Below are 72,089 nucleotides of genomic sequence, written 5' to 3'. Positions count from 1 at the left end.
CCTTCCGTAGTTTGAATCTTTTATTTAGCTGGCAGTAGTGGCGCTCGCTGTACTGCAGTAGTTTGAGTAATGAAGATTTTTGTGAGGTAAGTGATTTCTGAAAGGTATAGTTTAATGTTACTCAGGGCCATTCTTTTGCAGGGATTTTTGAAAGTCAGATTGCGTTGCGCTAAAAAAATATTGTGTATCAGTTTAAGCACAGTCCTGTAAAATTGTTCTAAGGGGACGTTTCATATGTCGACCCTTAGCCTAGGATACCTCACTGGAATCTTCTGAGTTTTTTCTTGTAGTTTGTGTAATTAGTGTAGCTATTGTTTATTGCTAGCGCGTAATTGTAGAGAAAATGTCCTTTGTAGTTGCAGTCTTTCATTGTTGTACAGTAAAACAGTTGTGGCATGCATGTAGATTTGCAGCAAGTATTTTGCAGCTGCGCTTGCAATTAACTAGATATTATTTTCAGTGTTATGTTAATGTGTTCTCTTATTTTTGCTCTTCAAATTGTGCTTTTCTGTGTTATCGTGTGAAATATTGTGGCAATAATGGCGTGTGAAAAACGTGACCGGTGCAAATTCACTGCCGAAAAGCACTGAGGAACATGTTTCAGACACCAGTGCATTGTTATTACAGTTAATGCAACAAATGGGACAAAGGCTACAAAAGTTAGACACAACGCTTGAACAAAATCAGAAACAAATGGGACAAAATCTTCAAAAGTTAGACACAATGGAACAAAATCAGAGACAAATACAGCAACAGCTTCAAAAGTTAGACACCACGCTTGAACAAACACGTGAAGATTTAACTACTGAGTTACATAACATCGAATCGAAATGTCAAAAAGTCTGTAATGACGTAAAAACACAATTTGTGAGCATTTCCAACCTATCTTTTCGCGGCATGAAAATGCATTACAAAATCACGAAGCAGCCATAAAAGAACTGCAAACCATTGTTCATGAAAATCATGAGACCTTGTCGGCTAAGATTGACTCAGTTGCATCTACCGATTCGGTTATGCAACTTGCAAAAACTCAGGAAAACTTAAAGGACACAGTAGATTCGACTTCAACACAAATGGACACTCTGAAAATTGGTACAGAAAAACACATTGAGGAAATGTGTTCACTATCGGAGAAAGTAGCCGAACTTTCGGATCAGTTCACTAACTTATCTACGAAGGTAGATGATAATCTGAACGACACTAAACCGGTAGTCTTTAATGACATAAAAGAGTGCGAACAAATTAGGAAATTCAAACAAAATCAGAATCAAATTAATACGCAACACCAAAGAGAAATCCGGGAAGTACAAGATCAGCTGACTCAGGTAATACAAGAATTACGTATTTCAGAGGCCACTCGCGCTCCAATACGGGAAGAGGGACTTAGAAATACGGAACAACCACAAAATAATAATACAGGACACTTCTACATCTACATCTATACTCCGCGAGCCACCTTACGGTGTGTGGCGGAGGGTACTTATTGTACCACTATCTGATCCCCCCTTCCCTGTTCCATTCACGAATTGTGCGTGGAAAGAACGACTGCTTGTAAGTCTCCGTATTTGCTCTAATTTCTCGGATCTTTTCGTTGTGATCATTACGCGAGATATATGTGGGCGGTAGTAATATGTTGCCCATCTCTTCCCGGAATGTGCTCTCTCGTAATTTCGATAATAAACCTCTCCGTATTGCGTAACGCCTTTCTTGAAGTGTCCGCCACTGGAGCTTGTTCAGTATCTCCGTAACGCTCTCGCGCTGACTAAATGTCCCTATGACGAATCGCGCTGCTTTTCGCTGGATCATGTCTATCTCTTCTATTAATCCAACCTGGTAAGGGTCCCATACTGATGAGCAATACTCAAGAATCGGACGAACAAGCGTTTTGTAAGCTACTTCTTTCGTCGATGAGTCACATTTTCTTAGAATTCTTCCTATGAATCTCAACCTGGCGCCTGCTTTTCCCACTATTTGTTTTATGTGATCATTCCACTTCAGATCGCTCCGGATAGTAACTCCTAAGTATTTTACGGTCGTTACCGCTTCCAATGATTTACCACCTATGGCATAATCGTACTGGAATGGATTTCTGCCCCTATGTATGCGCATTATATTACATTTATCTACGTTTAGGGAAAGCTGCCAGCTGTCGCACCATGCATTAATCCTCTGCAGGTCCTCCTGGAGTACGTACGAGTCTTCTGATGTTGCTACTTTCTTGTAGACAACCGTGTCATCTGCAAATAGCCTCACGGAGCTACCGATGTTGTCAACTAAGTCATTTATGTATATTGTAAACAATAAAGGTCCTATCACGCTTCCCTGCGGTACTCCCGAAATTACCTCTACATCTGCAGATTTTGAACCGTTAAGAATGACATGTTGTGTTCTTTCTTCTAGGAAATCCTGAATCCAGTCACAAACCTGGTCCGATATTCCGTAAGCTCGTATTTTTTTCACTAAACGTAAGTGCGGAACCGTATCAAATGCCTTCCTGAAGTCCAGGAATACGGCATCAGTCTGCTCGCCAGTGTCTACGGCACTGTGAATTTCTTGGGCAAATAGGGCGAGCTGAGTTTCACATGATCTCTGTTTGCGGAATCCATGTTGGTTATGATGAAGGAGATTTGTATTATCTAAGAACGTCATAATACGAGAACACAAAACATGTTCCATTATTCTACAACAGATTGACGTAAGCGAAATAGGCCTATAATTATTCGCATCTGATTTATGACCTTTCTTGAAAATGGGAACGACCTGCGCTTTCTTCCAGTCGCTAGGTACTTTACGTTCTTCCAGCGATCTACGATAAATTGCTGATAGAAAGGGGGCAAGTTCTTTAGCATAATCACTGTAGAATCTTAAGGGTATCTCGTCTGGTCCGGATGCTTTTCCGCTACTAAGTGATAGCAGTTGTTTTTCAATTCCGATATCGTTTATTTCAATATTTTCCATTTTGGCGTCCGTGCGACGGCTGAAGTCAGGGACCGTGTTACGATTTTCCGCAGTGAAACAGTTTCGGAACACTGAATTCAGTATTTCTGCCTTTCTTCGGTCGTCCTCTGTTTCGGTGCCATCGTGGTCAACGAGTGACTGAATAGGGGATTTAGATCCGCTTACCGATTTTACATATGACCAAAACTTTTTAGGGTTCTTGTTTAGATTGTTTGCCAATGTTTTATGTTCGAATTCGTTGAATGCTTCTCTCATTGCTCTCTTTACGCTCTTTTTCGCTTCGTTCAGCTTTTCCTTATCAGCTATGATTCGACTACTCTTAAACCTATGATGAAGCTTTCTTTGTTTCCGTAGTACCTTTCGTACATGATTGTTATACCACGGTGGATCTTTCCCCTCGCTTTGGACCTTAGTCGGTACGAACTTATCTAAGGCGTACTGGACGATGTTTCTGAATTTTTTCCATTTTTGTTCCACATCCTCTTCCTCAGAAATGAACGTTTGATGGTGGTCACTCAGATATTCTGCGATTTGTGCCCTATCACTCTTGTTAAGCAAATATATTTTCCTTCCTTTCTTGGCATTTCTTATTACACTTGTAGTCATTGATGCAACCACTGACTTATGATCACTGATACCCTCTTCTACATTCACGGAGTCGAAAAGTTCCGGTCTATTTGTTGCTATGAGGTCTAAAACGTTAGCTTCACGAGTTGGTTCTCTAACTATCTGCTCGAAGTAATTCTCGGACAAGGCAGTCAGGATAATGTCACAAGAGTCTCTGTCCCTGGCTCCAGTTCTGATTGTGTGACTATCCCATTCTATACCTGGTAGATTGAAGTCTCCCCCTATTACAATAGTATGATCACGAAACTTCTTCACGACGTTCTGCAGGTTCTCTCTGAGGCGCTCAACTACTACGGTTGCTGATGCAGGTGGTCTATAGAAGCATCCGACTATCATATCTGACCCACCTTTGATACTTAACTTAACCCAGATTATTTCACATTCGCATTCGCTAATAACTTCACTGGATATTATTGAATTCTTTACTGCTATAAATACTCCTCCACCATTGGCGTTTATCCTATCCTTGCGGTATATATTCCATTCTGTGTCTAGGATTTCGTTACTGTTCACTTCGGGTTTTAACCAACTTTCCGTTCCTAATACTATATGCGCACTATTTCCTTCAATAAGAGATACTAATTCAGGAACCTTGCCCTGGATACTCCTGCAGTTTACCAATATTACGTTAACTTTTCCTGTTTTTGGTCTCCGAGGACGGACATTCTTTATAAACGATGATAATGTCCTCTCTGGTAAGCCGTCAGGTATTTTATCGTTTCGCCCAAGGGGGGGTCCCTCTAACCTAAAAAACCCCCGTGTGCACGCCACACGTACTCTGCTACCCTAGTAGCTGCTTCCGGTGTGTAGTGCACGCCTGACCTGTCTAGGGGGGCCCTACAGTTCTCCACCCAATAACGGAGGTCGATGAATTTGCAACCATTATAGTCGCAGAGTCGTCTGAGCCTCTGGTTTAGACCCTCCACACGGCTCCAAACCAGAGGACCGCGATCGACTCTGGGCACTATGCTGCAGATATTAAGCTCAGCTTGCACTCCGCGTGCGATGCTGGTTGTCTTCACCAAATCAGCCAGCCGCCGGAAGGAACCAAGGATGGCCTCAGAACCCAAGCGGCAGGCGTCATTCGTTCCGACATGTGCTACTATCTGCAGCCGGTCACACCCAGTGCGTTCAATAGCTGCCGGAAGGGCCTCCTCCACATTACGGACGAGACCCCCCGGCAAGCACACCGAGTGCACACTGGCATTCTTCCCCGACCTACCCGCTATTTTCCTGAGGGGCTCCATAACCCGCCTAACGTTGGAGCTCCCTCTAACTAATAGGCCCGCCCTCTGTGACTGTCGGGACCTTGCCGGAGAATCGGCCACTGGCCCAACAGGCGAGGCACCCTGTGGTGGCTCGGAAACGATGTCATCACCACTAGGAAGCACCCCGTACCTGTTGGAAAGGGGTAAGGCAGCTGCCACGCGGCCAGATCCCACCTTCGCCTTTCGGCCAGGCACGCGCGAGCCCACCACTGTCCGCCATTCACCCTGGAGTGATGGCTGACCGGTAAGATGCTCACTGCCGGAAGACGCAGCGACATCAGGGGTTCCATGTGATTCCAAGGCCACCGAAGTAGGCATAGGTCTCACCACAGTTGCCCCAACGCCACTACGAGCCGACGCCTGCGCCTCGAGCTCGATGAGCCTAACAGACAAAGCCTCCACCTGCCCCCGAAGAGTGGCCAATTCTCCTTGCGTCCGCTCACAACAACCACAGTCCCTACACATGACTATGTTTACCCTACTCTATAAGGTGACAAATTCCCAAGATAATCTTCTGATGAGCTACTCTGATAATCAAGAAACACTCACTGAAATACGAGACGCGAAAACTACGCTAGGTTTTCCCAGAAAAACTATTTAAAAGCTAAGCGCAGCAAATAAGTACAAAAACGCTTTATACAAACAGTACTCGCTGCTGCTGGTGCTGTCGCTCTGGCTGTCACAAGACAACTGCTGATTCAGGTGACTAGTGGCTAACGGCCGCGAAACAAACAAAAGACGGTTTTAGGGCGCTTTCTGTTCTAAACGATCAAGAAAACACTAAGAAATCTAACACGAAAACTACGTAAAGTTTTATCAAGAACTGTTAGTTACTATGCAGAGCAGATAAACACAAATAGAATCCCTTCCTTAGTGGAAGGTCGTAAACAAAATGCAAAATAAACGCTTTATACAAACAGTACTCGCTGCTGCTGGTGCTGTCGCTCTGGCTGTCACAAGACAACTGCTGATTCAAGTGACTAGTGGCTAACGGCCGCGAAACAAACAAAAGACGGTTTTAGGGCGCTTTCTGTTCTAAACGATCAAGAAAACACTAAGAAATCTATTATGAAAGAAATTGGCAATGTGCACCGAATTTTGAGATTGAACCGCCGACACGACGTAACAATGACCAACATGCGACTCGCCGACATGATGATTTTGACTGTAAGCTGTTCATTACTACACGTAAATTCAAAACGTTTAAGAATTCTGGCAACGACATTCATCCACAAGCGTGGCTCCATCAATTCTCTCATTGTTTTCCTCCCAACTGGTCATTAGAGCACAGATTAGAATTTATGTGTGGATACTTAGAGAATGAACCAGCTGTAAGAGTGCGGTCGGTCATACACGATTGCCACAGTGAAGGAGAGTTTTACCATGCCTTCCTCTCAGTATATTGGTCTCAAGCCACATAAGACCGAGTAAAACATAGCATCATAATGATGAAACTTTTCGAACAATCTGAATTTTCCAGTCTTATGAAATATTTTGAAGACATGTTGCACAAGAATCAGTACCTGTCAAACCCATACAGCCCCTCAGAACTTATCCACATTTGCTTAATCAAATTGCCTGAACATTTACGACACATTATTTTGGCAGGACGTTGCAAAGACGACATTGAAGCTTTTCAGGGACTGTTACAAGAATTGGAAATTGACACTGACAATCGCGGAATGCGGAAACAGGAACACAACAATTACAGGTCACATCCGTCGCAATTCCGCAATAATAACTGGACGCGACAAGGTTATTCTCACAACACAAATCGTGACCAAAACAGACACCACCCGTATGACAACCGTTGGCAGAGTAGTAATAATTACAGGGAAAGATCACCTCTCCGCGGTAATGACTATCACAGAGACAATCAGAGAAACAGACAATATGGGAACCAAAATAAATATTATCAGGGAGACAGAATAGCTTTAGACGCAACGGTCCAGCGCGCAGTTACGATTCAGGGAGAAATTCTCCAACACGTGACCGACAAGAAAGAAACTATGGAATCTACCGACATGACGACACACGATATGATCGTAACAACAGACCTGAATTGCATCAGAACTGGCGGGATTCAAACAGAGCAGGGCCCTCTCGAAAAGGCGAATTTGTAGACGTTAGGTCTCCAAATCCCAATAACGACGCTCGCCAACAAAGAGACAATAGGCAATGACTCATACCGCAGGCAGCCACAAAACGTACGTATGAAACTGACGACGCAGCTGCCGTAGCTAGTAATTACGTAAAAATGGAAGACATTAGGGACATCTTACTCCAGGAACACGACCTAAAACATAACAACATTGCATATCCTGTGATTCACATTACAGAAAATGACGTAAACTTTACTGCAGTACTTGACTCTGGCAGTCCCATTTCAGTAATTAGTGAAACAGCCTTTAGCAAATGTAACAAATCGAACGATTGCCCCAGACTTCCGTTACGTAAGATTAAATTACAAGGTGCAATCTTTGGAAAAAGTGTAGATGTACGCCAACAAACCAACTTAGAATTCTTTTGTCAAAGCCACAGCTTCTCTATGAGCTTTCTTATTGTTCCATTATTGTCGACGGAAATTATATTGGGAGCAGACTTTTTGAATGAATACAAAGCAATCTTAAACTTTCACGATGCTGAAATAAGTTTAGAGAAAGAAGTTTAGTCAATAGCTTTGAAATTTGAAGATTGGCTCTCAAACCATGACGAAGAAATTAATCGGCTTTACATCCTGTTAGACAACAGTTTGGAATTTTCGACGGAACTTGACACTAACAATCACTCTGCAAGTACTGACAGGGGTGATATCGACGGCGCATTTGATACTAATGAGTTAATTCAGAATAAAATTCAAACAATTGAGAATTGTAATGACAATGATAGGCAAGACCTTTTTGAGATTTTACAAGCACATTCCACAGTTTTTACTCACAAAACAGGAACAATCAAGGGATTTCAATACCAATTTCGTGTTCGTGAGCATACTAAATTTTGTGTTAGACCATACGTAATTCCGGCGCATTATAGGGACCGTGTTAGAACAGAAGTACAATCTATGCTTGACGAGGGCATTATTGAGCCTGCAGTAAGCTCATACAGCAATCCATTACATGTTGTTGAGAAGAAAAATGGATCGATCAGACTTGTCTTAGATTCGAGACAAATCAATACTATCATTATTCCTGAAACAGACAGGCCGCAAACGTTGTAAGAACTTCTTCAAAATTTTAATGGTGTAAAAGTGTTGTCTTGATCTCAGATCCAGCTTTTATCAGATCGAACTTCATCCAGAATGTAGAAAATACACAGCTTTCCTTTGTTTCGGCGTATGTTATCAGTTTCGGAAACTTCCCTTTGGTTTGAACATTTCTTCAGTAGCATTCATACGCGGGCTAAATTCCATATTACCTGAGTTCTTAAAACGTCACATCACCTTATATGTGGACGATATTCTAATAGCAGAAGCTTCATGGGAACAACATAATCGCATCCTCAACAGTTTGTTACGTATTTTTGCAGAATCTGGAATTACAGTTAACTTGGAAAAGTCTGAATTCGGTACGTCAAAGGTGAGGTTTTTGGGACATATTATTTCTTCTGAAGGCATTCAGCCGGATCCTGAAAAGTTAGAAGCAATCAGAGCCATTCCAGTTCCATCCACAAAAAAACAAGTCCGCAGTTTTCTAGGTCTCGTAAATTTTTACCGTCGTTTTCTGAATATGCAAATTCTTGTTACACCAAAACTTTGTTCTCTCACTGGAAAAAACACTATTTGGAACTGGGACGAACAAGCACAGTTGGAATTCAATTCTTTGAAAGAATCGCTACTTAACGCGCCAATACTAGCTCATCCAGATCTGTCACAAGATTTCTGCCTTAGCACTGATTCTTCTAAAGTTGGACTTGGTGCCCATTTATTTCAAGAAGCTATAGAAAATGACACTACTGTTCAGAAAACCATTGCTTTTGCTAGCCGAGTGCTAACAAAATCTGAAAAAAATTATTCCGTTACTGAATTAGAAGCTTTAGCTATCGTTTGGGCATTTAACAAATTCCGTTTCTTTCTTTCTGGTAAGCACGTAAGAGTATACAGTGATCATCGTGCATTACAATTTCTTATGTCTTCAAAATTAAATCATGACGGGTTAAAACGTTGGGCATTGATTCTGCAAGAATTCCGCTTCACAATAGTCTACATTCCCGGCAAGGAGAACATTGTTGCAGACGCACTATCACGCGGCTTGAGAAAAGTAACACAGAAGGTAACCTCGAGAAAAATTTCAGTATTCTTTACATTCAGAAAGTCGCCTTTGAAAACTTCATCACCACATCTTTAAAGGACATTACTCATGAACAAGATAAAGATCCGATTTGGAAAGACATCAAAAGCAAATGGCATGAAAAGACACACACACAGATTCGGCATTATTATTTGGTTAGAAACAACATACTCTTCAAACGCTGTACTGTTGATAACAAGCTATGGGTACTTTGCATTCCTGACGATTTTGTTAATAAGCTCATTTGGTACATTCATTTCAGCTATGCACATTTTGGCCTACGAAAATGTTATCATATTCTTCGGACGACTTGTGATTTTAACAATGTGGAAAAGAGAATTCGAAGAGTCCTGTCTATTTGTAAACTTTGTCAAAAGGCCAAACCATCTACTATCTCACATCGTGCTCCATTGTTTCCTATCATTCCTTCTAAATTAAAAGAATTTGCTGCAGTTGATCTATTGGGACCCCTTGTCAGAACATCGAATGGGTTTTCGTATGTTCTAGTCGCTGTTGAACTTACTTCAAAATTTGTTTCTTTCACTCCGTTATGTAAAGCCACTGGACAATCTGTATCCAACGCCTTTGTTAAAAATTTCTTACATGAAGTTGGCCACGTTGCTAAAGCCATTTCAGATAACGGACCGCAATTCAGATCTGCTGTTTGGTCACGCACGCTTTGGAACCATAAAATCAAACCTGTTTTTATTTCATTGTACTCACCACATTGTAACCCGTCTGAACGGAATATGAAAGAAATCAATAAGCTTTGCAGACTTTATTGTCACAGAAAGCATCAGCATTGGGACAGATATTTACACTTATTTCAAAACGTGATGAATGAAATGCCTCACGACTCCACTGCTTTACCACCTACTCTTGTGCTAAAGAATGAAGAACCACGGAACAGAATCAGAGAGCTTGCACCTTTCCCGAATACACGTAAACTTCGACACAAAGACATAATTGATTTGGCTATTAAAAATATAAAATCTACAGCAGACAAAAGGAGAAAACTACAGGGTAAAGCTAATGCAAAGAAATTATGTATTGGTCAGAAAGTTCTCATAAAGATCATTCATTGTCACATAAGAAGAAACACTTGAGTCACAAATTCTTTCTAGTTTACAATGGACCTTACAGAATCCGACGTATACCACATGATAATTGCGTTGAAGTTGAAACTCTGCGTACTAGGAAGAGTAAAGGTTTACACCACATTTCACATGTAAAACCGTTTATTGAAAAATAATCTGCTTTTTAACTTTGTCTTTGCCATACAACTTTTCACTCTACATTACTAGTATGCTTTAAAAGACTGAAGAAACTGTTAACATGCAATAATGTTTGAAGTTAAATATCCAGTCAAGAACCAAGAGAACTTATTTTAACAGAAATTACGAATGCATTGTTATAGTGAACAGACGACGCAGTGTTGTATTTGTACATTCTTGCTTGTTAGTTGCATGATTATGTAACGACTATAAGGCTTACATACTTAGAACATTCACCGTACTGCTAATGAGATTTTAGTGCAACATTTTGGTTTACTAGAAAATACATTATGGATTCAAGGTGCTTTCTGAGAGATACCAGATGACACAGTGGTTAGTTTATGTGATAGCTACACGATTTTATCACGACGCTACTAATGAGTGACAATTTACAATCTTGCTTTTGCGGTGTATCTGTTTTATATCTGCACAGTTTTCTGAATTCTTCTGGAAAGAAAAACATGTTTTAGTAGGAAATTTTGTGGTATAGCAACAATGAGAGAGCCTTTTTCGTGGCACAACAATACGTTACTGTATAGTACTTTCTTCATCACGCCAATAAGCATAATAACTACGATATCTATACGCAAAGCATTTCACTTTTGTTTATCATGAGGTAAGTACATTGACTTCTGCAGAATTTAGCTTTCGGACGACGATAATTACGACACTTCCACAGAATTATCTTACAGCAAGGCGCACATTTAGCGCTACAGGACACGCATTTGAATGTTTAATTTTGTACTTAAATCACTTATTTTTTAAGATATTTGAAGTACAATGATACAAGGGTTTTCCGTGATATATTTCATTCCATTGCTCTAATCTGTAACACCTGAGGGTATAATTACATAAATCCTCAGGGGGGTACATGCCTACTTTGTGTACCATGTGTTTGGCAAGCACAAGGAGCCCTAGCTAATATGGTATTTGCTTATACAACTTTACACATCGGTACCATATTTCTCTAATACATAAATTACACAGCTATCTGAGCATTCAGCTGAGAGACAAACATTTTTTTTCTACATCAGTGACAGATGTTTACGTAATTACATCGTTGTATAACTTCACACTTACGAAATTGTATTTTGTCTGTACTTTGTGAACTCTTCATATTTTTTCGGACCCATTGTGATATTATGAGAGCTTTGAATGATATATTTGGTATGGGATTATGATTTTTAAAGTACGTTTGAGGTAAATGACACTACTGACATGAGCAGAGAATTTTTTTTAGGTTTTCACACTATTGGAGGAAGCTACGACGATTTTCAGATTTGGATGAGGTTTTATGATGTTATTTTTACGACGACAATGTGTATTATGCTGTTGAGGTATGTTTATGATTAATAAGCTGATGCTACATGAGGAATTTGATTATGCTACATATTTATAATGATGAAATATTGAAGAATGTCGACGATATGTATATGTATAATAAGGTAAGGAGTAATGAAAAGTGGTTAGGGACTCTGGTTTGTGAAAAAGGATGTTGGAAACCAAGAATCGTACTTTAAGAGTTATGAAATGTGTGTATATGCGTGAATGTATCACAATGCTGGTGAAAATTTTTTGGACACTGTTATATCAATAGGGTTTTGTTTCTACAGATGTGTAACGCAAATTCTTGACCTGTGTAATTCTTTTATATGAGACTGCCACTGTAGCGGAAACTGGTGTCGTAAATATTTCGGTAAGAAAGTTAAGTGACCACCTGCACGTAATGGGTCGTGGGCACCCAGCTGGGCGACAGTCACCTGGAAAAAAAAAAGGCCATTAGCGTGTGCCCCTTTCAGAGGTACAGGTGGAGAAAAAAAAAAGGGAGGCCTTATCCTCGCTATTGACGTTCCTTTGTAGAAAGCATCACAAAAACGACATTTTCCAACTTGAAAACATATGATTACACTGTGGAGCTCTTAATTTATGATATTTACTGAAATGCCTAATGAAATGACGAGAAATATTTTTATGTCTATACACCTGATTATGACTACTGTCTCTCTAGTTGAGAGATTTTTCTACTAACTTATGAAATGCCTCATGACTACTGAATGATGTTCTTATGCCGTCCTTTGTACATATTTGCTCATTTTCTTTAATATCTAGTTTCTAGCTGCACTGCAGCATTGGTTAAAATAAAATTTAATATATGTACTAATATAGTTATTTTATGCCTACAGATCCAGTCAATAAGAAATTTGTGATCTATTTCCAAGAACACGAGGGCACATAAATAGACTTTTCCCTTCACAGGAATTCCATAAACAATTTCTTTACGATTTGGTAACTTATCTGCTAGTGTAGGTTCTCGTGATGCATCACTCTAGTGTTAAGATGTGACATAGGTATTAGACATGGCCATTTTTAGTGTACTATTTTTTCTGCTTGAGCTTTGTCATGCTTAGGTATACGTTATAGCATTTGCTGTTGCTGTTTGCCAGGCATAGTGTTACTGAACTTGAATTTGTGTTACTCCGCTAAGCCAGATTTATTTTTCTTGTTTGCTGCGCATTGCCTCATATTAGTTGTAATGTGAATTGCTTGGTAATTTAGATTTACTGTAGCTTGCTTTGCAAATTTCCATTTTTTTCATTGTTGTTTGCGTTATTTGTTTTGTGCTGCTGCATTGCCTCGTCCCTTAGTTTAGCATCTGAGCTCAGTAGATTTAAGGTAGCTTAAGAGGGGTAGACTATATAAGAAACTGACTATGGAGAATAGGTGAAGAATGCGTTGCGAAGTTATATGAAAAAGATTTGGGCCAAAATGAGTATTGTACACTGAGAAATAATTATATTGAAAGAAATATGAATAGAATACGGAAAGCAGGTATAGATAGGACTTTTTGGGAATAATGATGAATGAAGGGAGATCTCCAAGAAGTAAAGGAAGTTTTGTTTGCAAAATACTGCAGTAAAACAAACCCTGTCCTTTCCTTTTGTATTATTCCGCTATATGTGTGTGTACCCTTGTGTATTTATGTTCTCCCTGTATTTATCTGTGTATCTGATAAGATTTATGTTGTAGAATTTTTCTGGTACTAAGCTACATTCACTAATGATGAGGAATACTGTAATCCTCAAATATAATTTGCATTTATAATATGTAATTTTCTTTGTAAAGATGTTTACACATTATTAATTCTGTTCTGTTTCAATTCTCATGTGTGAAATTTATGTGTCAAAAACTATTCTCTTTATTTTATTTATTTACTTATGTTATAATTCCTGTAACACTGATGCATATGTTATTTCGATTTTTTTGTATAGCCTGTACTACAAATGTTATCTGTATTGTTATGTTCTTTAATGTGATATTTTGTACCTTTGTTATTGTGTTCTCATGTTATAAAATTGTAATTGACACCAGTTCATCAAATTAAGCAACTTGTAAGTTACATTTCACTGCACACGTTTCTGTTGGTCATAGCATTTGGACAATATGTGAGAAGTAGGGACTGTTAGTGTTTGCACGTGTGTTAATAATTCAGCAATGGACTGGATAACAGCATTTCTCGTTCTAAGGACAATTCCAAACACTTTGTGAGTGCACAAGTGGTGGTTATGGACTTGCTATATTATCTGCAAGACTCTTCAATGGTGATTGTGCACCTGCACAGTCACAACACATGGCTGCTGGCCATCTCTACGAGGACTACAGTGGGTCTGCATCTTTGATGACCCACCAGTACCATCATCTCTACAAGGACTACAGTGGGTCTGCATCTTTGATGGCCCGCCAATACCATTATTTCTACAAGGACTGCAGTGGGTCTGCACCTCTGGTGACCCACCAATACCATACTCTCTACCAAGACTATAGTGGGCCTGCTCTGCGATGACCTACCTACCAGTATTCTTCAAAACGTCAAATGACTCTGCTGTGGGTTTGCTCTATTGTGGCCCATTACTTGTCTGCATGTCAAGAGTCAGCACTGTCTTTCCGTTGGAAGGACACTACTTCTTCAAGACTGCATGGAAATCCACTACTTCTGTGTGCATTCTCTTTACTGTTCAGACTTTGAAAAAAAAGAAAAACACTGTAATTTTACTGTGATGAATCAGGACTGTCTTTATAAACTGTGAGAAAATTTTAGCTTTTGACCAACATTGTATCAATAAGTGTGTGCATTTGATTTCTTTGTTATTGTAATTATGAAAAACTTTTTCAAATCATTATTGGCCACTGCCCAAAACAATTTGTAAAATTTTTTGTGGGGAGCATGGGGGCTATGTAAGTAGACTGTTTAGGTTTTTTTATTGGTAACGCCACCTCTGTATAAAAATCACTGGCTGTGCTGTGTGCAGTCTGTGGCTAGTTTGCATTGTTGTCTGCCATTGTAGTGTTGGGCAGTGGCAGCTGGAAGTGAACAGCGTGTAGCGTTGCACAGTTGGAGGTGAGCCGCCAGCAGTGGTGGATGTGGGGAGAGAGATGGCGGAGTTTTGAAATTTGTCATGAACTGCTATATATATTATGACTATCAAGGTAAATACATTGTTTGTTCTCTATTAAAATCTTTCATTTGCTAACTATCCCTATCAGTAGTTAGTGCCTTCCGTAGTTTGAATCTTTTATTTAGCTGGCAGTAGTGGCGCTCACTATACTGCAGTAGTTCCAGTAATGAAGATTTTTGTGACGTAAGTGATTTCTGAAAGGTATAGTTTAATGTTACTCAGGGCCATTCTTTTGCAGGGATTTTTGAAAGTCAGATTGCGTTGCGCTAAAAAAATATTGTGTATCAGTTTAAGCACAGTCCTGTAAAATTGTTCTAAGGGGACGTTTCATAATATATTCTACACGCCAATGTGAACAGCCGTTTGGTGGTGATTTACCATAATGATTTTAGAAATTCTGGTTGAATGTTATCAATCCCTTCTGTCTTATTTGATCTTAACTCCTCTGTTCTTCTATCACATCAGACAAACCTTCCCCCTCGAACATGCCTCCAATGCACTCTTTCCACGTATCCGCTCTCTCCTCTGCCTTGAACAGTGGACTTCCCATTGCACTCTTAATGATACCACCTTCGCTTTTAATTTCACCGAAGGTTTGTAGCACCACAGCTCTAATACTGTGCTGATTTATTTTGCTTTTGTTTCATTTAATGTTACATTGCTGTGCTTCTGTAAATGTGTTTGTTTGAATAGATAACACAAAACTGTATGCTCCTTCCTTTTTAAAAACTTTGAGTCATGGTGTGATTCTATGCGATGTAGTATATTACCGTTTAAATGCTTTGTCCCATTTGGAGGGAACAAAACTTACTGTTTATGATTGTAATTTTGTGTGAATAATTTTTGGTAGAAATGTCAATATGTGCAAATGTTCTGTTTTATTTAATGTATTTGGTTGCTGTTATGTAAACTGCTGATCCTCACTTAGGATTCTTAGTTATTCTGTATGTAAAAGTTGTTGTGGTTCCCCTCGGGAACGGAACTGTGTAGCGCGCGCAAATTGTGGCTGGCCTAGATAGGAAAGGTGGAACTGATAGTCAGTCGGGGACGAGCTACCATTCGGGGACGAGCTAAGAGTCGGGGACAAGCAACGAGTCGGGGACAAGCTACCAAACTGCGAACTGCCATGCAAAAATTGCATAGTGCTGGTTCCGAGAGAGGCTTTTTCTGCTACTTTCCGATGCCTCGGATGGATGGATAAATAGCTGGAACTATTCTGGAATTTGTATCTATCATCGCCACCAAGAAATGACAGAGTCCAGCAATTCTGCCTGCAATTCCACCTACCAACATGCAGTTGCCACCACATTGTGCAGCCGGCCGGAGTGGCTGAGCAGTTAAAGGCGCTACATTCTGGAACCGCACGACCGCTACGGTCGCAGGTTCGAATCCTGCCTCGGGCATGGATGTGTGTGATGTCCTTAGGTTAGTTAGGTTTAAGTAGTTCTAAGTTCTAGGGGACTTCTGACCACAGCAGTTGAGTCCCATAGTGCTCAGAGCCATTTGAACCATTTAACCACATTGCGCAATCATTGCATCGGAATGCTATAATGATGAACAGTGAAGGATCAGCTTAATGGATGTGTTAGTGTGTTCAAATATAAGGTAATTTATGTCTGAATTTATATACCAACCTTGATTTTTCTCCTCATCATAACACCTCTCAGGTTCCTCTCCGTTTGAACTAAAGTGATTTCCGAGTGTCCTTACTGAAAGAAATTAAAGCCTACAGTTTTGATGTCTCTTGAACATAGTAAAAAGAAAGTTAAAGTTAATGTAGCAAGAGAGTGGGTTAAAGTTAATGATGCTTGCTGAAAATAATTTTCCTAGTAAAACTGCTTATTAATGTGTTGTTGCCTACTTGAAAATTAAAATTTTTCAAGACTGAGGCTAGTAAAGTTTTGCTTAGTAAATGATCACCATACTGCCTGTTGCAATTAGCAGGAGGTGAGTCAGTATCTCACATATATGTTAATTTTCTCTCTCAATGTAGTGAAAGTGGAAAACTGCAGTGAGAAACGTTATATTCTCATGTCTGCTAAGTGTTTGTCTCTCTTGTGTGTTGGAAGTGCATATTAATAATATAACAGGATCCACAGTTTGTCTATTGTGTTAATGCTAGGTAACAAGTATTGGGAAGACCACTAATTATGAAAACCATAATTTCTTTATTCAGATGATAGTGAGAAGCAACCTGTTAGTGGATTCCAATTAACTTTCATTTTAAATAGTAAAGTATTTAACTGAGAGAGACTTAACTTATATCCAATTAATGATTCTGCAGTGAATAGAAATAATAACGTTATAAAGACCATTCAGTTTGTATAAGCCCTGAAAGTAATAGTGTGTTTCGGTATATGTTATAATTTTGCAAATAATTTGTGCTGCTTTAACTGTTAGCTTCAATCTTACCATAAACATATGTATGTGTCAGAGTTCACTGCACTCGCGTGTGACAAAGTATAGGTTGTGTTTATCCATTGAAGCTACTAACAACTATTTTCTTGAACGAGAATGTTAATCATTCTCTTGCGTAGTTAGGCTGGCGACCGTTTTCTTTATCAGTGAAACAGTGCAGATAGGCTAAATTTTGTTTCTTACTGTTCAAATATTTACGTAATTCTGACTTTCACTTCCGATAAGCCACCTCCGTTAGGTACAGCACGGTCAACATAACAAAATTCCTCTCAGAGGGTAGCACTGCTCTGTTACTTTATACCATTATTACTCTAACAAAATAATTCTGTTTGCAAACTGCCTCCGTGGCGCAGTGGTTAGACAGTGGACTCGCATTCGGAAGGACGACGGTTCAATCCCGGGTCCGGCCATCCTGATTTAGGTTTTCCGTGATTTCCCTAAATCACTCCAGGCAAATGCCGGGATGGTTCCTCTGAAAGGGCACGGCCGACTTCCTTCCCCATCCTTCCCTAATCAGATGTGACCGATGACCACGCTGTCTGGTCTCCTTCCCCAAACCAACCAACCAAACTGCCTCCAGTTACGAGGTTATGGTATAGCGGTAGCAGACAGGAGTGTAATAGGTTGTTTTGACTTTCCTGAGTCAATCCTGCCGACAAGTATTTCTTTTCCGATTTCTTCACATTTGTCATGCAGGTATTTCGTCGTAGCATCCCTGCACTTCCTGTTCATTCCTCAGTGACTTGTATTTCTGCATTCCTGAATTTCCTAGAATTTTTTCTACTTCCTTCTTACATCGATCAACTGAAGTATTTCTCCTGTTACCCCTCGTTTCTTCGTAGTTACCTTCTTTGTACCTCTGTTTTCCATACCAACTTCTGTGATTGTCGCTTTTAGAGATGTCCATTCCTCTTCAGTTGTACTGCCTACTGAGCTATTCTTTACTGCCCTATCTATAGCCTTAGAGAACTTCAAGCGTATCTCGTCAGTACTTAGTAATCTACCCAACTTCTTTGCGTATTGATTCTTCCTTTGTAATCTCTTAAACGTCAGCCTTTATGTAGGTAGGGAATAAAAGCGAACCTATCACACTTCCCTGGAGCAATCCTGACCATAACCTTGTCTCTAATGAAGACTCGCCGTCGGGGACAACATACTAGCTTCTATCACTTAAGAAGATTTCAAGCCAGTCACATATCTGTGAACTGATTCCATACGCTCGTATGTTTGTTAACAGCCTGCAAAGCGGTACCATGTCTAATGCTTTCCGGAAGTGTAGAAATATGGAATCTGCCTGTTACCCAGCATCCGTAATTCGATGTGTATCATGTAAGAAAAGGGGAAGCTGAGTTTCGCACGAGCTATACTTTCTGAATCAATGCTGATTCGTGGACATTAGCTTCTCAGTGTGAAGAAAATTTATTATATTCGAACTTAGAATATGTTCAAGGATTCTGTAGCAAACAGAAGTTAGAGGCCAATGACGTAGAGTACTCTTTGAAAAACCGAACTTGGGATCCATCCACACATGGTGACTTATTTGTTCCCAATAGCTTCAGTTGTTTCTCAGCGCTAGGGATGCTTATTACTACGTAGTCTGCTTCCTTAGTATCTTCCGAATCTCGTCATTAACCATGGTCGATCTTTCCTGTCCTTAATCCGCTTGCAAGGTACACAGTTACTCCAGATCACGATTTACAGCCTGCTTAAACTTCGCCTATACTTCCTCTACATCCGTCTTATTGGAACTATGTTTTTTCCCTGTCTTTAATTATTGGAATGTTGTATACAGACACTTTTTGGGTTAGCGAGCCGCAGAGATTTTGGAAAGCATGGCGATGTTTAATAGCAATCTCCTGTTCAACTGGAGGTATTGCCAGCAGAACAGTCTGTCCCCAGTGAGCTTCGCTCAAGCAATCATGCAATGTAATCTTCACCAAATCAGCATGTAATCTGTTGTGCATTTGGATTTGTTAAAAGGCATTTCCGAAAGTAAGAGTGATAGGGTCCTATATTTCCAAAAAAATTACAGGACCTTGTTGAAAAACTTGTTGACTATATACAAAATAGACATCACATTCATTGCACGTGGTTAAGCATGGCAGAAGCTTCTTTATGTCCTCCTAGAAGAACTCTCCTGCTATCACCCTCAGAACCTCTTTGTGAAACTGTTCGTGAGTTGGAAATTTAATTCCACTCATGTGTGCCTTCAAGGAGATGAAAAGATGGTAATACGAAGGCACGAAATCCGGTGAATACCGCGTGGTTCAAAACATTCCAGCCAAGTGAGTACAAGAGAGCATCGGTTACTAAGGCTGTGTGAGGATGGACGTTGTCGTGCTGCAACCACATTCCATTCGTCAGCATTCCCTTCTTTTGTTTCGAATGCCCTTTTCGACATTTTAAGAGTCTCGAAATATATATGGATTGATGGTCCCCCACTGAGGCAAAAATTCAACAAAAATGGCATTTTGGTCCTGAAACACTGACTTTCTGCCAAAAATAAAGATTTTCAATGTTTTGGCAGTTATGGATTTGTTGTAACGCCACTGTGACGACTGTCTTTTTGTCTCCTGCGTATAACGAGGTGCCCAGTCTCCAGTCACAACAGAGCTCAGAAAATGATCTCCCATTCCAAGTATATCAAGAAATTCACCAGTAATATTGACACGCATTTTCTTATGCTGACCTTCTCGCGCAAAGTTTCCGGTATCCCCGCATTTCTATGAGTGGTTAGTGTAACAGAGTTCTGTAGCGTTGGGGCAAAAGTCGAAAAATTTCATCCACTGTCCATCGAAGCACTTCACGAACAGTTCACTCGAGTTTTCGTACGAACACATCAGTCAAAATGGCAGGTCGCTCATTCCTCTGTTCGCCATTGTGGTGTCACCGCCAGACACCACACTTGCTAGGTGGTAGCCTTTTAAATCGGCCGCGGTCCATTAGTATACGCCGGACCCGCGTGTCGCCACTGTCAGTGATTGCAAACCGAGCGCCACCACACGGCAGGTCTAGAGAGACTTACTAGCACTCGCCCCAGTTGTACAGCCGACGTTAATAGCCATTGTTCACTGACAATTACGCTCTCATTTGCCGAGACGATAGTTAGCATAGCCTTCAGCTACGTCATTTGCTACGACCTAGCAAGGCGCCATTTATCCTTTGCTATGTATCTAATGAAGCATGTACAGTAACGAGAGATGTTCACCAATTGTGGATTAAAGTTAAGTATTCTACCAGTTACCTCCTGTTGTGCTAGTCTTATTTCTCTGACCTGTCCCAGACCTCACGACAGTTTGCGTGAGCTTTAAATGGGTGCCTTTCGGCTACCCGTCCTAGTGGATTGGCTGTCGGGTCAGTCCACTACAATTGGCGACTCGGATACAAACGGTCTCCTTTATATATGACTAATTTACTTGTGTCATGGCTTCGCCACAATCTCCAGATGTACTGTCCGAATTTTATCGCTTGCAGAATCAGCAGACGCAGGCCTTATTGGATGCCCTTGGACAGCTCGTCCAGGGTCAACGTGCGATGCAAAACGATGCGCCAGCCGCCGCTTCACAGCTACTGCACCCACAACACGCAGTTGCACCACCTTTTCGTCCCTTTGATGCGGCAATGGAAAGCTGGACGGAGTGGTCACGCCAATTTGGATCTCATCTCGCCGCCTACAGAATTCAAGGTAACGAGCGGCAGCCTTATCTCCTTTCCTCAGTAGGTGTGTCCACCTACCGTGTGATAGTGAAATTATTTCCCCAACGCGACGTGGCAACTTCGTCCTACGACTAAATTTTGTCTGCATTAGATGCATATTTCAAAGAATCAGTCAATGTAGTTGCAAAACGGTATAATTTCTTTCGTACAAAACGTACGGCCGGTCAAACTAATAGGGAGTGGGTTGCAACCTTGCGAAGCCTTACTAGGGATTGTGCTTTTGAGTGTGACTGTGGACTCCCTTATTCACATACAATGGTACGTGATGCAATTGCACAGAACGTTTCTGATGTTCGTATACGGGAGGAAATTTTGAAACTAGTCAATCCCTCCCTTCAACAAGTGATAGACATATTGGATAGGCAAGACACACTTTGCTCAGGAATCATTTGCAACTTCGCCAGCCGTGTGTCACGTTAACCGGCCCGCCGGGCGAGCTGCACGGAACAGTAAACAGCCCTCACGCCCATCCGCGCAGCCACGTGTGCCACGCCAGCATGCAAATGCAGTGAAATCATGCCCACGGTGTGCTACTAGACATTCGCGTGAGAATTGCCCGTCACGCCAGGCTATTTGCTTTTTCTGTAATAAAAAAGGACACGTTCAGAGTGTTTGCCAGAAAAAGCTCAGATCGGACCTTCACAACCTTTCCAGACCCTTTGCTTCGCGCCGGAACCAAGAATACTCAGGCTCGTGAACCTTCGCCCATGGAAATTCATGTAGTTATTTCCACTCCGCCCAGTGCCGCTCCTTCTAACAGTGACTGTGTTCGTCCCACAAAGAGTGTGCGTCTACATCGACGGAAATCACGTCCAGTCGCAATTGATTCTGTACCAGTGTCTGTTCACGTTGCACAAAACGGTCGCTCTTGTCGTCAGGAGGACAATAAACTTTTTGTAGACTTGGACATTCATGGCAACATGATCCCATTCCAGCTCGATACCGGAACTGCAGTTTCACTAATCAATAAAGACACGTACAAACAACTGGGCAACCCTCTGTTGCGTGCTGCAAATGTTAAGCTCACTAGTTATTCAGGACAGCATATCCCTGGGTTAGGACACTGCAGCCTTCTTGCAACATACAAGGACAAACAAAACTTGTGTCTTTTTACCTCCTTCGTTCTTCTTCTGCTGTGAACTTGTTTGGTTTGGATTTATTTCAGTTGTTTAACTTGTCTATAGTCAATCAGGTCCTATCAGTGAACCAGACTGTGCCTTCAGCCAGTGTTTCTCGTCTATGTGAAGAATTTGCAGACATTTTTGCACCGGGCCTGGATTGCGCTAAGAACTATAGAGCACATTTGGAACTGAAAGTAAACGCGCAACCGAAATTTTTCAGAGCGCGCAATGTTCCCCACGCATTGTGTGATGAGGTCGCAAGAACATTACACGATTTGGAATCACAAGGTGTGATTGAACGTGTGCAGGCTTCTCTCTTTGCATCACCCTTAGTAATTTTGCCGAAACCTTCCGGAAAATTTAGACTTTGTGTGGACTTCAAGGCAACGGTGAATCCGCAACTAGTGATTGCAACTTTTCCTTTACCCCGCCCGGAAGATCTTTTTGACAAACTGTGCCCGGGTAAATATTTTTCGAAGTTGGACCTAGCAGATGCGTACTTGCAAATGCCAGTGAACTAAGAATCCCAGCGCGTATTGAAGATTAACACTCATCTTGGTTTGTATCGATTCAAAAGACAGCCATTCGGGTGCGCATCCGCCCCTGCATTGTTTCAGCAGTATCTACAAACTGTTTGTGCGTAGGTCCCTACTGCAGCAAACTATCTGGACGATATTGTGATGTCCGGAAAGACGGAAGACGAACATTTAGCAAACCTCCGAACATTATTTCAGGTCTTGCGACAAAATGGTCTTCGCTTGCGGAAGGACAAATGTGTGTTTTTTGCTCGTGACTTACCATATCTGGGCCATGTACTCACTGCCCAAGGCATACATCCCAGTCCAGAGCACCTCCGTGCCATACAAGACTTGCCTCCGCCGCAGAATTTGAAGCAGCTACAGTGTGTGCTGGGCAAAATCAATTATTACCACCGCTATATGCGCCATGCCTCTTACATTTCAGCTCCGCTTCATCGCTTACGCCGTAAAGGTGTTCCGTTCGTCTGGACGACGGAATGCGAACGCGCCTTTCGCCAGTTGAAATCGGCGTTGCTTTCTAACACTTGCCTTACGCCATTCGATCCCCAGAAACCCCATTTGTTGATGGTAGATGCATCGGATTTCGGGATCGGTGCTGTGCTTGCGCACAAAGATGGCTCGCATGATCGCCCTATTGCCTTTGCGTCCAAATTGCTCTCGTCTGCGCAAAGAAATTATTCACAGATCGAGAAAGAAGCTTTGGCTCTCGTCTTTGGTGTTACAAAGTTTCATGCTTTCTTGTATGGTCGTCACTTTACCATCATCACAGACCACAAACCTTTGACATCGCTTTTTCATCCGAACACGCCTGTACCTCCACGTACAGCGCAGAAATTCGTTCGCTGGTCTATTTTCCTCTCGCAGTACCGCTACGACATCTTGTATCGGTGCACTGCTAAGCACGGAAACGCCGATGCGTTGTCCCGTTTGCCTGTTGCTGAGGATAGAGCATTCGATTCCTCCGAACTTGCTTGCATGTTCATTGATGCGGAAACCGATGACATGGTCGAATCGTTTCCGATTGACTTTCGTAGTGTAGCTACAGCCACAGCTGCTGACCCTGTCCTTGCTACAGTTTTGCGTTTTGTTGCTACGCAATGGCCCTTGTCAAAGTCGCGGATCGCGGATCCGTTGGTTCGCAGATTTTTTGCTCACAAGGAGAGACTTTTTGTACGACGTGGTGTTTTGCTGTTGCGTTCCGATAATGATCAGTCCAGGGGCGTGGTCCCACGTTCGTTACAGTCCGCTGTGTTACGGCTTCTCCACCAAGGACATTGGGGTATAGTACGAACGAAACAACTTGCTCGTCAGCACTGTACATGGTTCGAAATCGATGCTGCGATTACGAATATGTGCTCTTCTTGCATGGCGTGTGCCGAACAACAATCCGCACCACCGCGGAAATTCTTTGCATGGCCCAAAGCCACTTCCCCCTGGCAACGCTTACACATCGATTTTGCTGGTCCATTCTGGAATTCTCGATGGTTGGTTGTGGTAGATTCATTTAGTAACATTCCTTTTGTTGTCCGGATGTCTTCCACGACGTCATCTGCCACCATCTAAGCGTTATCCGCTATCTTTTGCATTGATGGTCTTCCAGACTATTGTTTCCGACAATGGCCCACAATTCATGTCCGCAGAATTTCAGTCATTCTGCAAGGCCAATGGTATTCAATATCTGACATCCGCGCCGTTTTCGACTCAATCAAACGGTGCCGCTGAACGATTGGTCCGGACTTTCAAGTCACAGATGTTGAAGTTGAAAGAGTCGCATTCTCAGGAGGACGCGTTATTGCTCCTTTTGTCCTGGTATCGCTCTCAGCCCGAGATGGTCGCTCGCCGGCTGAGTTGCTCTACGGTCGTCCTCATCGAAACTTGATGTCTTTGCTGCATCCGCCGCATCAGTTTCCTGTGCTACGGCAGCCACCTGCTTTTGCTCCAGGCGACGTTGTATACTATCGCAACTATCGAGGTTCACGGCGTTGGCTCGCAGGGCGCATTCTTCGTTGCCTCGGCCACGCTATGTATCTGGTTTTGGGGGCCTCTGGTGAAGTGCGTCGGCATCTCAATCAGCTGCGCCTCTGTCGTCGCACGGGTTCTGCCGCTCCCCGTCTGCTTTCAGCGACGGTGCCGTCCGGTCTGCGCCCTGGGGACCCGTCTACTGGCTCGCCTCATCCCCAGGTGTTACCGACGCTGCCTTCCATTTTGCCCCGTGGCGACGCGCCGCCGCCGCCCCCGCCAGCCGCCGCCTGTTCTCCCGCCAGTGACGCCCGCAGTGGACGCTTCGCTGCAGCCGCCAAGCGCGTCCTTGGGTCACGCGCTGCCGATCGCTCCCCGTGACCAGCTGTCCTCCGACATGGAACTCTTGCCCGCTCCGGACCAGATGGCGTCTTCGCCCGTCGGGTGCCCCGCCGCGATGGAGGTCGACCCTACGGCCCCTCCTGTCTCTTTACGGGCGCATACACCGCATGTTGGCGTGCACCCTGGACTAGGTTTTCAGGCGTTTCCTAGCTCCCCTCGGACCGAATGGCCGGGTGCGGGTGGCACAGCCTCGCCTGTTGTTAGGCTCCCCACCTCGTCGCATACGTCAACATGGGGTCCTCCCCACGGCGGGCGGAAGCCTTATAACACCACCGTTCGCCGATTTGCGGGGGAGGAATGTGGTGTCACCGCCAGACACCACACTTGCTAGGTGGTAGCCTTTTAAATCGGCCGCGGTCCATTAGTATACGCCGGACCCGCGTGTCACCACTGTCAGTGATTGCAGACCGAGCGCCACCACACGGCAGGTCTAGAGAGACTTACTAGCACTCGCCCCAGTTGTACAGCCGACGTTAATAGCCATTGTTCACTGACAATTACGCTCTCATTTGCCGAGACGATAGTTAGCATAGCCTTCAGCTACGTCATTTGCTACGACCTAACAAGGCGCCATTTATCCTTTGCTATGTATCTAATGAAGCATGTACAGTAACGAGAGATGTTCACCAATTGTGGATTAAAGTTAAGTATTCTACCAGTTACCTTCTGTTGTGCTAGTCTTATTTCTCTGACCTGTTCCAGACCTCACGACAGTTTGCGTGAGCTTTAAACGGGTGCCTTTCGGCTACCCGTCCTAGTGGATTGGCTGTCGGGTCAGTCGACTACAGCCGTCACCATTCGCTCTTCCTCCAGTACATTCCCTACACCACTTAAACACACGCTGTCTGTTGATAACACTTTCTCTGTAAAACGTATTGTTTCCCGAACAATCTGTCTGTTCATAACACTTTTTCTGTAAAACGCATTTATTGGACGACGAATTTCGGTGGGTGTTATTCTTTCTGCGAGTAGGAAGCGAAGTGTTCCTGTAATACTCAATCTGGTCCGGTGACCAGCCTCTACCATTCATTGCCGCCAACTCCCAAATGAATATCACAGCCTATTTCGATCGAAGATTACTTAAATTTCTGATCATTCCTCGTAGATTTTCTTACAGGGACGCTTTGTTTCGAATTTGAGTATCAAATAAATAAATGTAAATAGATTCATTCTAAGAATACATTTATCTAACTATTAGAGTAGATGCACTAAACAGCAGCTTTACTAAGCAACCTTTATTCACGACAGGCTGTTTCGGCCTTTTCATCATTTTCAAGTACCTGCAATTAAAATTTCGGTGGGAATATATATGAATGTGAATGTCTATTATATTAAAGTAGCTCACTTCTACTCACGTCTAGATTGATGTGACGTCCCTAGTGGACTGTCTCATAAGTGTCACTGTTTTAATAAGATGGTAAATGACACCAGTATGTTAAACACAAAATGGTAATTACGATGTGACAGTAGTTTGACCGTTCCCTCTTACGACGCTATATGTTTACAAAGACTGTGCAGACGAACAGCGATATTATTTTATTAGCTAAAATTTGTTACGACTGTCTTTGGTTGTTGCGTATGTTACTTTAGATTTATCCATTTTCGTGTTCTAAAAGGTCAATGAAGTTTAGTACTTGTGTCTAAATTCCGTGTGTTCGTTTAATATTTCATGTGGTATGTTCTCGTGTGTATATAGATTTCTAACTCTTCAAGTACGTTCGTCGCAATTACCGCTTCCACATGTGATTTTATATATGTCTGGGTTAACATATTTCGCTGTTCTAGTGGCGGCGGAACGTAATATTATTGTAAGGTTGTTATTGGTTCGAAGGGGTAGTTGAATATTTGTGACACTAAAAAGTGCATTAATTCTCCTAGAGATTATACCATGGTAGACTGCTGGCACGTATCTGATCTAATTCTTGTCTTAATTTAATCCAATGTAAAGGAAATACAGTCAGGTTTAAAAGACTAAGCTTCAATACGCTTTTCTTTAGTCCTACAACAAAGTAGGCCAGGCGATCAACAAATAATAAGAATGATCGATTTCCTCTGAATAACTAAATTGTGCACTCACTGCGACGGCATTACATTGTAAAGCAGAAGCCTCAAAACAGAGCAGTGTATGTGTGATAGGGAATTTAATTAATTTACATAACAAAAGACTGACGAGAATCGCTCTCAATTGTATTGAATAGTTTCTGAATCACAGAGCATTTTCAATTAGTGTAATTAGCAATTTGGTGCGTTAAGGCAATATAAGGCTTACACCAATCTGTTTATCGTTTGAGTACTGAGTACGCCAGTGTGGCAGGCAGACTGCACTCTCCACTGTCGACCGTCTGCACATCAAGCTACAGTAGCCACTATACGCATCAGATTTCAATTGTTACAATACAGTGCTTCAATTCTGACGCTTTTTGAAACGCTTCAATAAAGATTCAGATAGAAAAATTTGCAATCACATGCTTACGTTGGAGTGCAGAAGGTTTCGGAAATACGTCACTATTGTAAATATTTTCTGGTACATTTGTGGTGAAATGATATTTTTTCGAGGGAATGCTTATCACCGCTTGTTTTAAAATATGGTTTATTTATTGCATTTCAGTTTTGAGAAAGGAGAACCAAGGCAAAGTGTACCCCTATGATGTAGTCGTACTCGTATGCCGTTTGGAATGCAGACGATTTGGAGGCAGGCGACCCACCATTCATACTCATAACCTCTATTGCTGCGTGTCTCTGTCCATAAATTAAGGAGTGGTGTACAAGAACATTTTTGGCTGAAATTCGATATGATAAATTCTGTAACAGTTTCAAATGTGAAACACTCTGGTTTTGCCTACATACTATACGTTAAGACCTTCCCCTGAATCAGGTAAGAAAATGTGAGGCAGTCGTATTTATCGGTCCACAGAACAGCCAACACCAATGCCTTGACTCTGGTTTAATACAAACAGTGGATATAGCACAACGGATTGTTTGCCAGTGTGTAACACTGCGTTTTGGGACACGATACTCATTAAAGCCTGTACTATGGTAAGTTGACGGGCTTCACCTTATGAGAAAGGATTTTTGTATAGAAATCGACAGCGTGTACCTGAATGGAGGCAAATCAGACTTACACCCACTCTGTAGTAACAATGATACGTCAAGCAAGTCCGAAATGCAATTACACGTCAGGACGGACGAGAAACAACACAGAAGATGCTACCAATTTGGTAATAATACGGTCGCCAGCCTAATTAGGCATTAACTTGTAAGTAGGCTGTTTATGTTTTCTTATTGGCAACGTTACATAGCGCTCTGTGTGAGAATCACTGGCTGTGCTGTGTGCAGTCTGTGGCTGGTTTGCATTGTTGTCTGCCATTGTAGTGTTGGGCAGCGGCGGCTGGATGTGAACAGCGCGTAGCGTTGCGCAGTTGGAGGTGAACCGGCAGCAGTGGTGGATGTGGGGAGAGAGATGGCGGAATTTTGTAATTTGTCATGAACTGCTATATATATTATGACTATCAAGGTAAATACATTGTTTGTTCTCTATTAATATCTTTCATTTGCTAACTATCCCTGTCAGTAGTTAGTGCCTTCCGTAGTTTGAATCTTTCATTTAGCTGGCAGTAGTGGCGCTCGCTGTACTGCAGTAGTTCGAGTAATGAAGATTTTTGTGAGGTAAGTGATTTGTGAAAGGTATAGTTTAATGTTAGTCAGGGCCATTCTTTTGCAGGGATTTTTGAAAGTCAGATTGCGTTGCGCTAAAAATATTGTGTGTCAGGTTAAGCACAGTCTTGTATAATTCTTTAAAAAGGGGACGTTTCAAACTGAGTTTCTTCCCTGTACAAGTTGATGTACGTTCAAGCAAAACAACACGTAGTAACACAGCATAATTTGGTAAATTTTAGAACCAGAAAATCTATTGAACTGATAATTTCACTTTCTGTACTGATAGGGATAAACCATAAATACATAACACTACACTACAATGTTTACTACAAAACTTCGTGTTGTCTATTGATCTAATTGAAATCGGGCATAGGTTACCCTAGAAATAGCACTTTCGAATCACACACACAATGTCAATTTTGATAAAGTTAAAACATTGATAAATTTTGGTTTTTTATATTGTCTTTAACTTTGCTGATCAAATCAGTCTAGAACTCTTCAGAATTCAAATGAATAGAAAAGAGGGGGGGGGGGGGGGGACCCTGAAACTGTTATGATCACTGTATTAAAAAATTCGATTACTGAAATCGTTATGTGCTCAAGATTTCCAATATATTGGTTACTACCGTTTTAATTTTATTTCCTGCTCATTTAAATACCATTATATCTGTCTCGAAATGATTAAACTTCACTACTAAATCAACATCAAAATTATCTTCCAACTTTGTCAGACCTTTGTTATTCGTCTATTAGTTCATTAACAAAAAAGTTCCTTAAACGTCATTCTAACATAGCTAGGTCAGCAGGTAATTATTATTAACATAAAATTTAATTCTTCATTTCGGGACACTCGGATTGCACAACATTTGGAAAGGACCCTGGCTAGGTTAGTTGTGAGGATAATTAAATGATAGGACAGTTCTGGTAAAATTTAAGTTGTTATTGAACAGTATGGAACAAAAGTAACACTGGTCCACACGAATACAGTACTAAAAGTTTCAACCTGTTCGTATCGATGCGGCGGTTGCCGGGCGGCGAGATGGCGAGGCACGGAGCACACATACAACCACAGCAATGGCTCTTGATGTATCGGCACTTTTCTTCTTCATAGCGTCGTAATACTTTTCCATTTAGTGCCTATGGAATTTTGCCATGCTGTATAGGCGTCGGAACGGCATATCCGAGGCTCAATGAAACTACGTCTTCCAGGAGAGCCTCCTCGATCCAGAATGTGTTGCTCAGACCAATGCCCAACTCCGACAACTACTGCTGAGCCCGTTATGCCGTGCAGTGCCCGTGTGCATTTTCCCGCGCTCGCCTGCCATCCACCTTTTACCGCTCCCTTACAGACAGGGTATTCACCCGAGGTTTTGCATTATACATATCCTAACACATTGCCTGCGTATGGACCAGACGCACAGTTACAATTTTAAACATGTTACAATAGATTCAATGTTCGTTACACTTCAATTCTATTACAATATTGCTTGAAATTTGACATAAACATTAATATTCACATTGAAAATTGTTTACAGTTTCTTTAACATAATGGCATGAAACAAAAAAAAAAAAAAAGAAATGAAATCGGAACATCGATTACACTTATTTATCGAAAAATCAGAAAAAAATATTATTTGTATAATAGTACAGCGTTGTTGTTGTTACAAGTGGTGAACGAAATTATATCAGTGACATCCAACAGGTATACAGAAATAAATGTGTCTCTGTAGTACGTGATTATTGTTGGTATGTGATAAGGGACTTTTCTTGAAGCAAGATGCAGGAAAAACATACGTTCTTAAGGTATTTTACGTTTATTTTTGTTTTTTGTATCCCACCGTAGTAATACGGCTATGAGGAACTTGGCACGCAGTGAAAGGTGGCTCCACTAGTCTGCACTGCAGTCGCTAAAGAATCCAAGGTAGTGTGGCTACAGATTCAAAAATCCAACATGTAGGTGGCAGGAAATTTTAAGAATGCAAGAATGCAGTCGTGTAAAAATCAGAAATATCCATGATGTTGGAACAAATCCAGTTGCACTAAATTCAATCTCCAAGAATCTGAAATAGCCCAATTGTCCTGCGTAAAACCTCAGACGTCACCATGTTGAACTATATATGTACTACCCGAATTATTTACCAAAACACATAAAGATACTGACAATACTGTAATATTTCCATTTCAAATTCAAGCTTCAATTGAACGTTTTACTCAGTAGTATCCTGACGACATGCACATTTGCACGTACCTACGCACATGCATATATGCATATTCACACACACACACACACACACACACACACACACACACACACACACACACATATATATATATATATATATATATATATATATATATATATATATATATCCCACACATACACACACACATTATCCTGACTCTGAGCATACTTGGGGTGCATTAATGTGGTACAAAATATCGAACTATATTCGCCTGATGCTGTAAGTTTTTCAATGATTATTCACCCCACCGAGCAGCATTTTAAGGGGTGGAGGTAATGATAATGAATCATGCGCTGCTCTACAGTAATATAATCGATGATATTACCTGGCTAATATAGTTCTGTTGTTATATATATATATATATATCTGTTGTAGTATGCTTACTCATCTTCACGTACTTTGGCACGTTATTCAGGTCATTCAGATATTTTAGAACATTCCGCCAGGATTCTGATGAATGGGGTGTTATAGAGCACAACTGGGCTAGTTGCACAACACTGAATTTTTTAAAACGTTTCACTATTTTAAACTTAGCACAAGTTGATTGATTCCGACATTTTGGATTTTTTTTTAAATTTCTCTCCAACGCCATCCTTGATATTTTTTAGTTTGCTACTATCACTTCCTGAATTTCCTTTTTTTTCTCTTTTGCTACTAAAACACCGAATAGCACCGGCTACCTGAATTCTACACCAAGTGCCCCGTAGCGACACTACCTAAACACGAGAAGTAACAAAATTTAAGTTCGTAAAATTAAGGCTTATGTTTGAGTTTTGTGACCAATAACACTAGGAAATCATATTCCATCCCATAATATCCAACTTTTCACAGTTTATAGGTCAGTGTATTGAGTACCACAAGCCAAAACAAGATTAGACGGAAACCTCTGCACAGATATAGCAAACATGAGGTCAGACACGTTCTAGGAAATCTTTTTACCAAAACAAAATACCGATCAGGAATTTGTGAAACGAAAATCATGTGCTCTTTCTGTATAAAAGCTTAAAACAGTGTCCATCAGTGGCGTACGATGTGGTCATAGCTGGCACCTCAACGAGACAAACATGTGCACAACTGTTACTGAGGCCGGCTAGTGTGGCCGAGCGGTTCTAGGCGCTTCAGTCTGGAGCCGCGCGACCGCTACGGTCGCAGGTTCGAATCCTGTCTCGGGCAATGAAGGGGGGGGAAGTCCATAGGTTAGTTAGGTTTAAGTAGTTCTAAGTTGTAGGGGACTGATGACCTCAGATGTTAAGTCCCATAGTGCTCAGAGCCATTTGCACTGTTACTGTAAACTGAAATTAAAAGATACAATCGTAGGAGATAGAGAAATTAACATTGGCTTAACTATCACATTAAACTACAGAGAACAGTAAAATGCCACTTAGCAAACGGTTGGCTCGTGTACTGAGGGATAGTGAACCAATATTACTTTTCTATTGATATTAGCACATCATGTTCGCAACACGGAACGCTTTCACAAAAGGGTTATTGACATTTAGAAACACACCTCTCTCATTAAAAGCTACACATAAATATGTTCTTAGAAGTTAACATTTGCTAACTACAGACTCTGCGAAAAGAAGTGGCTCAGACCCAGACTAAGAGCATGCCTCAATCGAATATAATTAACAATAATGTGCAGTTAGGCTCAATAAACAATATCTATTTAAAACTCAGTGGCTTATACTAAACGAGTTTACGTGTTAATATGTTCTGGCTTCTAACGGAGCAGCGTTATGCGTCACTCAAGTGCTTCCTACATTAAATCCACTGTCAGGCGCTGGGGAATTTATTTCCGTTTAAAACTGCCATTTACTACATATATTGTTAACTACCTGTCTGTGTAAGTATCAACCAACTACACACACCAAGTCTAAGATGAAATTCCTTTGACCTGTGTGTGACGTTACGTCACAGCTGTGAGTTACCATGTCACTATACTGTTTCATCCTCGTATTTTGGGCTGTGTAATCTCTTCATCAGAGTGCGTTATAACGCTTTAGTGCCCGAATTAATGTTTTATTGTTTTGTTTTGCATTTATTACTTTTACCTTGTTTGTTAATCTGTAACAGAAGCATTTAAATTGAAAAAGCTGCTTTTACCACTGTAGTTTGAAAATAATATACTGTACCATGTGCGTAACGCTAAGCACTATTGAGAGAACAACATTCATTTATATGAAAAGTTTATGCATTTTTGTTCTGACTGAAATAAATTATGCATGAGTACAAATAACAGAAAAAGAAAAGCATAAAATTACTCGGTATGATAAGCAGAAAAATATTCAACACACAGTCGCAAATTACATTTCTTGCACCGAGTACGTGCCCATGCCTTACTGTTTACTTCAAAACATCGTCTTCTGTTGATTCCTCGCACTTACACGGTCAGTCAATTTATCCCATAGAACCGCAGCTCATCTGCTACTACGCTGGAGTGCAGGATTCACTCAGGGCCTTAACAGTGGCGTCGCATTCCTTCTCAATGACAGCTGTGCAATTTCTACACGATAACGTATATGAGATATTTTATTTCCTTTTTTGCGGTAGAGTATCGAGGCACTGTGTACAGTGACATCCCGTAACCAACTGAAAAAAGAGCGGTGCTGTTTCCTTTTATGAATATTTATCTTTTAATGATTTACATTTTTATGCGTTCTGTCAGTTCCACCAACTGTCTTGTATTCTGTCAGGAAGAAAGATCTAGAAAATTCGATGTGTTTCCTTGAGCTCTGAAAATGTTTTTTAACAACAGTTATGAGGTTCACACCAGTTCCATTTTATGCGGCCGAGACAAAGTAGCTGTCATGCCATTACACAAGAACAGATCGTTTTGGTTTTGCACGGCACAATGGATAGTACCTCTTTCATCTACCTTTGTTTCCTTCTAATTTGGAAAGACAGAAATTTTGCGAGATACGACTTCCTTTCATAGTATCAGTACCCCCAAAACATCACGAAGAGAAATTAGTGAATTAAATCATATAGGAAAACAGACATAAAAAGAGATTAAAAATTAATATATTACTAAATTTCACTCATTACTGCGAGGAGTCACTTTTGTGCAACGTTGAAAATACAGCACACATTCCTGTGATGTTGTCCCAGTTTCAATAAATGACATGTGAATGCTGTTCTGGTGGGGAAATACTTACAGTATTTCACCTGAAAAATAAAATAGTTTAATTGTTACTTTTACTGCAGATCTATGGTGTGATGAGTTTCTGAGTGTAGAACAAGTGTTTAACTTGAGTTATCACTTGTTCAGAGAAATGGAATGCTACTAACACAAGACTGAAATAACATACGTTCTGCAATCGTTAAATAAGCATAACTAGGTTGCAGAAGAAGTTCATTGTCTAAAAAAAAAAAAAAAAAAAAAAAAAAGAAAGAAAGAAACTACAGTCCTGTCTTGTCGCGTGTCCTATTAATGTAAGGCTGGGTCCTAATGGACAATAGGGGTATGCAATTTCAATGAGATTTAATAAGTTAACAATATTTAATAAACAGTACTGTCTGTAAGGCGTAGGTCTTCCAGATTTTACGCGTAACTGTGACAAAATTAAGGAACAAGGCTGTTTCCGTCATTAGAGAAGCAATGGTAAGAATCTACATGAAGAAAGACAACGGAGAATAGTTTCATATACTGGTGCACATCTTGTTACGTCCTCAAATGAGCTAGTAGTTTACTGTGGTTAGAGGTATCTACAGGTAAGGGAATGTGTAATTTAAAACAGTTGCCGTTCCTATGTGATGAGGAGACGAGCACGGCCCACGTCACACACATAGGGAACGAGTAGATGTATCAAAATGCGACTAGCGCCAAGTCATAACAGACCATGAAATATATACTCTTCAAATTTTAACGTTTACAGCTACTGAACTATTACACTGATGTACACTACTGGCCATTAAAATTGCTACACCACAAAGATGACGTGCTACAGACGCGGAATTTAACCGACCGGAAGAAGATGCTGTGATATGCAAATGATTAGCTTTTCAGAGCATTCACACAAAGATGGCGCCGGTGGCGACACCTACAACGTGCCGACATGAGGAAGGTTTCCAACCGATTTCTCATACACAAACAGCAGTTGACCGGCGTTGCCTAGTGAAACGTTGTTGTGATGCCTCGTGTAAGGAGGAGAAATGCGTAACATCACGTTTCCGACTTTGATGAAGGTCGGATTGTAGCCTATCACGATTGTAGTTTATCGTATCGTGACACTGCTGCTCGCGTTGGTCGAGATCCAATGACTGTTAGCAGAGTATGGAATCGGTGGGTTCAGGAGGATAATACGGACCGCCGTGCTGGATCCCAACGGCCTCGTATCACTAGCAGTCGAGATGACAGGCATCTTATCTGCATGGCTGTAACGGATAGTGCAGCCACGTCTCGATCCCTGAGACAACAGATGGGGACGTTTGCAAGACAACAATCATCTGCACGAACAGTTCGACGACGTTTGCAGCAGCATGGACTATCAGCTCGGAGACAATGGCTGCGGTTACCCTTGACGCTGCATCACAGACAGGAGTGCCTGCGACGGTGTACTCAACGACGAACCTGGTGCACGAATGGCAAAATGTCATTTTTTCGGATGAATCCAGGTTCTGTTTACAGCATCATGATGGTCACATCCGTGTTTGGCGACATAGTGGTGAACGTACATTGGAACCGTGTATTCGTCATCGCCATACTCGCGTATCACCCGGCGTGATGGCATGGGGTGCCATTGGTTACACGTCTCGGTCACCTCTTGTTCGCATTGACGGCACTTTGAACAGTGGACGTTACATTTCAGATGTGTTCCGACCCGTGGCTCTACCCTTCATTCGATCCCTGCGAAACCCTACATTTCAGCAGGATAATGCACGACCGCATGTTGCAGGTCCTGTACGAGCCTTTCTGGATACAGAAAATGTTCGACTGCTGGCCTGGCCAGCACATTCTCCAGATCTCTCACCAATTGAAAACGTCTAGTCAATGGTGGCCGAGCAACTGGCTCGTCACAATACGCCAGTCACTACTTTTGATGAACTGTGGTATCGTGTTGAAGCTGCATGGGCAGCTGTACCTGTACACGCCATTCTAGCTGTTTGACTCAATGCCCAGGCGTATCAAGGCCGTTATTACGGCCAAAGATGGTTGTTCTAGATATTGATTTCTCAGGACCTATGCACCCAACTTGTGTGAAAATGTAATCACATGTCAGTTCTAGTATACTATATTTGTCCAACGAATACCCGTTTATCATCTGCATTTCTTCTTGGTGTAGCAATTTTAATGGTCAGTAGTGTAGTTTGCTTTGTAAAGGGGAACTAGGAAAGAGCCTTGGAAGACGTTACTCGTGTGGATCTCGATGAAACAGTAACAAGACTACAGTGCCTCATGCCTGTGACCACGATCAGAATAAATTTGTGCACTATTCAACCTAGAAGTATATCCTATAGTGTCAGTACTTTCATTTCATAAATGTATGTTTTCGTGTGAACTAAACTTACTGAAGATCTAGTTTTAGAAATATGTAAATATGAATCTAAGACATTTTGCTAAATATTTACGGTTTTTCTCTGTGACAACGGTGTAAACCTCTTTGCTTTTGAATACCGACTTCAAACTTCTTCTCTGTGCTCTTTTGTCGGGAAGTTGTGAAATAATGGAGACAAGTTGTGTTTCTAATGCGATAGAAAGCAGACATTGTAGGTGGAACAGAATGCAAAAGAATGTTAGCTTTTGTTTTGATGAGTTAAAACACAAAAATTCACAGTGCAGACATTTTGTTATTCTGTAAACAGACGTTCACCATACTTTCAGAAACCTAACATCAGTGGATGTTCTTTGTAGAAATCAGCATGTGTGGCATTATGGTACATCTATATGAAGACAACGAGGCCAAGTTCTGACGGTTCACAAGGATTTGGTACGCTTTAGTTGTCGTCTAGTAGTTTCGTCGTCTTAACTTGTTGGCCCAGCACCTGAATTCACGCTAACATGTTTTGGTTACTGATCGTATATTAGTAAAAGTACTTGCTTATGCGAGATTGTTGAAAATATGTCGTAGCGTACTAAAGAAGAATCGATGGCTTACAGCAGTAGCGAATCGAACGGCGAAAATGATAACAGAGTTGGCGGCCGACACCAATCTACATCTACATCTACATCCATACTCCGCAAGCCACCTGACGGTGTGTGGCGGAGGGTACCTTGAGTACCTCTAACGGTTCTCCCTTCTATTCCAGTCTCGTATTGTTCGTGGAAAGAAGGATTGTCGGTATGCCTCTGTGTGGGCTCTAATCTCTCTGATTTCATCCTCATGGTCTCTTCGCGAGACATACGTAGGAGGGACAATATACTGCTTGACTCTTCGGTGAAAGTATGTTCGCGAAACTTTTACAAAAGCCCGTACCGAGCTACTGAGTGTCTCTCCTGCAGAGTCTTCCACTGGAGTTTATCTATCATCTCCGTAACGCTTTCGCGATTACTAAATGATTCTGTAACGAAGCGCGCTGCTCTCCGTTGGATCTTCTCTATCTCTTGTATCAACCCTATCTGGTACGGATCCCACACTGCTGAACAGTATTCAAGCAGTGGGCAAACAAGCGTACTGTAACCTACTTCCTTTGTTTTCGGATTGCATTTCCTTAGGATTCTTCCAATGAATCTCAGTCTGGGATCTGCTTTACCGACGATCAACTTTATATGATCATTCCATTTTAAATCACTCCTAATGCGTACTCCCAGATAATTTATGGAATTAAGAGCTTCCAGTTGCAAATAGAGCGCAATGACAGCATGTGATACCTGGCCACAAGAAGTAGTACAACGGCCATATGAAATATTGAATAAATTGTCAAAAGTGATGGTAGCGCTTGACTTTTGTTTTGTTAAGGGGTTCAAAAACAGAGTAACGTGGGCCTCATAGTGAGTCACAGTCGATATGTGCTTATAGTCACAGCTCAGCTGTTAGGACGGTAGTCGTAGGGGAGTGGTGGAGCTTGTAATAGAGTTCGTGTACTTACAGGTCAGAGCGATTACTGATCTGATGTTGTAGGAAGCATATTTGCGGGTTTGATTATTCGACTACAAAGAATGACTACTATTTGATTGTTTGGCTCCGCGAGTTTTCTGTAGTTGAATTACGGTCCAACTGTCAATAACTGAAATGCTAGAAAGTATGATCTTGCTAAATAATGATGTACAGGGCAGGCGTACATAATTAGCTGGATAATCCCAACATTTGGGAGAACTATACTTGTGCTAAGCAGTTAATGTTGGTACGTGAATTCAGCTACGATCAGACACTGATGTGAATTGTTCCGTGTATTTTGACCAGTGCTCCTGCTCTGCGTACTGTGAAGCAGCTGAGTGCTCGCTGTTTCTTGTGTAGGTAATTAGCAGAATCTGAGGTAATTGAGAGATTGCAAGATTGGCACAAAGTAAGGTGACAGATTGGTTGTTCTCTTTAAATGAATAATTGACTTGTGATTTGCACTTGGTAGTAGTAACTCAGTTTTCAAACTACAAATCCAAGGATCAAATGTGTTATTAGTATACGTGCTGGAATTAATAGAAATACCTCGCGGTAGATGTTTTGGGAAAGGAAAGAAGGAAAGTTAAATAATTTATATTGACAAGAAATCAGGGATAATACGATATCGACTAAGAAGATTATATCGCTGATTCGGAGTTAGATTAGCTCTTCGGTTTAAACGACCGACATGAACTGACAATCTGAAGAGATGATTTTTGCAGTTACTTATTGTAAAAGACTAGAAGTGGAATAAATTCCTTAAGCGGTAGGTTTGTCCCGATTTGATTAACATTTTTCTTAATTTGAGACGGTAGTCAGACTACATATATCGACAGATTAGACGTTCACAATTGTCAGCGATGCAATATATACACGAGGCGTGTTTTCTTAAGTAAGGTCCGTCTGAACATAAGTACGCAACGAAATGTTATTTCAAAAAAGTAAATTTATTTTCAGAAAGCACATACTTCACTCTACTTTTCGACATAGTTTGTTGAAACATGTATCATACCTCCAACCAATTTAAAATACCCTCTTCATAAAAACCTGCCACCTGCTCCGATAACAAAGAGTTCGCTGCCGTTTTCACGTCGTCGTCATCATTGTAACGGTTGCCACTGAGGCGTTGTTTGAGGTGGAGGAACAGATGGTAATCGGTCGGTGCAAGATCAGAACCGTAGTGTGGGTGGTCTAAAACTTCCCACCCAAAAATGTGCAATGAATCACGGGTCTGACCTGCAGTGTAAGGTCTTGCACTGTCATGGAGAAGGCCAGTTCTCTTTGTCAGCATGCCGCATCTTTTCTTTTGAATCACTCTGCATAGCTTTCTCAGGGTTTGGCAGTATGCTTCTGCATTGATAGTGGTTTCTTGTTGACTAACAAAACACCATGCCCATCCCAAAATACCGACGCCATGATTTTGTGCTGGTAGAGTCCGTTTGGCCTTCACCTTTCCAAGCGAGTGTGTGTGTCTCTATTCCATGCTCTGTTGCTTCGATTAGGGCGTGATTTGAGAAACCCATATTTCGTCTCCAGTTATTATCTGACTCAAGAAGCCGTCACCTTCTTCATGACAACGAGTCAAGAACTCGCACACTCAAACGTTTGGTTTTTGTGATCCTCTTTTAGGAGATTCGGGACCTAACGGGAGCACAGTTTCCTAAACTGTAGGTGTGGAGAAACAATGTTGTAAAGCACTGGTCTCGACACGTCAGGAAATTCGTTTGAGAGACTCGTTATTGTCAAGCGCCTGTTATCACGAATCCTCATTTCAACTGAAGCCACCAAATCGTCTATAATCAAAGAAGGGCGACCGGAGCGGTACTCATCATGGGCGTTGTCACGGTCATCTTTGAATTGTCGTACCCACCTACACACTTTGCTTTCACTCATAACAGTATCACCGTATACTTCGCAAATCTGTCGAAGAATTTCTGCAGCGGATAGGTTCCTTGCTGACTAAAACCATATCACTGAGCGAACCTCACACGTGGCGGGCGAGTTGATAGTTTTCAACATTTTGAAAGAACAGGACAGAACCGTACAGGTTAGCTACAGAGCTGAAACTGAGAACAGTTGTTCCTGAGGAATGCCGGTGCACGACGCACGCGCTCGTTGCGGTATCCGCGCGAACTACTTGTGTCTACAACAAAACGGACCTTACTTAAAAAACACGCCTGGTATATGTATCCTAAGCGAAAAAAATACGTACTACCCGACGAATAATGACTATATTTTCAGAAAAGTTGGATGATTCATCGAAGAGAGACAGTTTCATAAACTGTGCAAGTCAGTAACGTGTTGTTCCACCCCAGTCCCTTATGCTAGCAGCTGTACGGCTTGGCATTGACTGACAGAGTTGTTGGCTGTCCTCTTAAGGAGTCTCGTGCCAAATTCCGTGCAACTGGCGCGTTAGATCAGATAAAACCTGAGCTGGTTGGAGGGCCTCGCCTATATTACTCCAATCTTTCTCAATTGGCGAGAGATCTGGCTGCCTTCCTGGCCAAGATATAGCTTGGTGAGCATTAAGACAATGTGTAGAAACTCTCGCTATGTGTAGGTGGGCTTTATCTTGCTAAATATAGGTCCAAGATGACTTTCCACAAAGGGCAACGTGGCGTAGGATATCTTGGGCGTACAGGTGTGCTGTAAGAACATCACAGATTACAACCATAAGGCAATGAAGTGGCACCCCAGACTATCAATCCCTGTTATCGGGCCGTACGGCAGGCGACTGAAGGTTGGTATCCCACCGCTGCCCGAGACGTCTACAGATATTTCCGCAGCTCATCAGTGCTCAGTTCGAGACGGGGTTGATCACTGAAGACACATCTGCGTCGTTGAATGAGAGTCTAGGCGAAGGACGTGTATCGAGACTCTCCGGACAGGGGTGGGATGCCGAAATGACCGTCGCCCGCCGATGGCCAGACAACCAGGAGTGATGTTATGAGGGACCAATTAATTTTGTAGCAGGACCCTTTCGTTGTTTCCCACGGCACAGCGGTACGTCGACGATTTTATTACCCTTCATGGCAAGCCATCTTGGGCTTAGATTATGCAATATAATGTCGCCCCCCCCCCCCCCCCCCATGGACACGCCGGATGTTTCTACTGCTTGTATTCGCACACACCAAACAGTACCTGCTTGGTTCACAGATCTCTCCTCAATTCATAACATTTGGAGAATATGGGCGGGGCTCTTCAACAATCTCGGGATTGTGACGATCTAAATCGTCAGTTGGAGAGAATTTCGCACGAAATCACCCAGTAGGAATTCCAACAAATGTATCAATGAACGCCAAACCGAATAACCTCTTGCCAAAAGGGTCAGAGGTGGAACAACGCCTTATTAACTTCCTCAATTTGTGAAGCTCATTCTCCTTGATAAATCATTTGTTTTCCTTATAACAGTAATCATTTGTTTGTCTGTACACGTAATCACGTCTACCGATTTCCGTCCCATTCGGTTAATTCCTCCGTGTTGCACAGCTTTTTTCCTTTCTTACCAAAAAGGTAGTGAGCTATAGCAAACGAAACTATAACTGTAGTGCAATGCTCTATAAAGCACTGCAGGTAAGAGATTTATGCATAAACTAGTACAATGTTAACTACACGAGACTGAATGTCATCTACAAATTATTTAAAATTGCATCCACATAGTAGGAACTACTAAACGGCACTCGATAATACTGATGTATGCAAGCACATCGATTGCGGTATTGTGCACAGTTGCTAGTACATAATAATGTAAGTATAACCTAAACTTGTAATGGAACGGGCCAACATCGGGTCTATGAGCAGGGCTCATGTTTCTCATACACTTACCACGCCTTAAGCGTTTTGTTCCTATTTCGTTCATAAAGCTTCGGGGGCAACCAGGATTAGCATCTTAACAGTGAATAGTGTAACTAATGACCGCTTTCTGAATATTGCCACATATACTATATGCATAAGGTACTTACTAATTTCCAGGATCTGGAATGCGTCATGTCAACAACAGCATAGTTTACCAAATTACTCAGTTAATTGCGCAGAATCGTCGAAGTTGCAATATTGATTTTATTTGTTACTTGATAACTAGTTTCGAGCCTAAGCTCAGTATTAAATCATTCATTAAGCTATGCAATAGCAGCCAGGAATAAGTTTTTGACAACTTGTGTAGATATTATTCCGACACCATGCAAACATCCAAACAGTTGAGTAATAAATATATTTTAGTAAAATGAATATACCTTCCAATGGAAATCATTCGGAATAATGATAAACTTTCGTCCCACGGACAGGTCAATGAATATACCTTACTGAATGGGCATATTAAAAATCTCATATATGTCTGCCCTTCTGCATCAAGTGGAAGCGAAAATGTAACTCAGATATGGTTCGTTTCAGTTACCGTACCCTTGAAACCCATCAAGCTGTACACTGCTGTCGTAGCGATTAGACAACTGCCTCATCAAACTGCTCAAACTTTCACATCACATACGACAACCTAAAAAGTGAATATGGTAAATTTACTGTATTGGGAAGTTTCAAGTCATAGTGGAAACGATGTGATGAGGAGGTGATGCAGTATTCAGCAGCTGTTCCATTAACCTGATTCCGGCAACTGCAGCGTAGTTAATACGCAAATATCACGCGGTTTATGCTCTGTCGAAATGAGGAAGCGGTCCGTGGAAACACTCTGCGACATAGTTTTCCAGTTCTGGTGCTGTTCTTTGTTCTGGAAGCACTGTTAGCTTAGTGTATTGTTCACCCCGGAGAGCGCGCTTGTCTGGAAATGTATCCGTACGAACAAGCTCAATGGATACGAGCGCTATTTGTTCACTTTCATTAGGAGCAAACCCTGCGAGGCTCTCTCATTTTGTACATGTACAAATGTACACACAAACGCTGAAGTGGTGCTGAATGAGTGTTAGAGTGCCAACTGTATTTTATTGTGCCACGTTTTGTATTTACTCTGCATAACAGTGAACACAGTTCTCTGTCCTCTTTCCGTTCACGAAATGTGGCCCTATGCTCTTTCAGCTAGGACTGACGTACTCGGCAGAAGTGATTTAGCTGCTCCCCCTACCCGCACCCATATGTCTCTCTCTCTCGCTTCTCTTTCTCTCTCCCTCTCTCTCTCTCTCTCTCTCTGTTGGCTTGGCAACAATTAGCAACCTTTAGTCTGAATTTTCAAATGAAACTCCGTATAAATGATAAATGAAGTTTCTACGGACGATTTGAATGGGCTATTTGGAACATTGCGTGTCAAAGCAATCTGTGAGGTAGGGCGAAATGTTTGATTTTCCTTGCATATGAAGAGTTTATACTAGTATATAGCTCTTTACCACATAGTGCACCGCACATGGAATATTTATACTCAAGTAATTATATTTATTTGTTTCGCTCCGCAATAATATAGTCACTCTTTGCGATGATGAAATATTATTTATTTTGTTTCATTTTATTTTATTTTCCGACACAATAAAAATTATTTTCGGTTTCGACCATCTCAAACGGCCATCTTCAAATCCAGTCACTCATTGACAACGTATGCTCCTCCTGCGCAGAAACTAGATCTGAGATGATCTAAACCTGTCATCAATATTTTAGCAATCGTAGTCGTCTCTGGACAGAATTAAAATAATTTCTTACTTAGTGAACAAAATAAAACTGGCTCGGAATATATTTCACACAATTTAAGATGGGCAGCCCAACTTACATTACCCGCGCCAGAGGCGGATTTTGTCCTCCCTTTAGTAGCTCAGCCATTCATACCTTCTATGCTACGTACGATATAACGTTAACATTTAATTTTACTATAGCTGTAGCACTTTTTTGTTTTGTTGATGAGCTAAGAACGCATAAATGTTATGTACAGCACTACCATTGTTTCCAAGTCTTTATACACGAGTGGCGCTGGGCTTTTGTTTTAAAATATAGCTGAATATAAATTTATTTTGGTAAACAGCTTTCCCAGCAAATTATCTGATCCATGGCAGGATGTCTGTATAGGAGTTACAGTTGAAAATTGTTTTAGCTTGTAATGCAAATTATATTCTCATATATATATTGAAAAGTAACTGTTATTGAATTTAGAATCATAACCAAACATTTTCTCTGTAACAGAACTGAAAGGCAAGTATAATTACATTGCTCTTTAAATTCTGATATTTACTTTGTACGTTTCATTGTCTACATCTTACAAAAAAGATGTAAAAACATAAAATCAGGAATAAAATATCATAAAACTGATTGTCTATCGTGGCTCTGTTAATATTCATCAGAAAAGTTCTCCACTTTCTGCAATAATAATTTAGAATGACAACCTTAAATAGTGATAATATTTGCAGAGCAAACAATAGCGTTTAAGTGTTGTATGCAGTAGCGACAAGTGGCAGTAGATGTTTTGTAGCTGTAGCTCAAACCCGAGATCACTATAAAAATGAATCGGACGTGAGACTGTAATGAAACATGTTGTAACATGTTATTTGTAGCGGGTTTCTCCATACTATGTCAGTCTATCATCAAAAAGTAGCTACTTCATTTATATATTTGTTAGTAACAGATTTCTTTATCAGGCTACGATACTTAAATACCTGTCATAGGTGATGTGTAAATACAGTACACAGAGTAATTATAATCTCGTAATTATCATCGGGCACTTGCTGTCCAACTGCTTAAAAGCCTCATTGATACCGTAACTATATGCAAACAATTCAAGCTTTACAGTGACTATTACCGTAAAATAAGAATAATAATTTAAAATGCCAGTACTGCTCGTAAAGCCTGAATAAATGTGGCCACAAGCATTTTGCTACCATACTGAATTTTTAGCGAAACGTTTCTAGCTTCAGGGAATCAGTAAAGTGAGATTACGGCATGATCATAAATTGCATTAAAAGTTATTTATGAGACGTAATTGTCCGTCTTGATCTCTAGTACAAATTCCTTTTTTTGTAAAAAAAAAATAAATAAATAAAAGAAATGCTTAACGCGTTTCCGTCACAGCTGTCATTAGAAGCTGTCAGATGAGAAGAGATATTTCCGCAACAATTTCATAGACATAGATATTTTAAAATTTCTGGATCGATTAGGTTGGTGCATAGGCTCGTAACGTTTCTTGTTTTGTATTTTTGTATTTCGCTTCCTATGGATATACTGTAATGTAACTGTAACTCATGATATTACTTTGTACTAAAATTATTAATAAAGAGTGATCAGTGACCTCTGTAACCGGCAGTCGTACATTGCGAACCGGGGGCTCAAGGATGGATCAGTTTGAAAAAAATTGTAAATCATAGTGCCGCACTGCCCGCTGAGCGCCTAGCGAGTCGGTGACGCAACCTGCCCGACTTGGCTCGGCGCAGGTGTGGCTGACTTACCAAAGCAGCGCGCTGCTAAACCGACTACAGCGCGCGTACGGGATAACACACTCCGGCTGGTGCGTGCAGAGTCTAAGTCCGTTATCAGCCTCTTACGTAAACAGGTCACGCGTTTTGTATATAAGCGGGCAGTGCACGTCAGTGGAACCCCAACAAGCCTCCATCTGATGCCTCTTCCTATCGTCCTATCTATCTCACATCAGTGTTCAGCAAGCTCTTGGAATCCATCCTTTCCCGGCGCATCCATCACCACCTCCACCAAAACCACCTCCTCCCAAACACCCAATGTGGCTTTCGACCTTCCTTCTCTGCTGATGACCAACTCCTCCGCATCACTTATCTCCTCTCCCTCCAGCTTAACTCCCGTCGCTCCGCCATTTTTGCCTCCCTTGACCTCGAAAAGGCCTACGACCGTGTCTGGCATCCCGGTCTCCTGTTTAAACTCCAAACCTACGCCCTTCCTATCAACTACATCCGTCTGGTGGCCTCCTTCCTCTCCCACCGCCCCTCCTATGTTACCATCCATAATGCCAATTCCCACACCTTCTACCCCTCTGAAGGTGTGCCCCAGGGCTCTATCCTCTCCACTCTCCTCTATCTCCTGCACACGGCAGATATGCCCCAACCCCCCCCCCCCCCTCCAGTACACCTCTTGCAAAATGCTGATGACACCGCATTCCTCGCCCTCGCTCCTACCCTCCAACGGTCCCAACGCCTTCTCCAGAATCACCTTGACCTTTTTGCTGCATGGTGTAACCAGTGGCTCCTGAAAATCAATCCTTCCAAGTACCAGGCAATCATCGTAGGTCGTACCACTCGCTCCTTCCGGGTCCTGGATTCCTCCCATACTGTCTGCACCTGTCCTGTCCGCCTCACCCCCACCCTCATCTACCTTGGCCTCGCCATTGACCGTCACCTCACCTGGATTCCTCATCTCCGCTCCATCCAATCCAAAGCCCACTACTGCCTCCAACTCCTCAAACTCGTCTCTAGTCGGACGTGGGGGTTGTAGCCCTCTACCATCCTCCACACCTACAAATCCTTAATCCGTCCCATCCTCTGTTATGCCAGTCCTGCCTGGATATCTGCCCCCCCCACATTCTATAAGTCCCTCCAGATCCTTGAGCATCATGCACTCCGCCTCGCCTTCCGTATACGCCTCCCGTCCCCCACGCGGATCCTCTATGATCTCATTCCTTTCCCCCATCTGCTCCTATTCCTCGAACATATCCGCATCCTCTACACCTCCCGCCATCTTGAACCCCCTCATCCCCTGGTTGCTCCTCTCCTCTCCCATCCCCGCCCCCTGCCACGTCTTCACCGTTGTGTCCCCCCTACCCTCTGTCTCTACACCCTACATCTCCTTTCCCAAGGTGACTTCCATCAACTCCCCCTCCCAGATGATGCCCTCTCTCCATCCATTTATCCTTCCTATCAACTCTGATCCTCACCCCCATCCTTTCCTCCGTCCTTTCCCTGGGCTCCCTCTTCCTCCCCCCTTCCCTCCTGTGTTTTCTCCCCGCCTCTCCTCTCCCTATCTCCTTTCTCCCCCCCTCCCCCCGAGTCCTTTTGTACTCCCCTCCTCTGCCTTCCCCACTCCCTGGCACGTCTGCTCAGCACCCCCCACCCCTCTTATGGATCCTCCTCTTCCATTGGCTCCTTTGCCCCCCTCCCCCTTCACTTTTCCTCTCCTTTCCCCCCCCCCCCTTTTTCCCATCATCTGACCAGTTTCCCCCCACCTGCTCTTGGGTGTGGTATGTCATATTTACGCCAACTTTTAGCGCAGTGTTTAAGTGAGTGTTTAGTGTTGTGCATCCTTCCACAGTGTTGCGAACAGAAATCATGCTGTCGCTGGGTGTGCTTTTTATATCTCTTGCGAACAGAACCCAGACTGTCGCCGTGTTTTTTAATTGTCTGTCTATTATTTTTCTGCTTCCTGTGCATTTTATTAGCATCATCCACCCTGTGTTTTATGTTTTTCGCTCCAGAATTTTCTGCCATTTTACCTTTAAGTCACCGATTTTATCGCCAACTGTTATTATTTTTTATTATCTTCATCTTTTTAAAAGAAATTCTGTAGGCTGAAGAGCAGCGTAATAAGCTGCTGCCAGCCCGCCCCCTTTAGGGGGAATCGAAACTCAATAAAGGGAAAAAAAAGCCAGTGGAACCATTCCGCTGTGAGCTCTATCTGCGACAGCACTGTAGCACACTATGCCACGTCGTCGTGCGTATCGCCAACGCCGCCACTGCATGCCTGTCTACAAACATATTATAAGCCTCGAAATTAAACTTGGAGGAAATGGAGCAGCGTAAACAGCTATATTATATGGACCTATATTTCTTACTTGTAGATCATTGTTGCTATTTCACTTTACGTCTTGTGTTTTGTTGTTTTGAAGGTAGGGACTGGAGCTGACGAAGCTAAATACTTGAGTGGCAGGCGGAGAAATCGGTACATTTTCCACAAATTCTTCTGTTGGAATTCAGTAGTGCTCTGACAGCAGCCGAGGCAGTCAGAAACAATTGCGCTATGTATGGGGATAATGGCACTGAACACAGCACGGCACGAAAATTCAATTTTAGTTTTAAGGAGAGTCGTTTTGAAATTAATGACTCTCCACGTATAGGAGGAAATTGGAGGTTTGATGAAGATCGTTCAAACGCATTTATACACAATGATCAACGTCATAGTTACTCGAGAACTGGCAAATGTGATGAACCATAATCATTCCACCATTGAGTGACTTGTACGTAAAGTGGGGAGGCTAAAAAATCGGATGTATGTTTACCACATGCCCTAAGCCAAAATCACAAAACAGTGGGTGGCCATATATCCCTCTCTTACTCTTCATGAATTGGCTCGTGTACAATACCAACCACTGTGAATGGGTCGTTTAGACAAATCAGATATTGTCGAATGAATTCTAAAACAAAATTGAGTTGAAGTAAATGGTATTGTTGTCGTAGGGTCTACAATGGTTCAGCGTCATTTCACATTCTTGTACGGAAGGTATAAGTACTAGTCTGGTCTTTATGTCAAAAATGGTGACGAGAAATGTTGTCTTTATGTTAAAATAAGGAAAAGAAAGGAACATTTGAGCCCAAACAAAGTAGCACTTCCTCGTATAGACACCTGTGCACATCCGGAAAAGGTAATGTTATGTATCTGATGGAACAACAACAGTGTACAATGGTGTAGTCCTCTACGAATTCATTTCCAGTGCTGTAACCATCACTGGTGACAATTATTGTTACCAGCTGAAGCGTCTTACAGTCCAAGAACAACGACAAGGAAGACTGCGTGAAGTAATGCTACTCCACAATAATGACCGCCCGCATTCTGATAGACTGACAAAAAAAACCTTGCAGGAGTTGGCTTCATCTTATCTTGTACACTCAAATGTTCATCTTCTCAACTCTCTGTTGATAAACCTTCAAGGAACTTCCTTTCCAGATAAAATGCTCTCAAAACATATCTGTTGTGTTTACTCCGTTGACGGAAAACCGCTACGAACTTTTGCAGAAACTTAGTATGACTGCCGATACTAGTGAGATAGGTTGCTTCACAGCCATATATGCTAATCATCCTGTTGTGGGTGGGTCTTCCTGATCAAGTTCGTTTACTAAAACTAACATATGATCGCCATTAATATGTGTTGCATGGAAGGTATAAATACTAGTCTGATCTTTATGTCAAAAATGCTACACGTTTCCTAAGTAATGATCAAAAAATGGCTCTGAGCACTAGGGGACTTAACATCTATGGTCATCAGTCCCCTAGAACTTAGAACTACTTAGACCTAACTAACCTAAGGACATCACACAACACCCAGTCATCACGAGGCAGAAAAAATCCCTAGCCCCGCCGGGAATCGAACCCGGGAGCCTGGGCACGGGAAGCGAGAACGCTGCCGCACGACCACGAGCTACGGTCTAAGTGATGAACAGTTATAAGGCTTTTGACTAGTTAGACCATGGAATGGTAGATGATCCTGTCAGTGATCCTGATTTGCCAAATTTTCTTGATGTTTCAAGTGGTGATGATGACTTGTCGCCTGGAAGTGAGGAAACTGACGTGACTGGACGACCTGAAGGCGGCTTATCTTTGTCTAAAGAAAGTAATGAAGTAGGAGATGTGTGTACGCGAAGTAATTGTACAGAGAAGTCAACGGATACTCCAGTAGAGTCAAGAGCAAAGTGAACATAATTGATAGATTATACGTAACTTGTTTTTATGGTTATACCTCCTCATAGTCTGGTGACTAGTGCGATGGGCTGTCACCGTTGTATTCCTGGGTTGGAAATTCAGTCCAGCTATAGGTGAGGAATGCGGCCTTGCGACAGGCTTTCTCGACGTTATCTTTTTACCTACTCATTGTGCTAGTTGTCTAGAAAGATGAAAACCTCTAATCATCCATCATTCGTTGTGGCTTGTACGCAGCATATCTTTACTTTTTACTTACTGTCAGGTTTCGGTTTTATTGTAGTGCTTTGTAATTTATTTTATTGTACTGCTTAGTTCTATTTTAGTTTATTTTTCTTTATTTTATATTTTTGTTTTTTGGTAGCAAACATCCTCGGTCCTGCTCCAGGTCCTACGCGGATTGCTCTTCAACGGATTGACGAAAGTATCGTCATTTTCACTGGTCATAAATTAAGAAATGTTGAAAGCGATTTTGAATAAAATCAACACAGAAATGACATGGGTATCACAAGTCATAGATACGACATCCACTCTTATTACAGGTCATGAACTAAAGGGTTTTTTGGGACTTGTTATATTAGCTGGTTGTACAGATCTGCTGACGAATATCTTGAAGAGCTATGGGTCATCATGAATGGGCGGCCAGCATTTAGTGCAACGATGTCACTTCAGCATTTGCATACAATCAGCAAATTTCTCAGATTTGACAATAGAGAAGATCGACCAGCTAGGCGATGTCATGATAAATTGGCTGCTATCGGGACTCTCTCTGAAATATCTCTGGAACAGTTGCCTAAAATATTCGTTCCTTGCGAAGATGTCGCAGTGAACGAAGAGTCGGTTCCTTTCAGAGGAAAGTGGCCCTTCTGGCACTATACACTTTCAAAAATCGCAGGGAAATATGGAATAAAATTGTGGTTGATGTCTGACGTAAAAATAGTACATGTCTGTACGGCCGAACTGTAGACGGGAAAGCCGGAAATGGACTATGACAAACTATTCAAGGCAGAAGTACTGTTTTCAGATTTATTGAAAGTATTTATAAAACTGGGTGAAACATTGCTATCGATAATTTCTTTACGAGCTGCACCCCAAGCCGAAGAACTTCTCAAGAAATATCTAACGTTGGTAGGAACACTCATAAAGAACGAGGTTTAGATTTCGAAGCAATTGCAGCCAAACAATAGTAGACCTCTATTTTCAACCATCTTTGGGTTCCAGAGGGTCTTAAAGTTGTCTTGGTACATGCCAAAAAGGAAAACAAAAAAAATTAATTGTTTGTATTACGCTCTGCAATGCACAATGACTGTAGTGTATCCTCAGAAGAGTATAAGAAGCTTCAAGTAATACTACATTACAACATAACGAATGGAGGAGTTGACCCAACGTATAAAATAGCCAGCACTAATTCCTGAAAAGTGTGTATCATTGATGGCCTGTTCGTTTGTTCTATAACGTGCTAGACATTGCTGCCATAAATGACTATGTGTTTATGTAAACATCAATCCAGAGTACAGTCAAAATAACATGTACAGAATGCTGCTATATCTATAAGAACTTGGACATGAGCTAACAAAATTTGTGAAGGGGGAGAATTAACAAAAATCTAACAAGATCAAAGTTGGTTTGGAGAATATTATAGGAACGAATGCAGAAGCAAATAAACAGAAGAGGGGCCGGTGTAAAGAGTGTGGGCCAAAGAAACACCGAAAGACAAACAGTAAGTGTAATAGATACCATTCGACTGCCATGAAAATAAACATTTAGTGCAACACAGGCATAGAAATTGAGTTCAATATAATTCCTCAAAGCCAAATTTTGTAATTTAATTTAAGTTTTATAATATTTATTTCATTTCCTGCAATAAAAGATACATATATGCACAATTCCTACTTTGTTTTTCATTTTAGGTTGAGGTTACCAGTATGATATTTTGACATTCAGGATTAAGCCTTATACTCTACGACTTGTAGTGACAGTGTAGCAATTTCTTTGCCATTCTCATGCTTTCCACAATCACAGACATTGGCTGAATTTTATTCCTGGTCAGCAATGCCTCCCAATTTTTGGCAGCAACCATTTACGATACCAACAAAGAACATCTTTACATCTCAGGGCTATACCTCATGCCCATTCTCCACTGTACCGTGTCTACTAGGCTGGCCAGAAAGGCACAAGGGAGTCTCAGGGCTTTCTCCAGTTTGCAAACCACAGGATTTGCTGGTTGTGATTGAACCACAGTTTGTGTAACCGGACGCTGGTTACAAAACCAATGAACGCAGTGAGGACTGCCTCATGGAAGAGTCTTACCTGTTTCACTGTTATATCATGTAGCGATCTTAACTTCAGACAGGCCTCCGTAATGAGCCAAGTGATACGCACGCCAGTCAACGGCGTAATTTAGCACCTAGGTGCTGCACTTGTGCGAGCACAGAACCCTGCAACTTAATGGTCTGCCGTCTGTGACTGACTGTGCTACATAGTGGAGCACAGCACCATGTTTCGACAGCTGAGTTCATGAATGGGGCCTGACACCTATCATCACACAACAAGGCGGTAACATGCATGCTACCAGCGCAGTCTCCAAGCGTTTAATCGGTCGCATGTACATCTAAGCTGCTCTAGCCTCATCGAACAGCTTCCTCAACCAGGAAAAGATGCTGATCAACGACGTGACTGCTCTTGACTTCCAACTGAATATGTCGGAGCGAGGCCACTAATGTACCGCTTGATTTTCCAGCCAGTCTCCTAAGGGGTAAGTTTTCAATGTGTAGCTCTGCACCCTTCGGCCAGCGTCACAAAGCAAGAGAGGTATTCTATGTCTACATATGTTCTACGTAAGCCAAAGTACAGTGCATGGCGGCGGGTACGTTGTACCGCGACTTACCACTTGCCTTCCTCTACCACTTGCAGGTAGTGTTATGGAAAAACGACTGCCTACATGCCACCGAATGAGCCCTAATTTCCCTCTTCTTATATTAGTGGTCGTCGACGGCAGTAAAATCGTTCTACAATCAGTTTCAAATAACGGTTTTCTATGTTTTCTCATAAGAGTCCTCGACGTGGCGTTGCTCCCCATTTGGGTTTCCGAAACACTTCCGTAATACTTTCCTGTTGATCGAACCTATCAATAACAAATCTAGCTGCCTGCCTCTGAGACGTGTCAATGTATTCCTTCAATCTTATCTGTTGGGAATCCCAAGCAGTCGAGCAGTACTCAAGCATGGGTCACACTAGTGTGACGTCAGGCGCGTAATGAGGCCCCTTAGGGATATGGCAGCAGAGAGGGGAAGAAAACCAATGTGCACTCCGTGTGCATACCGGGGGGAGTCATTCCAGATGTGTGAAGGGTCCTTCCGGATGCCATGAAGGGTACAGGGTGCACCCATCTGCAGGTGGTCGTTCATGTCGGCACCAATGATGTGTGTCGCTATGGATCAGAGGAGATCCTCTCTGGCTTCCGGCGGCTGTCTGATTTGGTGAAGACTGCCAGTCTCGCTAGCGAGATGAAAGCAGAGCTCACCATCTGCAGCATCGTCGACAGAACTGACTGCGGACCTTTGGTACAGAGCCGAGTGGAGGGTCTGAAACAGAGGCTGAGACGGTTCTGCGACCGTGTGGGCTGCAGATTCCTCGACTTGCGCCATAGGGTGTTGGGGTTTCGGGTTCCGCTGGATAGGTCAGGAGTCCACTACACGCAGCAAGCGGCTACACGGGTAGCAGGGGTTGTGTGGCGAGGACTGGGCGGTTTTTTAGGTTAGACGGCCTCGGGCAAGTACAGAAAAGGCAACAGCCTTAAAAGGGTGTGGGGCAAAGTCAGGACATGCGGGGACCAAGCAACAATCGGTATTGTAATTGTAAACAGTCGAAGCTGCATTGGTAAAGTACCGGAACTTCAAGCGCTGATAGAAAGCACCGAAGCTGAAATCGTTATAGGTACAGAAAGCTGGCTGAAGCCAGAGATAAATTCTGCCGAAATTATTACAAATTCACAGACGGTGTTTAGAAAGGATAGATTGCATGCAACCGGTGGTGGCGTGTTTGTCGCTGTTAGTAGTAGTTTATCCTGCAGTGAAGTAGAAGTGGATAGATCCTGTGTATTATTATGGGTGGAGGTTACACTCAACAACCGAGCTAGGTTAATAATTGGCTCCTTTTACCGACCTCCCGACTCAGCAGCATTAGTGGCAGAACAACTGACAGAAAATTTGGAATACATTTCACATAAATTTTCTCAGCATGTAATAGTCTTAGGTGGAGATTTCAATTTACCAGATATAGACTGGGACACTTAGATGTTTAGGACAGGTGGTAGGGACAGAGCATCGAGTGACATTATACTGAGTGCACTATCCGAAATTTACCTAGAGCAATTATACAGAGAACCGACTCGTGGAGATAACATCTTGGACCTACTGATAACTATCGACTCTGTAAGTGCAGAACAGGGAAACAGTGATCATAAGGCCGTTGCAGCGTCCCTGGATATGGAAGTTAATAGGAATATAAAGAAAGGGAGGAGAGATTTATCTGTTTAGCAAGAGTAATAGAAGGCAGATTTCAGACTACAAATCAAAACGAAAATTTCTGTTCCGACACTGACAATCTTGAGTGTTTATGGAAAAAGTTCAAGGTAATCGTAAAATGCGTTTTAGACAGGTACGTGACGAGTAAAACTGTGAGGGACGGGAAAAACCCACCGTGGCTCAACAACAAAGTTAGGAAAATACTGCGAAAGCAAAGAGAGCTTCACTCCAAGTTTAAACGCAGCAAAACGTCTCAGAGAAACAGAAGCTAAATGATGTCTAAGCTAGCATAAGGAGGGCTATGCGTGAAGCGTTCAGTGAATTCGAAAGGAAAATTCTATGTACCGACTTGACAGAAAATCCTAGGAAGTTCCGGTCCTACGTTAAATCAGTAAGTGGCTTGAAACATCATATCCAGACACTCCGGGATGATGATGGCATTGAAGCAGAGGATGACACGCGTAAAGCTGAAATACAAGTACTAAACACCTTTTTCCAAAGCTGTTTCACAGAGGAAGACCGCACTGCCGTTCCTTCTCTAAATCGTCGCACAAACGAAAAAGTGGCTGACATCGAAATAAGTGTCCAAGGAATAGAAAATCAACTGGAATCACTCAACAGAGGAAAGTCCACTGGATCTGACGGAATACCAATTCGATTCTACACAGAGTACGCGAAAGAACTTGCCCCCCTTCTAGCAGCCGTGTACCGCAAGTCTCTAGAGGAACGGAAGGTTCCAAATGATTGGAAAAGAGCACAGGTAGTCCCAGTCTTCAAGAAGGATCGTCGAGCAGATGCGCAAAACTATAGACCTATGTCTCTAACGTCGATCTGTTGTAGAATTTTAGAACATGTCTTTTCCTCGAGTATCATGTCGTTTTTGGAAACCCAGAATCTTGTCTGTAGGAATCAACATGGATTCCGGAAACAGCGATCGCGTGAGACCCAACTCGCTTTATTTGTTCGTGACACCCAGAAAATATTAGATACAGGCTCCCAGGCAGATGCTATTTTCCTTGACTTCCGGAAGGCGTTCGATACAGTTCCGCACTGTCGCCTGATAAACAAAGTAAGAGCCTACGGAATATCAGACCAGCTGCGTGGCTGGATTGAAGAGTTTTTAGCAAACAGAACACAGCATGTTGTTACCAATTGAGAGACGTCTACAGACGTTAAAGTAACCTCTGGCGTGCCACAGGGGAGTGTTATGGGACCATTGCTTTTCACAATATATATAAATGACCTAGTAGATAGTGTCGGAATTTCCATGCGGGTTTTCGCGGATGATGCTGTAGTATGCAGAGAAGTTGCTTCATAAGAAAGTTGTAGCGAAATGCAGGAAGATCTGCAGCGGATAGGCACTTGGTACAGGGAGTGGCAACTGACCCTTAACATCGACAAATGTAATGTATTGCGAATACATAGAAAGACGGATCCTTTATTGTATGATCATATGATAGCGGTTGAGATTCATAGGGGGAGAGTCCTTAGAAAATGTAGTCCATCAACAAAGGAGGTGGCTTACAAAACACTCGTTCGACCTATACTTGAGTATTGCTCATCAGTGTGGGATCCGTACCAGATCGGGCTGACGGAGGAGATAGAGAAGATCCAAAGAAGAGCGGCGCGTTTCGTCACAGGGTTATTTGGTAACCGTGATAGCGTTACGGATATGTTTAACGAACTCAAGTGGCAGACTCTGCAAGAGAGGCGCTGTGCATCGCGGTGTAGCTTCTCGCCAGGTTTCGAGGGGGTGGGTTTCTGGATGAGGTATCGATTATATTGCTTCCCCTACTTATAGCTCCCGAGGAGATCACGATTGTAAAATTAGAGAGATTCGAGCGCGCACGGAGGCTTTCAGACAGTCGTTCTTCCCGCGAACCATACGTGACTGGAACAGAAAAGGGAGGTAATGACAGTGGCACGTAAAGTGCCCTCCGCCACACACCGTTGGGTGGCTTGCGCAGTATAAATGTAGATGTAGATGTATGTCGTGTCTCGTCTACGGACGAGCGACTCTATGCTAAACCTCTCCCAAGAAACTGAAGTCGTCCATTTGTCTTCCCCATTACCATCCTCACACGCTCGTTCCATTTGAGATGGCTTTGTAACATCTCTCCGACTTCTGTCACTAAGCCGACATAGCGACTTGCATCATCACCGTCCTTGGCAGCCGCTAGTCGCGCTCCCTCTGATTATAGCTGCGTATGGCATCGTCTGCTTACCAGCCACTGCTGGCATCTGGGCCATTGCCGTCGACGTACGGTATGGAAGGCATCAAGTAATAAGTAATATTCCTATCAGATAAGCATATTGCAGTTCAACTCACTACGGTTCCTGCACACATAAGTCTGCAGTGAAATCCCGGCAGCCGATAATGACATCTTTTTGCCACTCTCGCGTTTTCCACCTCCTCAGATATTGTTTGACTTTTCTTTCTCCCAAAGATGTTCCTCAGTTTTCGACAGATTTCATTGATGATACCAGCTAAGATAACTTCTTTACCTCACAGTAATATCTACCGAACACACGTCTAGTGCTGTAGTGCCTTTACCGGGGTGGCTGTAAAAGTTCCATTGAGGTTAAGGGCTACATTTCTTTTTGCACGCCTCAAGACTAACTTACGGTGACTGGATCACAGACTGTGTAGCCAGGTGCTGCAGTGAGCATTGCCTCAAGCAGGAGTCTAAGCTGTTTCACAAGTATTAAGCTACAACGTGAGCAATTTTCTTGACAAAGAAATATTTGTAGATAGCAGAAGGAACACAGCACGTTCGTAATGGGTGTGCCGAAGTTATTCGTAACACGTTTCTGTACGTCAAAACACGCCATTCAGCTAGAAATAATTCACATACCTCGAATAAGTAGGTGGTCTGATGTCTATGTTGTTTATTTTGAGACTATGGATTCAGTATGATCGGTTTCGAAACAATGCCAGTACTAGGGTTTTTATATCTCGATTATCGTTTCTTCCCCATCAGAGAATATCTTTTAATTTTTATAAATGTCTAGTTACCCTGTGGTTAGGAGGCCACGTTAAACAGTACCTCCCCATATGACCTGCCGAATAAGTCAGCTCAAATTTAGGAGGGCGCAGCGGAGTATCGCCTCTAACACGACCATGCCTACAAAAGCACAGTGGCCTTCAAGTCAACAATAGGACTGAAGACAGACCTACCAATTTGACCTACACTTAAAAAACGCTGCATGGCGTTTACAAAGGCACTCTTAGATGGATACATTCAAACCGGTTCAAATGGCTCTGAGCACTATGGGACTTAACATCTGAGGTCACCAGTCCCCTAGACGTAGAACTACTTAAACCTAACTAACCTAAGGACATCACACACATCAATGCCCGAGGCAGGATTCGTACCTGCGACCGTGGCAGCAGCGCGGTTCCGGGCTGAAGCACCTATAACCGCTTAGCTACAGCGGCCGGCCGTAATGTGACAGAGGGAGGAAAACAGTTGATCTAACGTCAGAGGATGATGTGAAGATGTGACCAGAGCACTACAGGTGGTTAGATCTGTGGTGTGCACATATGCAATGCACAGGGATTTGCCCGAACTTTACCCATCCCTGTAAATACTGTGTATAAAATTCTTAAAAAACAACCTCTATTGCTATCCATTTAAAACTGTCGATATTCAGAAGTTACTTCATTATGACCTGTCTGGAATACCAACGTTTGCTCTAGAATTACTTGCCGACATGGAGGTCGACAACGAATGGCCATGGAAGATTCTGTGGAGAGACAAAGCCCGTTTCCATCTCCAGGAATATGTCAATACACAGAATTGTAAAGTACGCGCAACGGAAAATCCGCTCGCAGCCGCTCTTTTCTTACAGCATTCTGAAACTGGAACTTTAATTAAAACGCTCTGTACATGCCAACGCCACAAGTAGAGAAAGTATGAGAGTATACTGAACGGGTCGTAATAATCTTGGAGGTTTGGAATGCTATATTCGGAGATGCTATATAGAGGAGAGTTGCCGAAGTTAGACCGTTGCCGAAGTTGGACCACCTTCGTATTTCATTATGTGTTGGTAACTTTTAAATTGTCTCTACTGGTGAGAAATATTATCGAGGTCACATGGCACTACGGGCAGTCGATAACAGCTTTTGAAACGGGAACAGAACAGTTGCCATTATTATATTTTCTTCTTTCTTTCTGAAAGTGTCCTGCTACAAATCATAAGCTTTTGCATACATTGCGAGAAAGTAAACAAATTATTGCAGTACAGTTCACAAGTGCCTATCATTAATTAATAATTAAATATCACAAAACTAGAAATTAATTTTTTGTGTTCCTGTAGTGTCATCTTCACTTATATGGCGTCCAGTTGCTGAAGATGGACCAATACCTAATTCGAAACGGTCTAATTTAGGAGACACCCATAACAAATAATATTTAAGTGAATTTTTGCTATAAGTAATAGGTACAGGTAATGGATTTATATGGAAGACTTTTACAATGAGTAATTGATACGCGTAATTCTTTTAGCTTCCGAAGATGAAAAAAGTGGAGTACACAGGAATACAGAAGATAAACTGAAGGTCACCATGGCAGCATAAGGGAACGGTGACTGTGGGCTTAGGGAGAGTGGTCGTGTTTATAGAGTACCTAAAACTACAATAAAAAGACTTGCTGATAGTAAAACACGTTCTCAAATGAAGTTATTTGGAGGACAATCAACTTTTACGACTGAGATAGAAAAAGTTCTCACAGATCACATCCTTTTCTTTGAAGAGACGTTTTTTGATTTACTGTGGCCGAGCGGTTCTAGGCGCTTCAGTCCGGAACCGCGCTGCTGCTACTGTCACAGGTTCCAATCATACCTTGGGCACGGATGTGTGTGAGTGATGTCCTTAGGTTAGTTAGGTTTAAGTAGTTCTAAGTCTAGGGGACTGATGACCTCATATTTTAAGTCCCATAGTGCTTAGAATAATTTGATCCATTTTTTTATTTACTGTCAAAGATGTTTGTAAACTTACATTCGACATAGCAGAGACATATGAAGTACCACATTCTTTCAGTAGAGAAAAGAAAGTGGTGGGTAAAAAGTGGTTTTTTCATTCATGAGATGAAATCCACAACTCTCCCTCCGCCAGCCAGAAGGAGTATCAATGGGCAGACTTAATAGAGAGAATGTAAATCAGTTCTTCGACCTCGAGAAAACAGTCGATGGGAATAGAGTTACAGTTAAGAGTATATTTAACGTCGACAAATCTGGACTTGCGATGGTTCAAAAAAGAATTAAAAAATTATCGTGCAAAAAGGCAAACATAACGTGGGAACTATCATAACCGATCAGAGGGGAGTTAAAACCATCGTTGTTTGTGCATTCAACGCAACTGTCTGCTTTATTCCATCTATGATTTATGATCAAGAGTAAGAGGAGGCAACATGAACTTCAAATCGGTGCCTGACCAGGAAGTGTAGTTGACATCTACGAACTGGCTACATGAATTCTGAGTTGGTTGTTTCATGGTTCAGACACTTCAAATATCATGTGAACCGCAGCAAGGATTCGCCTGTGATCCTACTACTTGATGGACGCACAATGCACAGCAGAAATCTCGATGCTGTTGAGAACGCTCGCGATAATGATATTATCATGTTGCATTTACCAGGGCATATGACACACAGGCTGCCAACACTTATTGTTTCGTTTTATGCACCTCTTCATACTTACTTCATTCAAGACCACGTCAAGTGGTTACATGAAAACATAGGCAAAATTATAACACCGTTCAGGTATCTGGTTTGTTCAATGAACCCTATGGGCGAGCAGCAACAGTTGGAATACTGGAGAGTGCCTTCCGCTCAGTGAGAATTTTGTCTGTGAAAAGGAACGTATGAGTTTTCAGATCATCATTTTTTGCCAGCTGATTGCTTGAAAAGAGCTACAAGCCCTAGAGAGGAATCCTCTTCAGAAGACATTTCAAGTGACGACGATTGTAGGCCTACGACACTCATCAAGAAATTTAAGAAAATTGTGAACAAGGTGTCACCCATTCCAAATTCACACAACAAGGCTGTTATTCAAGGAAGAGGAAAAGCACAGAAGCTACTGTAACTACTAGCAACCTATATAAGCAAGAATTAGACCAAATGAAGGGTCATGTAAAGAAACAAAAAGCTGCAGACACAGATTTATTTTCCATAGAACAGAAGATAAACGGCCCTGTTGGAAATTCAAGCTAATTCTGTGTTTTGGGTAAGAAGATGACATGGTACAGTGCATGGACTGTAAATTATGGGCTCATACACTGAAACGTCCCCTTAGAAAAATTAAACATGACTGTGCTTAAACTGACACACAATATTTTTAGCGCAACGCAATCTGACTTTCAAGAATCCCTACAAGAGAATGGCCTTGACTAACATTAACCTATACCTTTCACAAAACACTTACCTCACAAAAATCTTCGTTACTCGAACTACAGCAATACAGCAAGCGTCACTACTGCCAGCTAAATAAAAGATTCAAACTACGGAAGGCACTAACTACTGATAGGCATAGTTAGCAAATGAAAGATTTTAATAGAGAACAAACAATGTATTTACCATAATAGTGTTGAAAAATCATAATATACATAGCAGTTCATGGCATCCAGTCTTACAAATTTCAAAACTCCGCCATTTCTCTCCCCACATCCACCACTGCTGGCGACTCACCTCCAACTGCGCAACGCTATGCGCTGTTAACATCCAGCTGCCCAACACTACAATGGCAGACAACAATGCAAACTAGCCACAGACTGCACACACCACAGCCAGTGATTTTCATACAGAGCGCTATGTGGCGTTACCAATAAGAAAACATCGAGGTCATCAGAGACGTGACAGAAGCTCGGATTATGTCAAGGATGGGGTAGGAAATCGGCCGCGCCGTTTGAAGGTATTTCCCTCGAGCGTTTTAGGAAAATCATGGGAAACATAAATCTGGATGGCCGGACGCGAGACTGAACCACCGTCGTCACGTACACGAGTCCAGCCTGCTAACCTCTGTGCTACTTCGATCGGTTCAGGCACGTCACGCGGTAACAAAAGTATGAACGCGGTGAAGACATGGATGGGGATAACGCTAACCTGATATTAACTGCAAATGTGGAAATACACTGAAATAAGCGACTTTGACAAAGGAGAGATTATTATTATTACGCAAGGCCTGCGAACGAGTATCTCTAAAACGCCGAACCTGATCGAAAGTTCATCTGCTACTGTCCTGAGCATCTCCGGAAAGAGGTAGAAGGACAGTTAAACCAACAATAGGCACCAGATGGTTGGACGTCCACGACTCTTCAAAGAACATAGGGTTCGGAGGATTGTCTGCTCCGTAAAGTAGGATAGATGGTGATCTGTAGCATCTCTGCCGAGGGAGCACATCGCTGGTGCAAGCACAAGTGTTACGGAGTACATCGTTCATCGTACATTTCTGACCCTGGAGCTCAACCCGTACCTCCTCATGACCCAACGATATCGTCAGTTAGCACTGAAATGTGTGCGGGACCATTCGGTTTCGGACGTGGATCAATGGAAAAATTATCGGCTGTTCGGGTAAATCACATTTTTGCCACACTAGGCCACTCGTCGTTACCACAAATGCCGTCATCTGGATGAAAGGCTGGTCGAAGTAGTACTATGCTATGGAAGACAAACTCCTACGCGTGCAAGGGACAAGTGGTAACAACCGAAGACACGCTGACAAATGCGAATCACCTGCATCGCTTCATGCTTTATGTGTCCCCCGACGGTGATGTCATCTTTCAGCTGTATTACTGCTCGTTTCTCGTAGCCATAACAGTGGTATAGCGGTTTGAAGAGCACTGTAATGGACTCGATGTCTTGGCGACTAAATTTGCCTGATGAAAATGATATGAAACCTATCTGGATGGCTATTGGGCACCATCACCACGAATGTAAATCAGCGGCCCATTACTTAAGGCAATTCCATTTCTTGTGCGTAGACACCTAATACCATAGACCTCCACAAAACCACAAACAAACTGTATCATCCCTGATACGCGGAATAAGTGATGCATTTCGTTCCAGATCTCTCCACTCGAGCACATACGGGACATCATCGCACAACTCCAGCGTCACCACAACCAGTATTAAACGCCCCTATATTGACCGACCAACTGCTACAGGCTTCGAACTTCAATCCACAAACTGGTGTCCAACACCTGTATAACACCAAGCATTCATATCTGCATGTTTGCGTCCGACGTTCTGGTGATCACACCGGCTATTGATGTACCTTTATTTCACATTTGGAGTAGCTTATCTCTAGCGCTTAGACTAACCCATGATCTTCCAATGTTAATCTCTTGAATATTTACCTAGACAAACATATTCCCGAAATTTCGCAACTCTACATCAAGTATCTTTCGGTGTTATGATTTTGTTTCAGTCAGTGTAGTTTGGGAAATATGATGTCCTAAACGCATAGAAGTGAGAAAACCTGCCGCATCATGCACGACGTTTAAATTTATTACTTCTTTGATTCTAACTCTATTCGTAACATACTTAACAGTATCCACGCATGTAACTGAATGTACCTCTAAAAATGTATCATTGTGTGAGAAATAGTTCTAGAGATAAGACGCAATAAACACTGTGCTATTTGAAAATGAAACTACAAGGTGAAACAAAGATAAAATACGAGTTCAAGAGCATGTTAAATATGTCAGATACATGGAAGTAAATTTGACATGTGCATGTGCAGGCAAAGCCATGGGTAAAGATATTATCCTAACGCCTGTAACGATTTCAACCAAATCTGGTAGATATATTAATTACTATCTGAAAAAAGTAATTTGCGAGTAATATTCACCATCCTCCTTTTGGTGTGAGGGTGATAACGCGGAGAGCGTTGTGGGGAGGAAGAAGAGAGAGAAGAAGATGGACACAGATAGGGGACAGAGGGAGAGTAAGACGTGGACAGAGAGAAAGGGGAGAGGAGATGGGCAGAGAAACGGAAGAGGTGGAGATTGAAAGTGAGAGAGAGTAGGTGGAGATGGACAGAGAAAGAAATAAGGAGTAGATGGACAATGTGGGAGAGGAGCAGGTGGATACTGTGAGTGGAAAGGAGGTGCAGAGGGGAGAGAACTATAAGGACAGAGAGAGGGAAGAGGATAAATTTGAGAGAGGGGAAGGCGAAAATGGAGTTGGAGAGGGGCGGAAGCATCTCAACAGAGAGTAGGGGAAGGAATAGGTGGAGAGAGAGAAAGGGTGGAAAGTAGGACAGAAAGGGGGGAAGGGAAAGGAGGAGTTAGACAGAGACGGTCTAATATAAGACTGTAAGCACATAAAAGAACTACGCTGGGTGCTCAACTGAGAATGTTGTTTACAGAGACGTACTGCAGTAGATTTCTGGCTCTGCATACACAATTAGGATCTTCATGTTAAGCAAGTCGTAAACATTAGTGAAATTATTTACTGTGTTTTCTTGCATGCTTTGATATTTGCTGCTCGTTGCGTTAAAATGTTTTCCGCTAGGTAAACGAGCGAGCGGCGAGAGACATAAATTCTGTCAGGTTTTCTCATCGTTTCAAAATTTCGTGTTTGTTTTTTCGATGTCACGCAAGTTGCCACAAGACTTGTAATGTGTGACTTCTATGATTACATATACTCGTGGGTAGTGAGTTTCAGCCTTAAAATGTTTATATAGATTATTGTTTAACAGCAGGTAACACCGCGGGGGCGATAGTAACATACAGATGTGTGGTAAATAAAACTGAGTTTCTGTTGGATGACAGTTTCCTTTAGGAAAGGAATAGAATGAAGAGGGTAGTTCAGATATTGCGCTTGAGAATGGAAGTAAGATTGAGGGAAAATGAGAAGATATTCATAGATATTGTCGAAATCGAGTAAATGCTTCGGACAGAATAAAACCGTTCAATAGAGGTTTTGAAATTCTACAAAAAATTAGATTTAGCTGTACAGGAGAACGGGTAATAAGCAATACGCTTAAGAATGTACGGGGAAGAATAAGCACAGAAGGCTAAGATCAAAGAGCTTGGATTAATAAGGAAAGAAAACAGGGACATAGTATTTCAGCTCTACCGTTTAGTCTACACATCGAAGTAACAACGACAGAAATGAAAGGTCCAATAGTGGCAATAAAATACGGGATGAAGGGCTAACCATAAAAGGTCGAAATGCAGGACTTTTTTAGTTAAATGGAAAATCGAATGAGCACATAGAATGGACTGAGAGCATACCGAAGAGCGATGGAAGTAATGAGGAATAGCAGGAATGAGTTTGGTAACTAACTTCAATCGTGATGACCGCGCAGTAGACGAAGTTCATCAATCCTGCTATCATCCAAACAAAATAGCGTGAAGGACAAAGTAACGAGTGTATAAAAAAGTGACTAAGACTGATAAAGTGGGCATTCCTGTCCAAAAGAAATCTGCTAGTAACAGACAACCGTGACTTGTGAGGAAGAATGTTTCGGGTATATGTATTTGGAACACAGCACTCTAAATAAGTGAATTACAGAGTATGGAGAAGGGTATAGAAGCGTCTCGGATGTTGTACTATAGAAGGGTATAGATAATAAAGTGGACTGAACTGAAAAAGAATGATAGTTTTCCGAAAATAAGAAACATATGGAATACGCTTACAAGAAGAAGGGGAAGGATGACAGGACAAGTGTCAAAACGTCAGTGGTTCAAATGGCTCAGAGCACTATGGGACTCAACTGCTGAGGTCATTAGTCCCCTAGAACTTAGAACTAGTTAAACCTAACTAACCTAAGGACAGCACACACATCCATGCCCGAGACAGGATTCGAACCTGCGACCGTAGCGGTCTCGCGGTTCCAGTCTGCAGCGCCAGAACCGCGCGACCACTTCGGCCGGCAAAACGTCAGTGAATAACTGTCTTCATACTCGAGGTAGGTGTACAATGTAATAGCTGCATATAATACAAAGATTAGAACACATCACATACGTAGTCGATGATGTAGTGTGCCAGAGATACTCCGAAAATTTGGAGGGTGGCACAAGAGAGAAATTCGTGGCGAGATGTATCAAATCAGTCAGGAGAGAGATAACTGAAGCGATAACTGAAAAAGAGAAAAAAGTGTTAGGGCCATCATCCATTCGGATATTAAGTCACCCCAACATATGATTAAACCGCTGCCTCTGTTTGTGAAGGTTGCTCCGACGTGGTGGCAGAGAAGACTCGATGGAAAAGATGGTGTAAGAACCAGGTGTGAGGAGTACGTTAGTTCTCTTCACCCTCGTATTCCCACTTTCTGTATATGAGAATCGAGTGTTAACATTTCCCCCGACGCATGATTGTAAACGCAAGTTGATACCACAGCGTCATTTCATACGAGCAGCGTCTTTTAGAAATGGAATACCGAACATATGTCTATCTGTAGCATGGTGAAGTGTGGCAACCCAATAATTTTCACGGTGTGTATCTTAGTTTCCATGCTAAAGTAATGGGTATAACCATTCTAATAGTTCCAAACAAACTGTAGTAGAAATCTGAAGAGTGATGCAAGTATTCTGTGCATAACGACAAGGCCTTCCTGGTAGTTAATTCAGGGCAGATGTAGGACACGCCATAATGGATGAAGCAGTGCGGAAAAACAATTTAGTGTTGGTGACGAGCGGGGCGAGAGACTGCAGAGCACAAAGTACGAGGTGATCACCTGGAGGTGGGCCAATGTTTACGCTATTTGTAATTAAATTACTACAATGATATATTTAATGTGTTGTGTACAATAGATTTCAAGTATATAGCTCATCAAGTAATTCAAGTAATGTTATTCAATAAAGCTTCAGTTACTTCAATCGTACCTCACAGATTAAAAAACTTCCTCAATCTGTGCAGAAAAATATTGGAGTCAAGTAGTTTTCCAGGAAGCGAAGGAGGGGGGGGGGGGGGGGGAGGCAGAGTTCTCCCAAGCACGCAGGGCCTCGGCAACATTTTCATGTACCATTATCCACCTATCCCGCGTACCGAGATGTTGGGATCTTCGTCAAATTGTCCAACGGATGCCTGGACGTAAATCTGGCCGTGCACTATTCTCGATGTACGTAAGTACCATAATTGATTGATGGCAGTCTTCAGCTAGTTTTATTGGACAGCGGGCGATCGCTTCCATGCACATCATCAACGCTTCGAGTCCCAAGATACACGAATCACATCTGTGACGTGTTCGCCTGTTGGTTGGGCATCATCCATGCTTTTTTGCGTGAAGTCACAAAGTGTGTACGGCATTAGCCTGATCTATCACGTATTGGCATATTTGTAACATGAAAACTGTTTACATGTGCAGAACTGGACACACAGGCTGCCTTGCTGAAAGGTACTGAGAATGCAGGATGCCTTGACTTTCGCTACAACTCGTGGCTGTACTTAAAGTTTTCCTGAGGTCAAAAAAATTTTGAGGAAGAGGATTCTGATGGCAAGAAACAGGACCAATATGAGCCGTGAGAGAGGAAAGTCTTTTTGCCGGCCGGAGTGGCCGTGCGGTTCTGGGCGCTACAGTCTGGAGCCGAGCGACAGCTACGGTCGCAGGTTCGAATCTTGCCTCGGGCATGGATGTGTGTGATGTCCTTAGGTTAGTTAGGTTTAATTAGTTCTAAGTTCTAGGCGACTGATGACAGAATTTAAGTCACATAGTGCTCAGAGCCATTTGAACCATTTTTGAAAGTCTTTTTCAGCTGTATGTTTTACCTTTCGTATTCGGCTATAATATTTGGCCTCACAACCGGGAATGGCACTACGGAAGTTATTCCCTACGTCGTAATACAGGTCCATTATTATGACGTTTCCTATACTTTGTAACTTCGTATCCTCACTGGTTTTGCAGGGAATCTCCTCATATCTTATGAATGCTCTAATTTTCCAGCATCTATGGAAATCAGCCCCCCATGAACCATAGACCTTGACGTTGGTGGGGAGGCTTGCGTGCCTCAGCAGTACAGATAACCGTACCGCAGGTGCAACCACAACGGAGGGGTATCTGTTGAGAGGCCAGACAAACGTGTGGTACCTGAAGAGGGGCAGCAGCCTTTTCAGTAGTTGCAGGGGCAACAATCTGAATGATTGACTGATCTGGCCTTGTAACACTAACCAAAACGATCTTTCTGTGCTGGCACTGCGAACGGCTGAAAGCAAGGGGGAACTACGGCCGTAATTTTTCCCGAGGGCATGCAGCTTTACTGTATGGATAAATGATGATGGCATCCTCCTGGGTAAAATATTCCGGAGATAAAATAGTACCCCACTGGGATCTCCGGGCAGGGACTAGTCAAAAGGACGTCGTTATCAGGAGAAAGATAAATGACGTTCTACGGATCGGAGCGTGGAATGTCAGATCCCTTAATCGGGCAGGTAGTTTAGAAAATGTAAAAAGGGAAATGGATAGGTTAAAGTTAGATATAGTGGGAACTAGCGAAGTTCGGTGGCAGGAGGAACAAGACTTTTGGTCAGGTGAATACAGGTTTATAAATACAAAATCAAATAGGGATAATGCAGGAGTAGGTTTAATAATGAATAAAAAATAGGAGTGCAGGTAAGCTACTACAATCAGCGTAGTGAACGCATTATTGTGGCCAAGATAGACACGAAGCCCACGCCTACCACAGTAGTACAAGTCTATATGCCAACTAGCTCCGCAGATGACGAAGAATTTGAAGAAATGTATGATGGAATAAAAGAAATTATTTAGGTAGTGAAGGGAGACGAAAATTTAATAGTCATGGGTGACTGGAATTCGAGTGTAGGAAAAGGGAGAGAAGGAAACGTAGTAGGTGAATATGGATTGGGGGGAAGAAATGAATGAGGAAGCCGCCTGGTAGAATTTTGCACAGAGCATAACTTAATCATAGCTAACACTTGGTTCAAGAATCATAAAATAATGTTGTATACATGGCAGAAGCCTGGAGATACTGACAGGTTTCAGATAGATTATATAATGGTAAGACAGAGATTTAGGAAGCAGGTTTTAAATTGTAGGACATTTCCAGGGGCAGTTGTGGACTCTGACCACAATCTATTGGTTATGAACTGTAGATTAAAACTGAAGAAACTGCAAAAAGTTGGAAATTTACGGACATGGGACCTGGATAAACTGACTAAACCAGAGGTTGTACAGACTTTCAGGGAGAGCATAAGGGAACAATTGACAAGAATGGGGGAAAGAAATACAGTAGAAGAAGAATGCGTAGCTTTGAGGGATGAAGTAGTGAAGGCAGCAGAGGATCAAATAGGTAAAAAGACGAGGGCTAGTAGAAATCCTTGGGTGACAGAAGAAATATTGTATTTAATTGATGAAAGGAGAAAATATAAAAATGCAGTAAATGAAGCAGGCAAAAACGAATACAAACGTCTCAAAAATGAGAACTACAGGAAGTGCAAAATGGCTAAGCAGGCACGGCTAGAGGACAAATGTAAGGATGTAGAGGCTTATCTCACTAGGGGTAAGATAGATACTGCCTACAGGAAAATTAAAGAGACCTTTGGAGAAAAGAGAGCCACTTGCATGAATATCAACAGCTCAGATGGAAACCCAGTTCTAAGCAAAGAAGGGAAAGCAGAAAGGTGGAAGGACTATATAGAGGGACTATACAAGAGCGATGTACTTGAGGGCAATGTTATAGAAAGGGAAAAGAATGTAAATGAAGATGAAATGGGAGTTACGATCCTGCGTGCAGAATTTGACAGAGCACTGAAAGACCTGAGTCGAAGTAAGGCCCCCAGAGTAGACAACATTCCATTAGAACTACTCACGGCCATGGGAGAGCCAGTCCTAACAAAACTCTACCATCTGGTGAGCAAAATGTATGAGACAGGCGAAATACCCACAGACTTCAAGAAGAACATAATAACTCCAATCCCAATGAAAGCAAGCGTTGACAGATGTGACAATTACCGAACTATCAGTTTAATAAGTCACGGCTGCAAAATACTGGTAGAAGCCGACCTCGGAGAAGATCAGTTTGGATTCCGTAGAAGTATGGGAACACGTGAGGCAATACTGACCCTACGACTTAACTTAGAAGCTAGACTCAGAAAAGGCAAACCTACGTTTCTAGCATTTGTAGACTTGGAGAAAGTTTTTGACATTGTTGACTGGAATACTCTCTTTCAAATTCTGAAGGTGGCAGGGGTAAAATACAGGGAGCGAAGGGCTATTTACAATTTGTACAGAAACCAGAAGGCCGTTATAAGAGTCGAGGGGCATGAAAGGGAAGCAGTGGTTGGGAAGGGAGTGAGACAAGCTTGTAGCCTCTCCCCGATGTTATTGAATCTGTATATTGAGCAAGCAGTAAAGGAAACAAAAGAAAAATTCGGAGTAGGTATTAAAATCCATGGAGAAGAAATAAAAACTTTAAGGTTCGCCGATGACATTGTAATTCTGTCAGACAACAAAGGACTTGGAAGACCAGTTGAACGGAATGGACAGTGTCTTGAAGGGAGGATATAAGATGAACATCAACAAAAGCAAAACGAGGATAATGGAATGTAGTCGAATTAAGTCGGGTGAAGCTGAGGGAATTAAGTTAGGAAATGAGACACTTAAAGTAGTAAAGGAGTTGTGCTATTTGGGGAGCAAAATAACTGATGATGGTCGAAGTAGAGAGGATATAAAATGTAGACTGGCAATGGCAAGGAAAGTGTTTCTGAAGGAGAGAAATTTGTTAACATCGAGTATAGATTTAAGTGTCAGGAAGTTGTTTGTGAAAGTATTTGTATGGAGTGTAGCCATGTATGGAAGTGAAACGTGGACGATAAATAGTTTGGACAAGAAGAGAATAGAAGCTTTCGAAATGTGGTGCTACAGAAGAATGCTGAAGATTAGATGGGTAGATCACATAACTAATGAGGAGGTATTGAATAGGATTGGGGAAAAGAATAGTTTGTGGCACAACTTGACTAGAAGAAGGGATCGGTTGGTAGGACACGTTCTGAGGCATCAAGGTATCACCAATTTAGTATTGGAGGGCAGCGTGGAGGGTAAAAATCAGAGACCAGGAGATGAAGACACTAAGCAGATTCAGAAGGATGTAGGCTGCAGTACGTACTGGGAGATGAAGAAGCTTGCACAGGATAGAGTAGCATGGAGAGCTGCATCAAACCAGTCTCAGGACTGAAGACCACAACAAAAACAACAACAACAACATGGAAATCAGCTGCGTTAGTCACCATGCGTGAAATGAGTATCATCAGCAGGGGGAATCAAAAAATTTTAGTCTACAGCAGGCTTCGGAAACAGTAATTTACTCCGTTGGGTCAACGTGTAGAGACGAATGTACCCTTACCTGTTCCGAAAATAAAGGTACACCAAAGAAGAACAGACACTGTCGTGTAAAATGAAGGAGGAGGGGAGAGAAAAAAAAGGAAATGATTACTGATATTAGCTGGATCAGGACCTTGTGCGGCATCAGCGGCGACGAGTGAAAATGTGCGCATTTAGGGATTCAAACCCGGGACCTCCAGCTTACTTGGTGCCTGTGTTCACCACTGCTCCATCCGGACACAGTGTTCTTCGCAGCCCCCTCGGCCGACGCACACCCCGAACTTGCGCTACCAATTCGCAGGTCCTATCCATGTCCTGCATGCTCGCTACTTAAAGATTCCCTCAGGTGGTTGGACGTAATTGTGCATCCTTGTGGATCCATTACTCATCGAGTTGAATTAATGGATGGTGTGTGTTCTTTCGGACATGTGTGAAAGAACAGACAACACCCATTCATATAAGACCAAATACATCAGCAAAAGTAACAAAGATCTCAGGGACGTAAATACGAAACAATCTACCAGTTTCAGGCAATCCCACTTCTTTATCACAAAACTACCGTTACTAATTTGAAATTTGATTATTCATGCTATTCATTATGAGTTACTGGTGCCTCTAATACATCAACTATTATTTCCAAATACTCACTTAGCTGCAGCTTTTAGGACGATTACTAGACTCTTTCTGTATATAAAGCCAAATATTGAAAATCGTAAATATAACAAAACATCGAACAATATTGTTAATTATATTACTCTTTGAATATGTTCCACTTACTTCTCACCGGTGTCCTTTTAAAGTAACCTGTGAGTACCATCTCTCAGTTGTACTAAACTGTTAATAAATTAGGCCTGTCGCACTTGAGATACTCCTACATCGAAGTACTACCTCCAGTTTTACGTTATCACTCTCGTGCTCTTGTATTTTCATTCTCTGCACGAACAATCTTGCACATCTTCAGAAGATTATACGCACAAGTTTGGATCCTCTCGAGACGGAGTCGCAATTAACAGTGAGAGACTATGGAGCATCGCGGAGGTTCTCTAGTTGAAATTTCGTTTGTGCAGATGTGTTCTGGCGTAGGTGCGAGCAACGGGAAGATGTCGCGTCCGGACAGAGCTGAGCAGCTACTGTGCGGCACGCAGCAAGAAAACTGCAAGTGAAGCACCCTCGCGGAAGCTATTATTCTAATTAACGGGGAACAGGCGCTGGCAGTTATTCTAATTAGGCAGCGGCGGCAGCTGCAGAGCACAGCGACTGCAATTGGAGGGACGAGTCTCGCAGGTGTTCCCTGTTCTCTGCTTCACCTTCCCTGCTAGTGCGTAATGAAATACTAAACTTCCCGTAGTGTAGCCCAACTAAACTAATATCTCGTCACATTTTCGCAGCCACAATGCGCACCTGCGACCCTTCAAAAGCCTTCAGGATGTAATTAACCATGACCGGAGCTTGATTAGTGACGTTTTGTGGTATGGTGTCTATTGCGACCAACGAATCTACGACGTCGGGTCACAACTGTGGGTTCTTTGTGTGCTCTTGGAGATAGTTCATTTCTAACTGAAACACATGAAATATTATTTCTTTTTATTACAATTAACAAAAAGATAAATTCAGACAGTTTTTTGCCACAAGAGAGCGCAGAATATTTACAACTCTCACCGAGTGTGGAAGCACCACTTGATGCACACACTGTTCTCTTGAAGCACAACGTTCAACTTTAACTGAGTAAATGTCCATCTGATACTTCGTAA

This window comes from Schistocerca piceifrons, chromosome 4, assembly GCF_021461385.2.
Source record: "Schistocerca piceifrons isolate TAMUIC-IGC-003096 chromosome 4, iqSchPice1.1, whole genome shotgun sequence".
NCBI lineage: Eukaryota > Metazoa > Arthropoda > Insecta > Orthoptera > Acrididae > Schistocerca > Schistocerca piceifrons.
The sequence above is the reverse complement of the archived record's forward strand: the minus strand, read 5'-3'. Positions refer to the sequence as shown.